At 41.3% G+C, this 72,089-nt stretch overlaps 1 protein-coding gene across 4 annotated transcripts; it reads left to right on the top strand.

Moving 5' to 3' along the window:
* The first annotated feature begins 29,479 nt into the window (after positions 1 to 29,479).
* Positions 29,480 to 41,972, top strand: LOC123769369 (eukaryotic translation initiation factor 4E1). 4 transcript variants are annotated; one of them, XM_069317189.1, is made up of 6 exons: positions 29,505 to 29,547; positions 31,817 to 31,995; positions 32,429 to 32,616; positions 36,082 to 36,259; positions 39,013 to 39,152; positions 41,099 to 41,972. In XM_069317189.1, exons 2-6 carry the CDS (start codon positions 31,951 to 31,953, stop codon positions 41,109 to 41,111), a joined length of 564 nt encoding a protein of 187 aa, XP_069173290.1. In that variant the 5' UTR covers positions 29,505 to 29,547; positions 31,817 to 31,950; the 3' UTR covers positions 41,112 to 41,972. The 4 variants fall into 4 exon arrangements, with proteins under 4 accessions (XP_069173289.1, XP_069173290.1, XP_069173288.1 ...); XM_069317187.1 differs by having other exon boundaries at positions 29,510 to 29,547; positions 41,095 to 41,967; XM_069317190.1 differs by having other exon boundaries at positions 29,514 to 29,547; positions 31,817 to 31,947; positions 41,095 to 41,967.
* The last annotated feature ends 30,117 nt before the right edge of the window (positions 41,973 to 72,089 follow it).

The following is a 72,089-nucleotide window of genomic DNA, read 5'->3' as shown; positions in this document are numbered from 1 at the left end:
CACGTGCACAGGACCTTCACAAACACCTCTACATGACCTTCACAAACACGTGCACAGGACCTTCACAAACACCTCTACAGGACCATCACAAACACGTGCACAGGACCTTCACAAACACCTCTACAGGACCTTCACAAACACGTGCACAGGACCTTCACAAACACGTGCACAGGACCTTCACAAACACGTGCACAGGACCTTCATAAACACCTGCATAGGACCTTCACAAACACCTCTACAGGACCTTCACAAACACCTCTACAGGACCTTCACAGGACTTTCACAAACACCTCTACAGGACCATCACAAACACGTCCACAGAGAACTCCAAAGTTTTCTATAAGGCCGGATCCGTTCTCAATACATCAAACAATATATATACAATTAGGGAGAAAACGTGAATTCGAAAATGAACGTGGTACTTTGTACACAATCGTACATATACTGATTCAACGCCACTGGATTTTTTTTATGAGCGCAAAATTAATTGTCGTGCGTCTCAAAATTCGACAAAAATGATATTATACCACTGAGTATACTTTCCCAAGTCACAGTTTTTTAATCTAACAAAACCTAAATCAATCTCATTTAATTTCCTAATACACACTCATTATGGAAGCTTCTTAAAAACACCACACATCAAGCTTTATTTATTATAGGTCAAATACATTTAACCACGTTTAAAATTATGCAGAATTTAGGTACGATATTGGTCGTTCAGCATGTCTAGCAGGATAAAAGGCAATTGAGAAGCGGGTTGGTAGAGAGAGAGAAAGAGAGACATGGGCTGAACGTTGCAAACACGCTCATTTGTTTGCAACTGTGAAGTTATGCGCTTCACAGACGCAGTACGATACCTTAACACCAGCCTACAACGCACTACCTTCAGTCACACTCGTCGTCCCCCCCCCCCCCCCAACTATTCTTTTCCTATAAATTAATCCACACTAGATCTGGTATGGTTTAGTGTTGGGCTTAAGGCCTATTAACCATAGGTGTGATATTAAGGCCACCACAATTTCTTATACTGACTAAACAGCAAGATTACCTAAAGTTCTATATATTATCCAGAACTAAAATATACTCTCAGCGTATATAGACTTATTTGGAAGAACGTCTGACGATGCAATAATACCAGATGAGGATGATGTTGTTGTTAAAGATTTGCTACCTAGAACAATGTCCCAAGTAGCACGGGCTATGGTGAGCCCGTAATTGATGAGGATGAGCCAATTTACAGTACATATGGAATGTGACTGCGCACCCGACGGTGTTCCGTCTCCTGCCTCTCTCCCACTAGACGAGACAAGAAAGCAATAAAGATTTATCTCTTCGTCTCAATCATTATCTTAGTAGCATTCCTCATGCAAGCCTGGGCTCCCCGTCTCTTTACGACGCTGCCGCACCTGCAGACAATATATTCTCTGGATAATATCTCATCGCGACATACATCAATGGTCATCACACTCCACCGCGTCACAAGGCAGTTTGCTTAGGACCGGAATTCTTGTTTACAAACAAGGCGATTGCTCTGGGAACGACCTCGCCCCAGCTCCACCCTGTGATTGGCGATTTTCTGCTTTCTGGTGCCAAGCATTTTATGCCTCAATATATTTGCAGTGATCGAGATAATCGCGGGCGATAGTTTGTCAGTTACGAAGTTAATATGTGACAGTAAGTCAGATGAAGTGTGGCCGGAGGCAATAACAGTGCAAGAGGGAGTGGGTTTGGCCCGGTACAGTAGGCACAATAATATTTATATAATTTCCCGTTCTACTGGAGGCAAATTTTTTTTCCTTTATCTGTCATCTTCCTGTTCGTCTTTTCTCTGTCTTGACTGTCTCTTCGGGTGCAGCACACAGCGTACGTGATGGTTTGACTTCGGATTTACAAACCTAACTTTGATTACGTCATCTAACCTAAGATAACCATACCCAGCTAACCTAACCTATCGATGTATATCATCTATATATGCAGTCTCCGTGGTGTAGTGGTAAGACACTCGCCTGGCGTTCCGCGAGCGCTATGTCATGGGTTCGTATCCTGGCCGGGGAGGATTTACTGGGCGCAATTCCTTAACTGTAGCCTCTGTTTAACGCAACAGTAAAATGTGTACTTGGATGAAAAAACGATTCTTCGCGGCAGGGGATCGTATTCCAGGGACCATAGGATTAAGGACTTGCCCGAAACGCTACGCGTACTAGTGGCTGTACAAGAATGTAACAACTCTTGTATATATCTCAAAAAAAAAAAAAAAAAAAAAAAAAATTTTAATTAGGAACTGAGCAATGTTCGGAACGGTTGTGTACTACTCGGCATTACCCCCGTCTGTCTCCATCTATTTCTGTCTCACTTTCTCACCCACTCTTGCTATTGGCTAAGATAAATAACGACCTTAATAACCGGGTGGACAGTTGCATGAACGTCAGACAAGGGGGCCTAATTCACCTTCTAAAACCAACCATCAAATAACGGTTAGAAAATAGTTTTGGGGTTATCTCTTAACTGTTAACTCTAATGACTCTTCATAATAAGAGTCAGATAAATCTATGTCCAGCCTTTATCTTCAAAGTATAAGTCTAGTGGGTGCAAAAATCTCCTCTCTCTTTAGATACGCCTTTGTTAAGTAATTTATTGTAACCTCTGGATTCGTCTCAGGAGTTAATTCTGCACAAGGCATATTAACATTGTCGCGTTGATACTGTTAAAACAGTTGATGCTGACGTGCTCTGCTGCCTGGCTTACTCGTCCTAGAAGCCTGTGTGAGGCAAGATTGTCTCCTGCGCCATCTTTATCATAAAATATTGCATGTTGGGCGTGTTCCGTTAAGAACACACACACTCGCGCGCGCGCGCCTTACGACACTAGAAAAAAGAAGGGAGAGGGGGGGGGGGATATGATAGGAACGTATAAAATACTTAGGAGGATTGACAGAGTGGAAATTGATGAAATGTTCACACGTAATATTAATAGAACGAGGGGACATGGGTGGAAACTGGAAACTCAAATGAGTCATAGAGAGGTTAGGAAGTTTTCTTTTAGCGTGAGAGTAGTGGAAAAATGGAATGCACTTAATTTGTGGAAGCAAATTCTATTCAGCATTTAAAAACTAGGTATGATAGGGAAATGGGACCGGAGTCATTACTGTAAACAACCGATGGCTCGATAGGCATGATCCAAGAGTCAATGCTCGATCCTGCAGACACAAATAGGTGAGTACACACACAAGGCAAGGTAAGGCAACTATCAGGAGAAAGCGACAATCCATTACGACTATATAGCATGTGGAAGAGGACAGGATAAGGATTTGGGATGGGCCAGGGGGGGGGGGAAGGAATAGTGCCCAAATACTTGGACGGTCGGGGGATTGAACGCCGACCTGCAGGAAGCGAGACCGTAGCTCTAGCGTCCAGCACACACACGAGCGCGCAATTTAAGCAGTAATACTTATTCATCATACTGTATAAAATTTTATACAATTTATGCAGTATTACTTATTCATCATTGAATTCATCTTTTGAAATAAATTTCGACGCTTGTTTTCTATGCGATAACCTTTCTTATCTTTGCATTACTTACGACGGTTCTTATCTTAAATTGGGAGTTGGGCTCCAGGCCAGTAACTGGAACCGGTTAGGGTATTAGCGCTTTGAGTATCTTCTAAGATCTGTACTTTGAAAATGCAGTTCGGAAGTGAAAGAACAAGATTCCTTCATTAAATCCCGTATATAATACTAATAATAATTTTATTAATAATTAATGAAATATATATATATATATATATATATATATATATATATATATATATATACAGAATAACCACATATGAAAAATAGAAAATGCTTAACGCGTTTTCGGCTAATTCGCCTTCATCGCCTCGATTTCTACTTTGCTCTGATGAAGGCGAATTAGCCGAAAACGCGTTAAGCATTTTCTATTTTTCATATGTGGTTATTCTGCATACTTGGATCAGTGTTTTTGTGATCATTGTTGATATATATATATATATATATATATATATATATATATATATATATATATATATATATATATGTATATATATATATATATATATATATACCAAAAGAATAGGGGTGGTAGGAGAAGAAAATATCAAAGTGTTCGGTGAGGATCCACAAGGTCTCTGAGTACTCTTAATTTTCTTCTCCGAGGCTATGGGTCCCTACACTTGCACCAGAGGTGGTACCCCTTATATATATATATATGTCGTACCTAGTAGCCAGAACGCACTTCTCAGCCTACTATGCAAGGCCCGATTTGCCTATTAAGCCAAGTTTTCCTGAATTAATATATTTTCTCTAATTTTTTTGCTATGAAATGATAAAGCTACCCATTTCATTATGAGGTCAATTTTTTTTTATAGGAGTTAAAATTAACGTAGATATATGACCGAACCTAACCAACCCTACCTAACCTAACCTAACCTACCTTTATAGGTTAGGTTAGGTAGTCGAAACACAATTATTTCATGAAAACTTGGCTTATTAGGCAAATCGGGCCTTGCATAGTAGGCTGAGAAGTGCGTTCTGGCTACTAGGTACGACATTATATATATATATATATATATATATATATATATATATATATATATATATATATATATATATATATATATAATTAAAGCTACTACTACTAATAAGAAAGTATTTCGGATATAATTTATAAGAAATTTACTAAACTATTTATATGTTTAATGAGGTAACTTTTGATACTTAACAAAAAGTAAGCCAACATTATGAAATCGATCCCGGAGTGTGAGTCGAATACGAACCAACGAATTTTGTGTTGAAAATATTTTGATATCTTTAGGTCTGTGTTATCGTATTTTGGTGTTGAAAATGGTTTGATATCTTGAGGTCTGTGTTATCGTATGTGTAAGAATTCAGGCCATTGACAGTGATTTCGCCATCTAACTAAACTCTAATATATAATATATATACATACTCTATATATATCTAATATAAATTTCTTGTAGCCGTGCGCTAGTTTTTTTCAAGAATGTAACTTGCATATCAAACATTGTCATACGAGACATTGCTGCGGGGGTAGAAATAGCCTAAGCTACTCTATCCCTTTGAATTGTATTTTTTTCTTGTCTCAATAAACATACTTCAACTTGAGACATTGCTATCATCTTGTTTGTATTTTAAATAAGTTTATAAATGTCTCCCAGGAAATTCCCAGAACAAAATAAAATATAATTGAACGTTTTCTTTATTTGAAGCATTAGAGAAAACGAAATTATAAGGAGTAACTTAAAATAAAAAATGTAATTTAGTGTCGAAAGAAATTTAAGTTAAATATTCGTAAAATAATGTGCATTAATTACAATGTAAATAACAGTGTTTCCGAGGAAGCCAGTAATTTGCTCAACGTTTCAGGTAAATACGTTCAACGTAATTGCCTGTCCGGAACGAGGTGAAAAACTGTCACAATTTTTAGCATCCTACTTCGTGACATTAGCAGCGGCGCATCCATGAAATTTAACATTTCATAAACAGTCGAAAAAGGCACAATCTGAAGTTCATTTTAAGCCCACACGTGTTAAATATGCGGCTGTGGAAGGGGAATATATAGACGTATTATGTAGGTCCGTCTTAACATACATGCCCGAAACGCTGCGCGTACTAGTGGTTTACAAGATTGTAAATACTATGCTATGTATTCTCTCAAACCCAATGTACCTTCTTGTATATAAATAAATAAATAAATAATGAATAAATAAATAAATAACAGCATTGAAGGTCCTGGGAAAATTTAAGGCGCTAGGGCCCCCTGCCCAGAGGATGGGTCCCACCCAGTCTCTGAAGTACTGTATACACTACTTTAATTAGCAGACGAGCCTCTGAAGTAATCCACTACACGGCAGTACTGTACCCTGTCTGGTAAGTTGTCAGCCCTGGCGTGCCCTGGCTGATAAGTTGTCAGCCCTGGCGTGCACTGACTGGTAAGTTGTCAGCCCTGGCGTGCACTGACTGGTAAGTTGTCAGCCCTGGCGTGCCCTGGCTGGTAAGTTGTCAGCCCTGGCGTGCCCTGGCTGGTAAGTTGTCAGCCCTGGCGTGCCCTGGCTGGTAAGTTGTCAGCCCTGGCGTGCCCTGGCTGGTAAGTTGTCATCCCTGGCGTGCCCTGGCTGGGAAGTTGTCAGCCCTGGCGTGCCCTGGCTGGTAAGTTGTCAGCCCAGGGGTGCCCCTGGCGTGCCCTGGCTGGTAAGTTGTCAGCCCTGGCGTGCCCTGGCTGGTAAGTTGTCAGCCCAGGGGTGCCCTGGCAGGTAAGTTGTCAGCCCAGGGGTGCCCCTGGTGTGCCCTGGCCGGTAAGTTGTCAGCCCTGGTGTGCCCTGGCTGGTAAGTTGTCAGCCCAGGGTACCCTGGTGTGCCCTGGCTGTTAAGTTGTCAACCGTGGCATGCCCTGCCTGAACAGTTCCTAATTCTGATGCCCTCAACCTATCTAAATCAGCGACATAATGTGTTTTGTAGATGAGGCTTCCATTCACGCATTCAGTAGTAAAGGCGGAGAGGCTACAAAGGATTTCTAAAGCTGAATGAATCTTTTCTCGGCATTGTACTCGAAGGTCCGTTTGATTACTGCGGTATTCCTATATATTTTTCCAATGGCTGCTCGTACATGCTGAATTGCTGTCAACAATTGGTGGGCAGTTAGGCCTAGGTCTATAATTTCTCTCGATAGAAAGACATTCATTTTAGTATGGTAATTATTCTGTGCATTGTTGCGTCTCAAATGTATGATAAAAAATATAATTATGCTGAATATTATTTGTCAGTCTTTTGAATCGTTGAGACGATCGAAAAGACAATTTCTCATCCTCTTGGATGAGATATTGTCTTTTTTCAATTCCCGAGTAATCGTAAATCTTTCATTGGTCGCGGATTTTACGACGTTGAACAGAAAACACTTCTTTTCGCCCGTGGGTGATAAACGCGTGGAATCGCGTTTATTCCACGCGTTTTATCGTCAGAGAAAAGTCAATCAGCCTTGTCTCTTAAGGCTTCTCGTCAGAGCCTTAAATGACACAAGTACTCCAGTCCAGAATTCAAGAGGATACAAATCTCAGGATTAATGTGAGGGACTTTTGACAAGCCGCTAGCTTCCCGTTCCCGTCGAGGTCACTAGACATGGTGGCTCTCAGGTAAATTCATGTAAATATCGACCATGACAGACATTGCATCGACTCTAGTTCATGGATTCTTGGTGCATTTCACTCAAAGCGTTATTCTGGTATGAGTGAATGTTTCCTATAAATTAAGGTGAGATCTGAATTTACATAAAGAAATGCTATTATTTTTTGGAATTCCAACTGGAGTTCTTTGACAGTCTAAGTCACAAATCTAACGTGCAGAGGTTGGCGCTTTAATTTATGAGGCTACTTTTATTCTGGACTTTGTTCAGGACAAAACAATACTGATCAGTCACAATGGCTTAAAACCCCTCTGCAAACTTTTAGCTCAACATGAGAGAAGTATACACAGTACATGTGTTTTATAAACAGAGTCCTGACCTGAGTCTTTTGTCCTGAATTATATCCAGGACTAAAACAAACTTACTAGTTGATCAGTAAGCTTCTGCAATGGTCTTGAGTCAAACTCAAAAACAATATATTGGTGTCAATAAAACGTTTTTTTTTCCAATATATTTATAATATATTGGAAAATATGTTTTAGACTTAGTTAAGGTCGTATATACCAGACATTAACCAAATCTAAAACGTATTTTCTATTATTTCTAAAACGTATTACATTAGGCTTACATTGTAAGCTGAGGTGGCATAAGTGAAACTAACTACCCCGAGTACACAATAGCGACTGACAGACATACAACACACAACTTCCTGTTTTTACCTAAAAACTTATCATGAAGTACAAATATACTTCGCGATAATTTGCTTCTCACAACAACAAATTATTATTAAGAAATATACCTCTACTTTCTTGAATTTTAATTCCTAGTCCCACAAACAACAAATCAAAGCCGAGACAACTGCTACAGTCCCGTTATCCCCCTCAACACTTCAGGCATCACGACCTAAAATGTCACAAACGACATTAAAACACGTTCACCCTACTTAATCCCGAGATAAAATCGGTCGTCGATCTGAGATACAAAAAATGACGGGGTGGGGCGAATTATCAAAGAGGGATTAGTTCCAGGCATTATCCAAGGCCAACACGGCCACCATCTGCACACCAAACACTGTCATCACAAAGGCATTTCAAGTGTTGAGAGTCAGGCCGACATTTCAATCCAGCACCCCGGAATGATTTAATTACATTGCGACATATTTTCCAGCGCTATTGAACGCCGACAGACCTTTTATAAAGCGGTGATTGATGGTGGATTCCAGCGTGTCCATATGGCGGCGCCCGATGGCCGAGGGAGGGAACGTAGGGAGGAGAAATGAAGGGAGTAGCGAGGAGAGACGAATTCGTAGAGGTAGAATCGATCATAAGGTTATTAGGAAGACATGTAGCGTTGAAAACGATTCGCAAATCCATTAGGCTACCAGAGAAGACTGAACCAGTTGGCTTTGCTATTCTCCAAAGGAGGTTATACATTGAAAAATAATCTAACCCTGATAAGAAAGTTACCCCTCTCCCTCCCTAAGGTCTATTTAAATGCTAGCCAGGCGACTTGATAGATGGACACAGTAGGACGTGGAGAATTGGGAGAAACACAGGAGAGACTGGAAGGGTAGAGGAGGGAATAAAAGAATGAGGTAATGATAAGAGGGGAAGGGAGAGCAGGTCAGACACTTAAGGTGCAGGTGGAGTAGGGGAAGTGTAAACAGGAAGCATTACAGGTCGAATGGAGTAGGAAGCTAAGGAGACTTGAGACTTGAGAATGGTCCAGGACGGACCGAAACGTCGTCGTCCCTTCACCTTCTAGTGTGTGGTCTGGTCAAGCCAAAGAGACATTGTGCTCGAAGCTCGCAGGTGAGCTTAAGCAGCGTCGAGTTGGTGACGGTAATGTTGCATACACAATATTGAACACGACGGTAATGTTACATACATAATATTGAACACGACGATAATGTTGCATATTGAACACTACGGTAATGTTGAGAACATCGAGATTGTGAAGCTGAAATAGAATAACAAACATAACCAAAGGGTTTATAATCAATTAACGAAAAGGAATTATTCAACAATGTGAATTATCGGTATTTATGTCGTAATCAATGATTTTAATCAGTTTTAAATATGAAAATTACATCTGCTTCTTACTATTTAAATTTCATCGGTATGTCTTTCCCCCTATTATATAGAAATGATTTTTAATTCTTGCCCTTATTATACGTGTTTAACTTTCAGATTCGGAGGTTTTAAACAGTTTTTCTTAACATAGCAAAGTTGTATAATCATATATTTCCTTTAGTTATACCCTCAAAAGTAGTGGAAAGCTCGACATTTATGTCGCATTTTCAATGTTCATGTTTCATATATTTTGGTGGTCATTAACTGTAGCTAATTTCTGTGGGAGGACGAGGGTGTGGGAGGACAAGTATGGGAGGACGAGGGTGTGGGAGGACAAGTGTGGGAGGACGAGGGTGTGGGAGATAAGCATCATTCAAGAGACCACCTCTACGACATTGCCTACAGTGCAACATTTTCAAAACACTGTCCCTGAAACAATATAAATAAAACAAAGGGTCAATAAAAGCTCTACCAAATCAGCCCTCAAATCAGCTCAAAATTTTCTTCCAGTAAAGTGCAATGAAACAAATGTCCAATGAAATCTTTAATGAGAGAGAGAGAGAGAGAGAGAGAGAGAGAGAGAGAGAGAGAGAGAGAGAGAGAGAGAGAGAGAGAGAGAGAGAGAGAGAGAGAGAGAGAGAGAGTGACGCAGAAACTCCAGAATGTATGTATAGCGCCATCGGCGTGAAATTAATTTTGATTCAATGGGTTTTTAGGCCTGTTATTGGATTAAGACACACGGTGCTTCACGCACAGGGGGAGGAAGACACACAAGGGGACCCCAGACAACACCCCTTCCACTCGAACCCCGTTAAATTTATGCACTTTGAGTACTAAAGATTGTTACGCAGTTCCGTTCTTCTTCTTCTAATAATAATAATAATAATAATAATTTATGTATTAATAATTTAATTTAAATTTATTTATAATAATTAATAATTTATTTAAATAAACTTATTTAATAATTTAAATAATTTAATAATCTATGTATGTACTATGTACATACATAGTTGCAGCGTTACAGTACAAACATTCTGTTAGATATAAAGATAGAGGTAGTACATACAATACCTAAAGCCACTAGTACGCATAGCGTTTCGGGCAATAACGAACGTTATTATGTTTCTAATGTTTCCCAACGTCAAGAAACTGTCGTACTAGGGCCAGATTCACGAAAGCACTTACGAACCTGTACATCTTTTCTCAATCTTTGGCGACTTTGTTTACAATTACTAAACAGTTAATGAGCTCCGAAGCACCAGGAGGCTGTTTATAACAATAACAACAGTTGAATAGAAAGTTTTCATGCTTGTAAACTGTTTAATAAATGTAACCAAAGTCATCAAAGATTGAGGAAAGATGTACATGTTCGTAAGTGCTTGCGTAAGTGCATTCGTGATTCTGGCCCCTAGAGTCCATTATTCTAACTAAACCAGAGGACCCAAAACAGAAAACGGGACATTATGTCAATTTCGCGAGCCATTACCAACATCTTATTCGATGATTTTTAGCCTTAGAGTATACGTCAAAATGCGATGGTGTTATTACGGGGACGGGTTGAACATCCTTACTATTACACCGAAATGCAACTAAAAATCAGGCTGATATTTTGTGGATAATGGGTGTTTGATGTGGATAATGAGTGTTTGTGGATACCAACCACTTGGACTGGACCGTAGAGCGACGGTCTCGCTTCCTGCGGGTCGGCGTTCACTCCCCGACCGTCCAAGTAGTTGAGCTGACCATTCCTACCCCCCCCCCCTCACCCCGTCCCATCCCAAATGCTTATTCTGATCGCTTCCCAGTGCTATATAGTCGCAATGACATAGCTATTTCTCCTGATAGTTCCCTTCCCTTGTTGTGGATAATGAGTGTGTTGTGGATGTTTGAGATCATTATCTCAAACATTATTATTGAGGTTGTTATTGAGATTATTATTACTGAGGTTGGTTGTGGGTAAAGGGAGTAGGAACCAGGAACGTGTTCGCACCATCACAACACACGCCGACCGCTCTTTCCTTCCAACGAAATGTTGAACGAAAACCTCGGAAACTTTCCGGAAATTTTACCGTATTTAATTTATGGTTGAGAGAGTAGTATCAACAGTGCGAGATGAGGGAGTAGGGAAGAGGGGGAAGGCTGAGGAGACAGGGGGAGGCTGCTTGGGGGGGAGGGAAGAGGGGGAGGAGGAGGGAGGAGGGAAGAGGAGGAGGGGAAGAAGGGAAGACTGAGGGAAGAGTATAGAGAAGAAATAAAACGTTGAGGAGGAAAGAACCCGAGAAGACAAGAGACTCACAAGTGACTTAATAGGGAACAAATTTCAAGTATAGGAAATGGGAATAATATTATATATATATATATATATATATATATATATATATATATATCCACATCCGAAAATTAACAGCATTTTTTATGTTAAATATAACGTGACATTTGATTACTGGGGAGAAAATATGAGGATGTTTGGGGGGTGAAGATGTCTTGAAGCGCGGCGGGAGGGAGGGATGGCGGGCGGGGGAAGAAGAGTGCTAAGTGGAAAAAGTCGCAAAGTATGAAAATGAATGAGGCGGCAGTGTAGTGGACTCTAGCAGCCACACACTGAAGAGTGGAGAGTACAATAGAGTGTGTATGAGGTGTTGATACAAACAACGGGAGGCGGGATGAGGTGTGAGGCGATGGAAAATTGCATTAGGCTGTGTGTTTGATGAGAGGGTTGAGAGACGGGACGCAAATACTTCCGTCTCCTACCATTGTGGCTCTGTTTAGTCTCCCACACTTCATTCCTTTTTCCTCCTTTGGTATATATTCGGGTTTGGGTTCTTCCACAATTCTGTAGCATGATAAATATATATCTATATATCTATATATATCACTAGGAATTCATTGACCCGACCAGGATTCGAACGTGTTACCAGGGATCACCCCCACTCAAGTCCATGGTCATATATATATATATATATATATATATATATATATATATATATATATATATATATATATATATATATATATATATATATATATATATAAACCCTCCTTGTTTCATGTTAATGTTCTATTTTTGTAATCAATCAGATGTGTAACTGTATAAACTTGTATAATAAAGTGTACAACATAAAAAAAGGTGGTAGGAGAAGTGAACACTCATACGTATTCATAGTTAAATGGCAAGTTTTCCACTGAATGCTGTGTTCCCCTTCATCAAGACTATGGGTCCCTACAATTGCACCGATATGGTACCCCAATAGTACCACAAAAAATACGTGATTCGGTTTTGCGTAAGTTTCCTCGTAGGAACGTTTCCACGTAGGAAACATTCGAAAATGTCGAATGTTTCCGTATTTCAACACAATATTGACGGAATCTGATCAATGTATTTTCTTTCATCTACAATTCTTCATTAACCGTAACTTTAAATATTTTTTTTCCTTCACCGGTTTGAGTTTAATTTCAAATGTATAAATTAGAACTGTAAATTTTCTGTACCGATGCGGGAGGTGATAATTTTATCAAATACAGCTGTATTTTCTGCCATTCAGTTACAAGATTTTTTTTTTAATGTCGAAATGTCTATGTCTTGGTTATTATTTATCATGTAATAGTGTTAAAATTATTACAATTATTATATAATTATAATTATTTCCTTCTAGCCTAAACACACACCCTTGCACGCTTCGATTAAACAAAACAAAATCGTAATATAATTAATTACAAAAATTATCTGCGACCTTTTATATAATTTTATAATCGTTCTCTTAAATAACAAATTAATAACAATTAAAGATCGAATATTTACATATAATTCCAGTTTCCTCTTGAATTTGCTGATGAATAATGCAAAAACCTTGAACGTACAGTTACATAAAAAAATAAATAATATATAATTGAGCTAAAGATTCCCAGTACACTATAGTACTGACTCACCTTGAGTCTGTAATCATCTGAGGTAGAAGCTAACTTACCATGAGTCTGTAGTCATCTGAGGTAGCAGCTGACTCACCATGAGTCTGTAGTCATCTGAGGTAGAAGCTGACTCACCTTGAGTCTGCAGTCTTCTGAGGTAGAAGTTGACTCACCTTAAGTCTGTAGTCATCTGAGGTAGCAGCTGACTCACCATGAGTCTGTAGTCATCTGAGGTAGAAGCTGACTCACCTTGAGTCTGCAGTCTTCTGAGGAAGAAGTTGACTCACCTTGAGTCTGCAGTCTTCTGAGGTAGAAGTTGACTCACCTTGAGTCTGCAGTCTTCTGAGGTAGAAGCTGACTCACCTTAAGTCTGTAGTCATCTGAGGAGGAGGTAGAATTATTATTTATCTTTATTTAATAATATACAACATAAATATATACAATATACAATATAAATCATATATACATCAATTTTACAAGGAAATACAACATTACATATACAGTAGTATAATTCTCACTAAACAATTGTTTCATATTATCACAGAGCATGAACTTTAAACCCTTAAATGTTATACTTATTTTTCTTTAAATGATTTACATTTTTAGAGATTATATTTACATTAATTTACAGGAAAAATCATTACATTTACTTATATTTTATATAATTCTCAGTAAACAAATTTTCCATATCACCAAGCATGAGCCGTATTCAAAAGAATAATTTGAATACGATGAATTTGAATAATAATTCAAAATGTTATACCTGATCCTGCCTCGCAAGAACTTCAATATTTTGTCTACTGAGTAGCCCTCCTGCCTGCCTATCCACACACAGTAACCCTCCTGCCTGCCTATCCACACACAGTAACCCTCCTGCCTGCATATCCACACACAGTAACCCTCCTGCCTGCCTATCCACACACAGTAACCCTCCTGCCTGCCTATCCACACACAGTAACCCTCCTGCCTGCCTATCCACACACAGTAACCCTCCTGCCTGCCTATCCACACACAGTAACCCTCCTGCCTGCCTATCCACACACAGTAACCCTCCTGCCTGCCTATCCACACACAGTAACCCTCCTGCCTTCCTATCCACACACAATAGCCCTCCTGCCTGCCTATCCACACACAGTAACCCTCCTGCCTGCCTATCCACACACAGTAACCCTCCTGCCTGCCTATCCACACACAGTAACCCTCCTGCCTGCCTATCCACACACAGTAACCCTCCTGCCTGCCTATCCACACACAGTAACCCTCCTGCCTTCCTATCCACACACAATAGCCCTCCTGCCTGCCTATCCACACACAGTAACACTCCTGCCTGCCTATCCACAAACAGTAACCCATCTGCCTTCCTATCCACACACAATAGCCCTCCTGCCTGCCTATCCACACACAGTAACCCTCCTGCCTGCCTATCCCCACACAGTAACCCTCCTGCCTGTCTATCCACACACAGTAACCCTCCTGCCTGCAGCCTGCCTATCCACACACAGTAACCCTCCTGCCTGTCTAACCACACACAGTAACCCTCCTGCCTGTCTATCCACACACAGTAACCCTCCTGCCTGTCTATCCACACACAGTAACCCTCCTACCTGCAGCCTGCCTATCCACACAGTAACCCTCCTGTCTGCTTATCCACACACAGTAACCCTCCTGCCTGCTTATCCACACACAGTAACCCTCCTGCCTGCCTATCCACACACAGTAACCCTCTTGCCTGCCTATCCACACACAAAAAATGTAATCAGAAAGTAGCATAATTATTGTATTCTTAATTTTCTTGCATTTTATGTCAATATGAAACATTAAAAACCTCATTAACTCCACTCCAATACTTGGTCCACCTAAAGCTTTAAGAGTGTCTCTAATCCAGTTTACAAGAACAACTTTTTGCTTACATAAATAAATAAATATTCATATTATTCTCAATTTCAGTACATTGGTCACACCTATTGTTGTCCTTAATGGCCAACATCAACAACCTATCATTAGTAAGGAGGGTCTTATGAATACAGCGGATACAATAGTTCACGTTGTTTTAGAGGTAATAAATTTAACATGGATGTCTGGCCATATTAATTGTCAGCTAAAAAAGAGTGGATATGCCTCCTCTACTCTAGGAATTATATTTGGGAGCAGAATATCATACACTTGTTTACTGTTCATCATTAAAAAAAACTTCAGTGGAGGTAGAAGCTGACTCACCTTGAGTCTGTAGTCTTCTAAGGTGGATGTAGAAACTGCCCCAGGCCTCTGTACGTAGCTGAGGAATGAGAAGAGATAGGCCAATCCTCCAATTACCGCCGACAGGCACAATATTACCCGAAGTAGAAGGGATGAACGACAAAGGCGCCTGTCCGCCAGAAGGTGGGTACTCGCTCTGCCGGGGGCGGGCGGCCCCGGGGTTGGAGCAACCAATCAGCTTCTCCTATGCATTGAGTTGCTTCTCACATTCATGGGATAAATTCTCCCATTCATGGGGTCACTTCTCCCATTCATGGAGTCCCTTCTCCCATTCAAGGGGTCGCTTCTCCCATTCAAGGGGTCGCTTCTCCCATTCAAGGGGTCGCTTCTCCCATTCAAGGGGTCGCTTCTCCCATTCAAGGTGTCGCTTCTCCCATTCAAGGGGTCGCTTCTCCCATTCACGGGGTCGCTTCTCCCATTCATGGGGTAGCTTCTTACATAAATAAATTTTCATTGTCCATAATAATTCAAAACTTGTTATTGCGTACAGGACTATGAAATTAATTACCAAATCAATAACAAATTGCTTCACGCTGCATAGCTTTGTACATGTTGTCTTCATAACCTCTGATCTCAGGGTGTTATCTTCATCTGTTCATAGTCTAGTTCATAGTTCCTATGTTATCTTCATCGGTATGCATTCTCGGCGCCTAGAGTAGTATATGTTGGCTTCCTCGATGCATATCCTAGTACCAACAGACTTCCTCGGTGCAGAGGTAGGTGTAATCTTTCTCTAGTCATAGCCTAGTATAGGTAGGCTTCCTTGGTGCAGAACCTAGCTCATTCACTCATAGAAACCAAGTATTGCGCATGTCATATAATCCATATAATTAATTTATACTAAATTTTTTATCGTCCCATAATACAGAATTCCCAGAAATTTCTGTAATATTCAAAATAAATACGAATATTGAAGTCAGGAAATAATTCAAAAGTTAATTTTCTTATTTTGCGGATCTGGTGCATCCCCTGAATGGTCTACCCTACCGATATGGGGTGGAAATGGACGTTAGGAGTCTTTGATACCAGATTAAAGCGTCTTAATGGAAGATCAGACCTTTCCCACCAACCGCAGAGAGGATTAGAACGGTCATATTGGGATGGAAACCTTTTTGTATTATTATATTGAGCTTACCGCAAGGGGTGGATGAGGTCGGGAAATTTGTTCGTTCTTTCTTCAGTGTAGTTTAATCCTGAGGGAGTAGGGGGTGGAGGAAAATGTTCTTTTGATAGGCTACTGATATTTGAAGTACAAACCTTCACTCAATGTGTGCAAGATGATGAGCCGAGATCATCATGTGGTGTAAATGTGTTAAATATTACGATATTATTGTTAATTAATATTATTACGAGTTTTGTATTTCCATTTTGTTTTTGTCACGAGACTTTTGAATCCATTTCATTCAATACTACCGTAATTATTTCCTTTAAGACAACTAAGCTTCAGTCAAAACTACTAAAGTAGTTTCATTCAAGATTACAAAAGCCCTATCACTCTTAAATTTCCTGAAATCCTTTCACTCGAGGTCCCAAAGTTTATCACATTCAAGTGTTCTGCAAGCAAATGACCCAAGGAATTTATCTCACTCATAAGCCTAGTATGTTTACCGAGATAAGAAAGAAATACATCTCAAAGGGATAGAGTACCTTAGGCTTTTTCTACACCCCCCCACCCCGCACTCTCTGAACCTTACAATTAAATAATAAGAGACATAACTCTCATCATATTCCTGAAGCCGTCTTGCTATAGACTTAATGACCCACTTTATGTCAGACGATAAGAGGCACAGGAACTTTTCAGTCAAGATCACTAAATCATCAACCATCAGAAATTAATTCCTCTCACTCGTGCTTCCCGCAGCCTGCTCACTCAAGATCTTCAGGCTGTCTGACCCTAGAAACCCAATGTTATGGTAGCCATGAGGTTCACTGATGACTCTCAAGAAACCTGGAAACTCCAGAGGAAGCTCAGACGGAATTTCACGAGGTTTATCACTCAGAATTCCTTGGCATTTCACTCCAGACACTCTCAATAGACTTTGATCATCCTCAACACTCTCCAACCCTCTCCCTCTGGACCGGCTACGCACTCGCTCGTCGACACCCCCTGCGGAAGACCCCATGACTTCGCGGCAGTCCATTACCATTTAGATTGGCGACGCCGGCGTGTTGCGAGATGCCAGGGGTAGAGAACACTCCCACAGGGGAGAGCCCTACGATTGTTGCCTCAGATTAAGATCTCTTTCCCCCTGAATAAAGAATGTTTATTACGATCATTGGAGCGCTCTGATGAATACATTATCATGCATAATTCGTGGGCTCTTAATTATATTTTATTTTATAAATGTTTTGGCTAGGCTAAGAGTGTGGGTCTGCATAATAAAATGGAACGCCAGGAGCATAGTTATAAACTCTTGCATTAACCGGCAGTAGCTGGAAAGGCGGGACTTGAGGTAAAACTCTGCAAATTATCAAAGATTTCTATGCATGGGCTCGATAGGTTGGATGAGTTGCTTGGGTTCCTATGTTTCTGGTTAGGCTACACACTCGCTGGTCAAAAGGATGAATTTTGAACGGAGTGACATGGGCCAGATTCACGAAGCAGTTACGCAAGCACTTACGAACGTGTACATCTTTCCTCAATCTTTGACGGCTTTGGTTTCATTTATTAAACAGTTTACAAACATGAAAACTTGCCAATCAACTGTTGTTATTGTTATAAACAGCCTCCTGGTGTTTCGGAGCTCATTAACTGTTTAATAATTGTAAACAAAGCCGCAAAAGATTTATAAAAGACGTACAGGTTCGTAAGTGCTTGCGTAACTGCTTCGTGAATGTGGCCGTTAAATTTGTTTATAAAGCATATTATTTTATTTATGTAATTTTTAAGTTTAATTATACTTACAGCTACCTTGTAGTCCACCGTTTTCTGTGGCGTCCTGAAACTTCTTTAAATCCCGCTGTTGGTAAATTGATTATTCTACTCGCGTCTTTCTTCCCCTTTCCATTGCCCTCTCTCGAGTGGTTATTACTCTCCAGCCCCATTCACACCTTCTCATGTTCCGTCTTCTCGCCTTCCTCATCTTCTTCCCCTCTACTTTCCCATCTTGCCAACATCTCTACATTATTGCCTTACTCTCACCTCGTTAACTCTTCCCCTCGTTTATCTCAAGTCGTATTTTCTCCCCTCTCTCTTCCTTACCTTACTAATATCATTATTGCACCTCCGACTCTTACTATATTTCTCAGTTCTGCTTCCAATCTCCTCTATTCTCTCCTAGCCACTCCTGCCGTATCCTCACCTCTCCTCCCCATTCACCTATCTTCCATCCATTCTACCCTCACACGTCCGCTCATACACCTGGCCCCACCAGGAGAGAGAGAACTTGCTGGCGTCACCTGCGGGATCGAAACCCGAAGGGCATCGCGTTCCAAGGTCGACCATCATTGGACCTCGAGCTCCGACGCCTCACATTACCCTCAGGTACAAATAAACGGAACTTAGCAACAAGGCATTATAGTGGCTCAATAGTCCCAGTGGTTCTATAGTCCCAGTGGTTCTATAGTTCCAGTAGTTCAATAATTCCAGTAGGTCAATACTGTATTCCCAATAGGTCAATATTCCCAGTAATTCGATAGCCCCACGAGTTCAAGACCATCACCAGAAAAATCTTGATCAGTAATACGGAAATAGCGATAATTAGATACTTCATATCAAACAAATCTAATTATATCAGCTCCTATCTTGGTCTGTTCTTGCTTCAGCCGACTATATCTCAAATCAACATACCCGAATGGGGACGATGAGTTTCAATTACGAGGCACCTTATTTTAACGAGGGTAGAACTAGCCTAAGCTACTCTATCCTTTTGAGATTCATTTTATCATCTAAGTAAACTTACTTAAACCTCACATTGAGAGCGGGGTGTGTGAGGGGCAGGGAGGTGTGAGTGTGATAAGAAGCAAATACTCATTAACTCATGCATTATGGGCGAATATAATTGTAACAAATATTATTGAAGGTTCTTATATGTGGTACTTCATATACAATTAAATATTAATAGAAACAAAAATATTATCATGAAAACAATGAAATAAACTTAATAATAAGTTGAATAATGTGTATTATAAACTAATTCTCCCAGATCACAAATTTATGTGACATTGAAGAAAGGTGTTGACATCGCGCGAAGCCTAGTGCAGCGTTGGGGGCCCCCGTGTCCACCTTTGATCGCTGGAGGGTCCCTAACACGACTGTAATTGTAGTCTGGACCTCCCAGGGTCCTTGGTCCACCAACCTCCACACTGTCACACCTGGTCCACTTCACACCTGGTCCACCAGCCTCCACACTCACACCCTGGTCCACCAGCCTCCACACTGTCACGTTCAAAATTTTACATTTTCTATGCATCGGTAGATTAAGTTTGGTGGGTGGCTTGGGTTGGTACGTTGCTGGTTAGATTAGCAGACTGTATTTTGTCCGTTGTGGCAAATATCAACAATTTGCCGACTGAAAATAGAGCAGTCCCCGTGGCGTAGTGGTAAGACATTCGCCTGGCGTTTCTCGAGCGCTTTGGCCTGGGTTTGTATCCTGGCCGAGGAGGATTGACTGGGCGCCAATCCCTAACTGTAGCCTCTGTTTACCCAACAGTAAAATAGATACCTGAGCAGACGACGCCGCTTCTGCTCCCAAGATGACGTGATGGGCACTGGAGGCTGTGTTAAGATGGAGGAGGATGCTCTCTCTCGTGTCCACTCATCCCAGTAACAGGTGATGTCATTTCAGCCGCGATCGCTGCAGCTTCTTGTGATCTGAGGGATGCTCTTTGAGGGACGAAGATGAAAGTTGAGAAGTGAGGTAAGAGGGAAGATGAGTGTGGCGGTGAAGAAGGGAGAGAGGGAGGGAGTAAAGAAGGGAGGGGGTGAAGAAGAGAGTGAGGGAAGGGGGATGGAGGATGTGAGGGAAGGGGGATGGAGGATGTGAGGGATGGATGCTTTAGCAGTGAGGGAGATGAGGCGAAATGCCAGAGAGTGGAGGCTGCATCTCACTCAAGTCCCTGAAGATATTTAACTAATAGATACTTTGTTGCATAAACGTATCATGTACTTTATTAATGGTGGGCAATACAAGATTACCACTCAGTAAAACGCGGCATGGACAAACATTTGCAACACTGGCTAGCCGTATAGGGAGGGCATGCAGCGTCGCAAAGGTTGGACCTGGAACAATACTATAGACAAGGCTTAATGAGGCAATTGAAGCAGTTGGGTGTTGGGAGCATTGTTTAGCAGGATAATGGTCTGGGAGGGGTGGAGGCTGCTCTTCTTAAGTGGACTTGTTACTTTATTTCCAGGAATTCCCTAAAGACTTGAGAGATAGCCTAAGCTACTCTATCCCTTTGAGATGTATTTTTTTCCTGTCTCAATAAACATTCTTGAACTTGAATGTATGTGTCCATGTTCACAGTAAGGACACAGCATACAAAAGTCTTAATATACCATTACAACTGCAGGCAACACACACTGGTACCTTTGTTCTGCAGGCAACACATACTGGTACCTTTGTTCTGCAGGCAACACATACTGGTACCTTTGACCTATATGCAACACATACTGGTACCTTTGCCAAGTTGCATCACTTTTCCTCTGCCTCCGAAGATGTTGATTCGCTTCATCGTAACGAATCATTTAAAAACGTGTCATGGTTAATAAATAACTGATAATTCATGTGCCAGCTTCCTCCCGAAGTGAATCACAACATACGAAATATAGAAAAATCCTTTATGAAATCCTTTCGATCTTACTCACGCAGCCTTGCCTCATAATTTAACTCATAAATTAACTCACAACACACGTGCGTATATATGACCACGATAATCACAAGACCAGTCACCCTATGAAGCCTAGTTTATGACATAATCGAATTTTCTGTGCATTACTGTATTAAATTCCTCGGATCTTCTAAGTCCCCCCAATGTCTGTCGTGCGAATAATAGCAATAAAATGTCTGGCTGTGACTCAGGATATTTCACCATTAGGCTGGATCGTACAGTCGTAAAAATAATATTTGCGTATGTCGATAATCAGGATGAGTGGATGAAGCCGCCTGTTGTGTGTGTGTATACTCAGCTAGTTGTGCTTGCGGGGGTTGAGCTCTGACTCTTTGGTCCCGCCTCTCAACTGTCAATCAACTGGTGTACAGATTCTTCAGCCTACTGGGCTCTGTCATATCTACATTTGAAACTGTGTATGGAGTCTGCCTCCACCACATCACTGTCTAATGCATTCCATCTGTTAACTACTCTGACACTGAAAAAGTTCCTTCTAACGTCCCTGTGGCTCGTGTGTGTGTGTGTGTGTGTAATTACCTAAGTGTAGTTACAGGATGAGAGCTACGCTCGTGGTGTCCCGTCTTCCCAGCACTCTTTGTCATATAACGCTTTGAAACTTAAACATTTTGCCCATTTGTCTCCGCCTCCACCGGGGATCGAACCCGGAACCTCAGGACTACGAATCCGAAGCGCTGTCCACCCAGCTGTCAGGCGCCACATTGTGTGTGTGTGTGTGTGTGTGTGTGTGTGTGTGTGTGTGTGTGTGTGTGTGTGTGTGTGTGTGTGTGTGTGTGTGTGTGTGTATTGAGTGGAATACAAGTTCCCAAAATCGTGCAAAGTAATTCGCCTCCACCACTTTAACTTCTTAGCTCTTTCAGATTCTTGACTATTCTGAAACTTAATCAATTCTCTATATTACACACAGAAATCACAAGAACGAGATATATATCAAACGAACAAATCCACAAGGGCCGTGATGAGGATTCGAACCTACGCACGGGTGGGTGGTGGTGGTGGCCATGGTGGGTGTTGGTGGAGATCTTAGTGGATGATGGTAGTGATGGCCACAGTGGCCGTTTTGCTACTCTGGTAATATTCACGCGTCATTACCGTCAAGGGGGAAGGGACAGGAGAGGAGCCAGCCGGTGACGGAACGGGGTGGAGGGTGGTGGAAGTCTGGCTCCTCTGGGGCCACACTAGCCCACTCTGCTACCATCCTGACTCTTCTGGGGCCACACTAAACCACCCTGCCACCAGCCTGACTCCTCTGGGGCCACACTAGACCACTCTGCCACCAGCCTGACTCTTCTGGGGCCACACTAGACCACTCTGCCACCAGCCTGACTCCTCTGGGGCCACACTAAACCACCCTGCCACCAGCCTGACTCTTCTGGGGCCACACTAGACCACTCTGCCACCAGCCTGACTCCTCTGGGGCCACACTAAACCACCCTGCCACCAGCCTGACTCTTCTGGGGCCACACTAGACCACTCTGCCACCAGCCTGACTCCTCTGGGGCCACACTAAACCACCCTGCCACCAGCCTGACTCTTCTGGGGCCACACTAGACCACTCTGCCACCAGCCTGACTCCTCTGGGGCCACACTAGACCACTCTGCCACCTGCCTGACTCCTCTGGGGCCACACTAGACCACCCTGCCACCAGCCTGACTCCTCTGGGGCCACACTAGACCACTCTACCACCAGCCTGACTCCTCTGGGGCCACACTAGACCACTCTACCAACAGCCTGACTCCTCTAGGGCCACATTAGACCACTCTACCACTAGCCTGACTCCTCTGGGGTCACACTAGACCACTCTACCAACAGCCTGACTCCTCTGCTAGACGACCCTGCCAACACTAATCACCCGTTGAAAATAACACCGATATTTTCACTCGCTTTCTTTGTCTTCACGCCTCATTATAATTAGATTTCGCGGAGCCCCTCATCTCCCCCTCCCCGCGCCATATCCACCCTGATCTTCCCTTCTACGTCTCTATCTCTTTCTCATTGGCAGTCTCTGTCATCTTACGCTGCTACAGTCTTAGCCACAACTCCCTACACTGCGTTATCCGAGCTCGCTACTGTACACAGTCTTCACGAGGTGAAGGTCGACTTATGAGACAATGTTTGCTATATTTTCCAACACATGTGATTAATGCATAAAAAAACGGGTAAGTTGAAGTGAAGAGGAGTTAGGCATAAAAGGAAAGAGAGGGATAGGAGATGAAGGCAAGGGAGAGGGGGAGTGAAGAGGGAGGTAAGGGAGAGGAGAGGGATAGAAGAGGGAGGAGAGGGAGAGGAGAGGGATAGAAGAGGGAGAAGAGGGAGAGGAGAAGGAGAGAAAACGATTGAGAGAATGATGACTGGAAGATTTTCTTCCATTTCAGAAATACGGCAACGTACATGTTGGTCACAGATCTTCATTTATTTCATTTTTAAGTCAGCTGACAGCCTAACAAAAGAGGTGAGTAATGGCCACTAATAGAACAATGAATCTTAGTCTTAGAAAAGTTAAACGAGGCGATGTGTGTCGAGGTTTTCCTCTCAGTGTGTCGAGGATTCCTCAAAGGGATAGAGTAGCTTAGGCTATTTCTACCCCCTCTCAATGTGTCAAGATTTTCATGCTGCAAGTTATATAGTTTTCTACTCTAATTATGGGGGGTATATCTTAAGATAATCGTGGTGTGACATACAGTTCAAACTGAATCCGTCATGTTTAATAACATTAGAATGGATATCATACCTTATGATTTTAGTATATTCACATCATACACACATTCGTCGGTAAATGAATAATTATATTTTCGGATTTAAACGAGGTTTAATTTTTTCTGAAGTTGCATTCCTCTTTATCAGGCATATATGGATTAGTTATTTAATATGAGTGTTGGATTTATCCATTTATCCAAGGCCTATAGTTATAGGTCTTGAATAGTTACAAATATACTTGTACTTCATTATTATAGTGACATTCTTCTCATTATTTTTATAATGAGGCTTTGTAAAATACATACTGTTTTTTGTTTGGCAAAAACTGAGGTAAAATATTTAGCCTGTTGTGTTTTTAATGACAAAGGTGTTTGTGTCTACGCTTGAAGGAGTCCGAAGCATTATGGCTGTACAGTATTTGTTTCCACGAGTCCCAACAACAACATTAATTTATTATGCTTGAAAATATCCTTATTAGGATACAGCAGCGTAATTATATCTGTGCGGCTGAGAGTCCTCTTTTGACTAAACCGTAATTAAAAGGGCATTTTAGGCTTGGCTGTGTTCCAGGAAGTGTATATGTTAACCACACCAACGTCAACCACATAAAAGCCTCAGTCTCGGAAAAAGATTTAGTGTTTTCAGTAGTCTCTTTGTTTTCTCTATTTTCTTCTACGATAAACACCTTCAGGCTTACAGTATACCTACTCGAAAATACAATAATTTCTTAAAAGTTACTGTTAATATATATAAACAAAGTTTATACGACAGTGTCGTAATTACATGGAGGTATTTTTCTGTTTATGTGCTATAAAACACACATTATGATAACAGAAGTCATTTGAATATCCAACACAACATCCTGTTGTTTACTCTCCTTCTGCCGGCCAGCCGCCCCAGTCTCCTGCCTCTATGATGTTTAATAGGTCACTGGACAGCCCGTCCTAAGGTTTCCCAGCGTCAAGAAAGCGGTCAGTTAAAAGTGGTCTCTCCTAACCTACCAGAGGACCCAAAACAGAAAACTGAACAGTACGTCATTTTCGCAAGCCGTCATTTTCTAGTACGAAAATTTTTGACCTTAAGGAACGCATACGATCGAAATGCGACGTTTTTTGTAAGATATGTTGCACTGACAGCTGCATACCACGCGGTGATGGAAAAGACTGAGAAAAAATCTAGAAGCACACCACCAACGCGAGTTCAGAGATGGTAAATCTTGCCTCATAGATTTAATAGAATTCTACGACTAGGATACAAAATTAGACAAGAGAAGGGTGGGCAGACTGCATATTTTTAGACTGTCGGAAAGCCTTTGACACAGTACCCATAAGAGGCTCGCGTATAACTTGAAAGAGCAGGCAGGAATAATGGGTAATGTGCTCAACTGGATAAGGGTTTACCTAAGTAAAAGAAAAGTTACCTTGAGGAGGGAGATCTCAGGATGGAGAGATGTTACCAGCGGAGTTCCACAGGGTACTGAACTTGTATCTAACCTGTTTCTGGCTACAAGATTTATCAACAGGTATAGACTCATGCCTCTTAACGTTTGCTAGTGCTACAGAAATTATTAGAAGGATTAAGAGAAAGATTCCTAGTCCTCCCCGTTCCTTCTTTTCTATTCTCCTCTTTCCTTCCCTTTCTATCCCTACTCACTACCTCCCCTTTCAATCCCAAATTTACTTTTTACCCATCTGATCCAAATCCTACCAACTTCTCCCAATCTACCCACCCATTCCCTAATTTACCCACCCGCTCTTCATCTACCCACCCATCCAACTCCCACCCACACCGGGTGTGGCGGGAGATCATCTGGAACTCAGACCTTTTGCTGCCTAATTTGCCTGCCAGACGAATGGCGATGTTAATTGTCGTAATGAGAGCAGTAGTCCCTACGGAGCAGTGAAGCAGTCGAGTACACACACACACGGGGTCTGGTAGCTGAGTGGATACCACGCGGGACTCGTAATCCTGTGGCCCGGGTTCGATTCCCGGACTAGGCAGAAACAAATGGGCAGGGTTTCTTTCACCCTGATGTTCCTGTTACCTAGCAGTAAATAGGTATCTGACAGCTGATGCGGGCTGCTTCCTGGGTGGGTGGGTGGGTGGGTGTGTGTGTGTGCGTGGAAAAAAATCAGTTGATTAATTGACAGTTGAGGCGGGCCGAAAGAGCCAGAGCTCAACCTTCGCAAACACAACTAGGTAGATATAACTAGGTGAATACACGCACACACAAGTTTGTGGGAACCGAGTCGTTATTAACAACTTTACAAATAGAATGAAGAATATTTTTATTTATATTATTTTTAAGCTGCATTTCTTATGAACCCATCCCTGCTCTTGTTTGGCAGTGCACAATAGAAAGCTGTTTTTACATATTCATACATTAAAACATTGATTGTAACCATGATATATATGTGCTTCAGCCTACAGTTTAGACCTATGTATGACCCTGTCCTGTGTGACAGTGAATACCAGCAGTATCCTCACTTTAATAAGTCTTAATTGAAATCCTCAGATTAGGCAAAAATTTAATTAAATTTTGTCGATAAAGATGTTAATAATAATAAAGGAATGTTGGTGAATATGAGCAGTTACTGCGGTGTAGCATAATTGTTTTGAAAAGTTACGAACTCACCATAGCCCGTGCTACTTGGAACTTTTTGTTCCCAGTAGCTGAATCTATAACAACAACAGATGCAAAGCTAAGTACTGTTCCTCTGTACCACCACCTGGGAGAGCTTTTAAAACAATAGGTTTTAAAAAATATATCTGGGTGATTATCGTATTGTATGTACTACCTCTATCTTTAAATCTAACAGAATGTTTGTACTGTAACGCTGCAACTATGTATGTACTATTCCTAAATAAATTATTATTATTATTATTATTAAGTAGTACATTCTTGAAAAATTGCATACATGCATAGCGTTTCGGACAAAAACACAAATGTTATCACTCATTTTCATTGGGTTAGGATAGATTAGGCTGGTTAGGCTAGGTTTGTTTAGAGCAGTGATGAAGTAGAGGTACATACTCTTAGACCCTAGTTTCACTGTATTGACTGCCTTTGCCTCACCCACCCATTTCATACCCTTTATAACATTTTTGAAGCTAAACTTCCTTTGCCTCACCCAACCATTTCATACCCTTTATAACATTTTTGAAGCTAAACTTCCTGCCATTTGTCTCTCCTCGTCAAAACCCGTAAAGTTCCGGCCAAGAACAGCGTATTATCTTCACGGCTCGGTATTCATCTCTTGAAAGGTTCTCGTGATTTGCGCCATAATAAAGTTGAGTGTGAGAGTTGGCTCCCGCCCACGACCCTGGCGGCGGGACGGGGAACTCCTTCATCTGGAACACAGCAACGAGGAACGATGACAGAAGAACGACAACAATGAGACAGGAGAGAGAGGGAAAGTTAGGAAATAACTTTTTTTATTATATAGTAAAAATACCTTTACGAGTGCTTCTTTAAGATCGGCTGTTGTTGCACATGCATAGACTGAGGATGTGTTTGTCAAAGAAATAATGAAATGAAATGAGTTAGGAATTTACTAGGCGCCATATATATATATACAGTATATATATATATATATATATATATATATATATATATATATATATATATATATATATAATATATATATAATATATATATATATATATATATATATATATATATATAATATATATAATATATATATATATATATATATATATATATATATATATATATATATATATATAATATATATATATATATATATATATTATATATACATATAATATATAAGAGAGAGAGAGAGAGAGAGAGAGAGAGAGAGAGAGAGAGAGAGAGAGAGAGAGAGAGAGAGAGAGAGAGAGAGAGAGAGAGAGAGAGAGCTTTAAATGCAAATATGACAGATTCCAGAGTTTGGAAATTTATACACTACTCTATTTAAAGTTAAGCTACGGGATCGAAAAAAAATCAAACCCAACCATGCAAGCACAAACGAGTATGTAAATGATCTGCAAAACCGTTCATATATCGTTCTTGCGAACTAAGTAATTATCTACAAAAAATGTTAGGCTAGAGCTGTATAGCACCGCCTGTTTTACAGAAAATTGTGAATGCCCCAGGCAAATCTGGGGAAAAAAGACGTTGATATAATATTAAATCAACTTTGATAACATCGATCCGATGTGGATTTAACGTCACTCGAACATATTTTTCTAGCTGGCATTCAAGATACCAATACGAGACTGAAGAGCAGAAAGAATTATGATAAAGTGATGTCATATGATTCGGATTCACCGAAATTTTTATCGAGGCACAAAGGGAAAGTCAAATTTCCCTTTGTATGGTGACTGTTCAGCCCGTCCTCCTAAGGTTTCCCAACGCCAAGAAAACAATCAAGTTAAAGTGGTCTCTCCTAACCTACCAGAGGACCCAAAACAGAGAACGGAACAGTACGTCACTCTCGCCAGCCGCTTCCATTTTCAGATACGTCAATTTTTGGCCTTAAGTAACGCATGCCAGTGAAAAGCGACGTTCTTTGTAAGAGGACAGGTTGAACTGTTAATGAAACAATGCAATGATGACATTAATGTATGTGGATGTCTATGTTCCATTAAGAGTCAACGAGTTTATATATATATTATATATATATATATATATATATATATATATATATATATATATATATATATATATATATATATATATATATATAACTGAAAACCCACACCCCAGAAGTGACTCGAACCCATACTCCCAGGAGCCACGCAACTGGTATGTACAAGACGCCTTAATCCACTTGACCATCAAGACCGGACAAAATGAGGTGATAGCCGAGGCTATTTGAACCACCCCACCGCCGGCACTCGGATAGTAATCTTGGGCATATCTTTAGTTATATATATATATATATATATATATATATATATATATATATATATATATATATATATATATATATATATATATATATATATATATCCCTACAGTACATACTCCCCCGCTAACTTTTCATAGTCTTTATGTTAGTGCTGTTGGACTAAACTAGGCCTATACCATATATCCCTACAATCTCATTAGACCTATATGATAAGAAACATCAATGTCCTAAACAAATTATAATTCCCATAGCTACTGAGAACGGAGGCGCCCAAGATGAAGTGTTGCTCATAATAGAGTACAAATTTTTTGTAACAGAGCCGTGAAAAAAGCAAAGAACCAACCCTAACTTTTCCTAGGCCTATCTTTAAATAGGCCTAAGAAATAAGCCATGAGCCTTGTGTGTAATAATTATAGAATAAAATTGTGTACAGTATTTTAAAGATACTAGGTTACTTTACGTGTGATAGGACAAAATATATTGTAAAACTTACTAATTTAAAAAGCCCATATTTCCCACTTAATACCCCACATGTATCCCTCAACATCATGAATAATGTCAAAATGATGCAAGATATGGCATACAAGCCTTTAGTTATCTTCAGGTAACCTGTTAAATCATTAAATACAAACTATTTAATGATAACGGAATGTTTAGTCATTGTTTATCAAGGAGCGCGATGCGCATCTCGACCCTCGCGTCAGCTGGTCTCCATTCAGAGACTTGAAGGATGGTAAGTTGACACTCTCTGTCTCCCTCTCTGTCTTCCCTGTCTGTCTTCCGACGCAGCGTGCCGGGGATGACACTTGGAGAGGCACAGAGGGAGGCGCGGGTGGGGGCAAATATGACAGAGGAGGAAAATATATGTTTAGGGTTGGTGGTCGCCCGCTGGAAAGTTGGTCTCTTGCGTGCCTCTTGCTTGTGGCACTCCTGGCATAGCTGCCACCTGCTGGGGCACACCTGGCACTCCTGGCATAGCTGCCTCTTGCTTGTGGCACGCCTGGCATAGCTGCCTCTTGCTTGTGGCACTCCTGGCATAGCTGCCTCTTGCTTGTGGCACTCCTGGCATAGCTGCCTCTTGCTTGTGGCACTCCTGGCATAGCTGCCTCTTGCTTGTGGCACTCCTGGCATAGCTGCCTCTTGCTTGTGGCACTCCTGGCATAGCTGCTTCTTGCTTGTGGCACTCCTGGTATAGCTGCCACCTGCTGGGACACACCTGGCACGTCTGGCATAGCTGCTTCTTGCTTGTGGCACTCCTGCCATAGCTGCCACCTGCTGGGGCACACCTGGCACGCTTGGCATAGCTGCTTCTTGCTTGTGGCACTCCTGCCATAGCTGCCACCTGCTGGGGCACACCTGGCATAGCTGCCTCTTTCTTATGGCACACCTGGCATGGCTGCCTCTTGCTCTGTCACGAATGCCATAGCATGTGGCTGCTGTTTCAGGAATGCCAAAGCAGGTGTCACTTGTGTCACGTGGGCCAAAACAGGTGAAAGCTATGTGAGACTTGTCACAGAACGCCAGGGGGACGCCTGTGTCACAGTGTACTTGAGACACGTGTTGTGAGTCTTAAGCATATAACACTTGTTACACAGTTGTCAACTGATGTGGCATTGTTACACAGTTGTCAACTGCTGTGCCACTGTTACATAGCTGTCACTTGCTGTGGCACTGTTACACAGCTGTTACCCACTGTGGCACTGTTACACAGCTGTCACCTGCTCTGGCACTGTTACACAACTGTCACCTGCTATGGCTCTGTTACACAGCTGTCACCTGCTATGGCACTGTTACACAGCTGTCACCTGCTGTGGCACTGTTACACAGCTGTCACCTGCTGTGGCACTGTTACACAGCTGTCACCTGCTGTGGCACTGTTACACAGCTGTCACCTGCTGTGGCACTGTTACACAGCTGTCACCTGCTGTGGCACTGTTACACAGCTGTCACCTGCTGTGGCACTGTTACACAGCTGTCACCTGCTGTGGCACTGTTACACAGCTGTCACCTGCTGTGGCACTGTTACACAGCTGTCACCTGCTATGGCACTGTTACACAGCTGTTAGCTGCTGTGGCACTGTTACACAGATGTCACCTGCTGTGGCACTGTTACACAGCTGTCACCTGCTATGGCACTGTTACACAGCTGTCAACTGCTGTGGCACTGTTACACAGCTGTCACCTGCTATGGCACTGTTACACAGCTGTTAGCTGCTGTGGCACTGTTACACAGCTGTCACCTGCTGGGGCAAATTTCTCAGCATTAAGTCATGGTAGCTCATGCCCAGCAATCTTCAAATGTTTTTTTTGTTTGAACATTTTGGATTACATTTATTAATCATTCTACATTCCAGGCATTTTGGATTACATTGAATTTTGAATTTGTGCCAAGGAACTGGAGAGAGTAGTAAAAAATAAATATTTTGATATTAACTTGAGGAGAAAGTTAGTTTTATGAGTCTCAGGTTCCTAGTCCTATTTTCACCATTTCTGTGCCTTTTAAGTTTGATTTGTACATTTTCTGCATGAGTGTGGACACTCTCACTACAAATTGAGGGCTGCCTTTATTTATCAAATTTCCAAGACATTGCTGCAGTTCAAAATCCAGTTTGGTAAAATTAGGAAAAATGTGGGAACCTTTGACAAACTGCTGACTTTTTGTCCCCAACCAGGCCACTAGAGAAATGGTGGCCCTCAGGTAAATTTGGATAAGATTGTAATAGGATTGTATCAATAGTTCTTCCACATCAAAGCAAGAAGAGTGAAACTGACTACTAAAAGTTGAAATTCATCATACAGTACTGTACAGTACACATTATACCAAATATGTACTGTACAGTACAGTACATATTATACAGCCGTATTATACCAAATATGGTTTCCCATTGTCAGGGACAAGAAGCCTGTTTAAACCTTGAAAGCTTCCCCCCTGAGTGAGTGACACACCTTCCCCAGAATGCAACCCATAACAGTTGCCTAACTTCCTGGGTATCTATTTACAGTTTGGTGAACAGCAGCAACATATGGCAAGAAATGTGTCCATCGTGCATATGAATCGAACCCAAGATGTCTTGGTTGTGAACTATGCCACAGGACCCCACTGTAGTATAGATTTTACTATCACATCCATACAGTTATGTTGAAATTACAAAAAAATTGCTTTGGTTTTTTATTACATAAGGTATCAGTAAAAATTTAGATACAGTACCCAACATGTACATCTGAATATACAGAAAGTGATGTCACTCCAATTCATCCTGGACCATTATCAAGTTGTGTAAAGAGAGTGGTATAGAAAGTCTGCCACTCTTTCCTTATGTGACTTTATAATGATTCAGAATGGGCTTATAAGTATTCACTTCCTATACAGTATTTACAGATGTGTAGGTTGGGTGTCTAATTTTCACCCATGTTATTGTGATTTACTCCATATAAAAATAGCTTAAATAATAGCTTGCCTGAAATGCTGTGTGTACTAGTGGCTTTAGGTATTGTATGTACTACCTCTATCTTTAAATATACAGTAACAGAATGTTTGTACTGTAAAACTGCAACTATTTATGTACTGTTCCTAAATAAATTATTATTATTATTATTAAAAAACTTTGTTTCAGACTGAGCAGCAGCGACAGTGTGAAGAGGAAGAACATAAATGTCATTATGTTGCCCTGGAGTCATTACTGGTGAAGCATCCATTAAAAAACACCTGGACGATGTGGTATTATAAGGTTAAAAGTAGCAATGTTTGGATGGAATGTCATACAGAAATAGCCAGCTTTAACACTGTTGAGGACTTTTGGGCGTAAGTTTAAATTATACCAAATTTTATAATAGCTTCAATGGATATTAGTATACAATATTAGGAGTCCTGCTAATATGTATGAACATTTTGGGTTACATTTATTAATCATTCTACATTCCAAGTATGTAGAAGTTTATGATGGTTTAACCATCTGTGCCATTATAAAAATTTAATACCGTTTACAAAATTTCATATTGGAAAAAAAATTCTGCGTTTATTTTTTATTAGAAAATTTGATCCAAGTACAGTAACTTAGTCTCTGTCTTGAATACTTATGACCTAGTAATAACATCATAAATACAACCATTAAGCATAATATGGCCCAAGATTATTATTTGTTAAACTTACGAAATGTCTCGGTGGAAGACAACATAAAAAAAAGGGAACATGTGGATAAGGAAAACTATAAAAGATGTATAGACCAATGTGAGGTAGCTCCAATTTCTATCCACAATTGTGGATCCCGGATTCAATCCCTGGGAAGGATAGAAATGGTTGGGCAATTTTCCTTCCACTTAATGCCTCTGTTCATCTAGCAGTAAATAGGTTCCGGGGAGTTGTGGGATTGCATCCTGAGGAGGGTTTGCAATCTGATCTTGGGGTTATCTCAATACAAGCCTAAAATATATATACACAGGTTTCCTGTCCCTGACAAAACAAATTATGTACAGTATTGCGAGGGGCGGTGCATGGAATGGACCCATGTAAGGGAAACCCGGGTAAGTCGCGCCAAACAGTGTGGGCACCTCCATCCCAAATATGGAAATATCTAATGCTGATGTGCTGTACCGAATCGTTCATAGACGACTTGCCCGAAACACTGCGTGTACTAGTGGCTTTACAAGATTGTAAATTACCATGCTATGTATTCTCACAAACCCAATGTACCTTCTTGTATATAAATAAATAAATAAATAAGTATTAATTTTTTATTTGGTAACTATAGAGGTAACTATAAGAACAGTACAGATACTGTTCAGTATAATGTTCAATAATGGCAGACAAATTATCTTTATATATAATATATATTATATATATATAATATATATTTATATATATTTATACACAGTATATACAAGAGTTCTCACATTCTTGTAAAGTCACTAACATGCATAACATTTCAGGTCCTTAATCCTAATTTTCCCTGGAATACAACCCTCCAAATTGTTTAACAATTAGGTACTCATTCACTGCTGGGTGAACAGAGGCTACAGTTTAAGAACTGGCACCCAATCAACCCTCCCCCAGCCAGGATACAAATTTAAGATGAAGGAATGTGAGAATTATGCTATATATGAAGTTAGTTTGGTATTTCTCAGTTTAAATTCAGTTGAAAAAATCCTCTGAAATAAGGCAAGGACCTTAGACAAGAAGTTGGATTTTGAACTGCATCAATGTGAAAAAGTATCTCTTATTTTCTGCCTTACATTGTAGCATGTTGAGCTTGAAGCTGTTGCTCCTTTTATGTACAGTATGTATTTTATGCTCTTTTAACATTTGACCTTTTATAAAGTGGTTTGGATCAATATCCTCCAAATTGTTCAGTATTTTAAGTTTTGACGAGATCAGTCCTGTCATGTCTGGTTTGCAGTGTTGGTAGCTCTGTGCATGGCCCCTCAACCATTCCTGGTACATATGTGAGCTGACTTAATTCTGGGATAATTTTTGTCACCCAGTGTTGAACTTTCTCCAAAGTGGATAAGTCTTTTTGAAGATAAGGTATCCATGATTGGATGCAACAGTCCAAATAGGAGCACACCAGAGAATAATAAAGTTGAATAGCTACATTTTTTTTCTTTTGACATCATAGGTTCATTTGACTATTCCTATTTTTTTTTTTACTGTAGCTCCATTATCTTGTGCAACGTTCAAAGACTGGTGAAAGATTGATGCCTTCCTTTTCTTCCCTCACTCCTGCCCTCTTTTCAACATCCCCGCCCTCTCCTTCCATAACCCCTCTCCCCTCCTTCATATCCCCCCCCATCTCATTCCTCCTCCACACTCTCTCTGAAAATTTAACATTATGAAGCACTGAAAACTGCTAAAAAAACACAGCTCCATTTTCAGACTTGATTTCATCATGTCTGATCACTAAATCTCTTAATTTCATCAAAGGATCACTAAAGATGCTGATATTTCTTAGTGGGGCACTGGCCGACCCCCAACTGGCCTATGACACTCCCCAGGCCAGTTGGGGAGTGTCATAGTTGATGAGAGTGCCCATCCCCTCCCATGTGTCATCTTGGAAAGCTGGGTGAGGTTTGCCGGAAGCATCTGGCCTCCAACCTTGAAGAGACAAAGAAAGGCAGACAGATATTCTTTTGTACAGATATAGATTTGCTACTTGGTAGAGTTTATATATTTGCTTATTTATATACATACAAGGTACAGTGAGTTTGTGAGAGTACATAACATTGATGTTCTTACATTCTTGCCAAGCCTCTTAACACGTAGTGTTTCGGTCAATAGACAGTAGAAATATGAACGTACTACATGTCAGTTAGGTACTTCTTTGTATCATCTTTGAATTGGATAAAGGAAATATAGAATTTTATTTCATTTGGGAGTACAGTACTGAATTTTATTACTCTGAAATGATAGCCAAATGCACTCATTAATTTTAAATTTACCTTAAGTGCCGCACATAATTTTTGGATATACTGTACTGTATATAATAAATAGAAATATTAGTTACTTCAAACCTTCTGCATTTTTTTTTTATAAAATATTTATATTTTCCTCTTTAACAACCTTAACAAAAATTGCTATTCAATTCTTAAAGGCAAGATATCTGGGATGGCATTCTTGTGCAGAAATGAGAATACAGTTCTGTGCCAGTTAAGTATACTATACAAGTGAATTTAAAGGGGAGAGTAATTTATTTGGGAATGATTGAAATTTTACAGATGGATATTCAGGCAAACACTGGCACTATAAAACATTTACTGTATTCCATTTTGTGACATTACTATTCATGTGTCTTTGTAGTTTATTGTAAATAAAGCTAATGAGACAAATTTTGTCATCACATGATTATAAGCATTTTTAAATGACTTTTGATGCCTAATGTCATTATTGTTAATTCAATGTCCGAATTCCTGCACGAATTCCTGCCTGAAACGCTTTTCGTAATAGTGGCTTTAGGCTTTGTATGTACTAACTCTATCTATAAATCCATCAATGTTTGTATCTCACCTTGTATGTATGTACTTTACAGTAATAAACATTTGATTTTGATTTAATTTGAATGTTGAATCAACAGTTGATAACATTAATTTAGCATTGAGCCAATGCCACTCTTGGATATTGTGCCTACTGGGTATTTATCTTTGCTCTTGGATAGTTATTAAATTTCTATTACTATATTGACTGGGGTAGTAAATAATGATTTTGGTCACATTTAGCTACTAGCAGATTGTTGTATCAGAATACATCATAAATAATGAAATTATCTTCTTTTTGCAGAGTGTATCATCACTTAAATCTACCTTCAGAGATTGAAAGAGGTTCTGGTTACTCAATGTTTAGAAAGGGAATCAAACCCATGTGGGAAGATAGCCACAATTGGAATGGAGGTCGCTGGCTTTTCACCATACAAGAATCAAATGACTGTCAAAAACTAGATGATATATGGATGGAAATGGCAAGTACAGAATAGATAGCAAGTCTGGCTAGGAACTATTTCTTGAGAATTATTTCTTATATTTTAAGTTATATGAATAGATTAATTGTAAGTGCTAATTAGAAATGCTAATTAACGTTTCAAAATGTTTCGCTTACCCGAAACGGTGTGTGTATTAGTAGCTTTAGCCATAGTATGTACCAGCTCTCTCTAGAAATCCAACATTCTGTTTGTAACTCATCTTGTATGTATGTACTTTTACCTGAATAAACATTTATTAATTATAGAAACTTATTATAGAAAGCTTTAAAATAATACCATGTTAATAATTCAACTGTTAAGTTACTGTACTATATTAAACACCTAGCAATAAATGTTTGACTTTGAATATTACAATTATAGAATATTTATTTATTTATTTTTATATACAGTACACACATAGCATTGATGGTTATACATTCTTGTAAAGCCACTAGTATACATAGTGTTTCGGGCAGGTCCTTAATCTAACAGATAATTTTTTGTAGGTAATTTTTAGCAAAATTTGAAAAATTTTAGCAGGAAAAAACTCACATAATGGTCCAGAATAATGATTCACTAGACTGCCCTCAATGAGACAATCACCTTATAGGCCTCTGTAACCCTTTCCACTACTGCCCACAAGATGGGTATAGCGGTGCATGATAAATGAACTAAGCTAAACTAACTGAGACTATCAAAGAGAGAGTAATTGCAAAACACCACCTGGTGATTGTGGGTAGTGCAAAGTTTCATCTTGAGGATAATCTTTTTTGTCGAACATCTATTACATAAATAAGAATATTTCCTGAGTTGACCTGAGGTACACCATCTCTTTAGTGGCCTCAAAGAGGAGAGGAAGGCAGCAGCTTGTGAAAGGTTCCCCCCATTTGTCCTGATGATTTTATCCAGCTAGGTTCTGAACTCCAGTACTGTTTTGGCATTTATGGCTTCAGTAGGTAGGCAGTTCCATAGGTTTATAATGCTATGGAAGAAATCCACATCAGATTTGCAGATGACACTAAGATCTATAGTGAAGATCTTAGATCTGCACTTAGCACGAAGTGAAAAATGATATCGAGACCATTCAAAGATAACTATGTGAACTCTACAAATGGTTGAAAGACTGGTAAAGGCTTTTTAATATTGAAAAACACAAGGCCTTGCATGTGGGGCATAACAGTGCACATTGCAACTATGAAATCAAAAACATTACCTTGCAGCAGATTGATGAAGAAAGGGACTTTGTAGTCAGAATCCTTCAACCACTGAAAGTTGCACAACAAGAGGGAGCTGCAGTAAAAAAGAAACCAACCAAACACTAAGAATAGTCAAGTGAACCTTTGGCTTCAAGAAAATGAAGGTAGTTATTCAACTGTACAAATCTCTGGTGCATCCCCATTTTTATTACAGTACTGTATTCAAGTGTGTAAACCTCATCTTCTGAAGGACTTTCTCACTGGAGAAAGTTCAACACTGGGTGACAAAAATCATCCCAGAACTAAGTCAACTCTCATACCAGAAGATGTTGAGGGACATAGTTAACACTGCATACCTGACATGACAGGGCTGATATCAAAACTTAAAATATTGAACAATTTGGAGGATATTGATCCAGACTATTTCTTTAAAAGGTCAGCTGTTACACATTCAAGGAGTAATGGCTTCAAACTCAACAAATCTTACATTGTGAAACCGTTCCTTGTTTGTTACCTTTTGAAGAAATTGTCTGAATCAACATCCTCCAAATTGTTCAGTATTTTAAAGGTTCAATGAGATCTGCCCTGTCATGCCTGGTTTGCAGTGTTCAGATACTATGTACCCCGCCCTGCCCTGGTGACTATTACTCCCTCATCTATCCATATCTCAACTATGGTATTTGTGCTTGGGGTTCTACTACCCAAAATCATTTACATCCTCTAAATACTCAACACAAAGCTGCTATTAGGACAATATCCAACTCTGGCCCCAGACATCACTCGGTACCCTTACTCAAATCTCTGAATATGCTAGATATTAAGTCACTGCACATTCTCTCATGTGTATTATACATATATAAAATGCTGAACTGTAATGCCAATCCTGACCTCAAAAGCTTCATTGAAGGTTGTAACAGAACCCATGAGCACCACACCAGAAATAAATACAGTTTTGATATTCCAAGAGTACGACTTAATCAAACTTGAAATCCTCTACAAATCAAGGGACCCAGAATGTGGAATGACCTTCCCAACCATGTTAAAGACTGTACCTCTCTCAACCAGTTTAAGATAAAAACGAAGCACTACCGAATAAATTCCCTGTAACCTACCTTACCCCTCTATTGTCAACCCATATCTACTTTTTTAAACAACGCTGTTTGTCGACCTAATTGTATTTGTGCTGCTTTTTCAGCTATGTGACCCCCTTTCTTATTTTTATTTTTATTTGTTCTCAACACATTTTATACTTTAAACTCAATTAGTATTAAGTTTTAGTCTTTAATGTTTTTCCTGCCCGAAACGCTTTGCATAATAGTGGCTTCAGGCATTGTATGTACTAGTTCTATCTATAAATCCATCAACTTTGTATCTTACCTTGTATGTATGTACCCTACCTGAATAAAAAATTTAATTTAATTTAATTTAATATAAATGATTAACAACAAATTAGCAAATGATAGTTTTCTAATGCGATACTTACCGGGGAAATATAAAAGGAATAGACTATTTTTTTTCGTTCTGAAGCTTTAGTGTTTGTTACTTGGTATATTTCAGCTGATTTTATTAATTGGAGAAGCTTTTGGAGATAACAATGAACAAGTCTGTGGCTGCGTTGTTAGTGTATGGAGGAAATTTGACAAAATAGGTATATGGACTGCAGATGCATCAAAAAAGGAGAACATCCTTGAAATTGGGTAGGTTAATGTTCCCCTATTTTTTTATTGATATTTTTTAAATTACAATGATTTAATTCTTTAATTCAAACATAACTTTTTATAAAATGAATCCAATTTATATGATAATTATTAGTCTTAAGTAGTAGGCCTTAACTGTAATTTTCTTGTTTGGGTTGTTTAAATACTGAATGCTTTGTTTTAAGCCTTTGTTTTAATTAACAAATAAAAGTTTATCAGCCAGAATTTTGTGCCTTTCCTCTAGTGTGTGAAAGATAAGATGTTATGGCTGAAGAAATTATTTTGTATAAAATGACTTCAGATTAATTCAAGTAAATTTAGGAAATAAGAATTCAGCAGCAATTAATCTGAAGTGAGTACAAAGAAGCAGATTACTTTATCAATGGGGACAAGCTTTAAGACATTGGGCTGTACTCACCTAGTTGTACTTGCGGGGGTTGGGCTTTGGCTCTTTGGTCCTGCCTCTCAACCGTCAATCAACTGGGAAGATTGACACATGGTTGTACGTACAGCTGTCACCGTAATGAAAGAATTTGGCAATGGGGCACATACTTTTTTTGATATAATGTATTGAGAGAGAACTGTAATTAAGTTTATGGCTACTTGAAAGACTATAGGAGCAACATCAAGAAGACATTGAAGTGTGTGTGAATATGCAGTGTCAGGGTAATAAACCTAAGGAATCTCCTACCTGTCAAAGCTGTAAATACGAAGACAGTGTATTAGTTTAAAATACAATGGAAAGAAAAGTCTCGGGAATAATGTAGTGCAGTTATGGCACGCTTGTTCCACACTTCTGTTGACAAGCTTGACAAACTTCATGAGCGATTTAGGCCAAGTTCAAGTCCTATCTAAGGAGGATCTGTGCAATGATCCTTAACTACAAAGCAGTCCCGTGGAGCACTGGTAACACACTTGCCCTGCACTTCGTGAGCGATTTGGCCTGGGTTCGTATGCTGGCCGGGAAGGATTGACTAGGCACGAATTCTCAACTGTATGCCTCTGTTCACCCAGCAGTGAGTGGGTACCTGGTTGTTAAACAATTTGGTGGGTCATATTCCAGGGAACAAATTAAAATTAGGAACCTGCCTGAAATGTTGTGTGTGTTAGTGGCTTTACAAGAATGTAAGAACTGTTGTTCAGTATATATAAATAAATAATACATGTAAATAAATGTTTATTCAGGTAAAGGTACAGTCCATACTGTACATACAAGATGAGTTACAAACAGAATGTTGGATTTCTAGATTGAGCTATTACATACTATGCCTAAAGCCACTAATATGCACAGCATTTTGGGAAAGATGTGGGAAAATCTTTGACTAAAGCTATATTATTGACTATACTATTTCTTTATACTGTACCTCATTCATTTGTTGAACTAGCAGTAAATAAATACCAGAATAAATAAATGTGTTGAATTAGCAACAAATAAATATCTGATGACCTAGACAAACTGAAGGAATGGTCCAACAAATAACCACTAAAGTTCAACTCAAGCAAATGTAAAGTAATGCTGCTAGGTGGAGGGAGCAGGAGGCCATATACAGGGTGGTACCAAATGGGAGACGAAGTCTTCCACAAAATTGAGAGAGAGAAAGAGCTCGGAGTTGATATCACATTGAACAGATCTCCTGAAGCTCACATCAAAAGGAGAATGTTATCTATTCTGATTTTGAGTACGAAATGGAGATGGAGAAAGAACCAGGAGTTGATATCACATTGAATAGGTCCCCTGAAGCCCAAATCAAAAAGAGAATGTTATCTATTCTGACTGAAAACAGTATACAAAATCCTTTATTAATTAATCAGTTTGGTAGTTTAGCTTATGATGATGATGACCTAGTCTATATTATTATTATTATTATTATTATTACTATATTTATTAAAAACTTCATTGTATGAAATTTCTATTTCTTTGATTAAACAATTTTTGTTTCAGTAAGATATGTAAAATAGCATTGAAGGAATCATACAACGAATCAGTAAATTGGATGTATCGATCACATTCTGCCCAGCGAAAATATGGTGTACAGTTTAGCACTCTGTATACACTTTAAAAAAAAAGGATGTGCCATACCTGAAGGATACCAATTCATATTGTTATCAAGTGATTTCAAGTTTTACTAGCATGGATATATACAGTTTTCTTATAAATTATTTTATATTACTGTATATTACAAATTATCTTGTTTAACTAAAGAAAAGTTTGATATACTATATACTGTACAGTACTGTGTAAGAAGTAAAATATAATGTATTTGTTACCAAATTTATTCAAGAAAGGAATGCAGAGCTGCGGTGTGTGTGTTATGTATGGTTCTTCAATAACAACTTTAATTATATATATACAGTATATATATATATGCATTATAAATTTTACTTATTGTCATTTACCATGGATTAAATGGGCTTCTTAAAGAGTACTAAAATCTATTTATGTTCTTGTTTCACACTTTCGAATGTATAGTTTGATTCCCCCAATTTAACAATGGAACTTTGAAATGATTATATTATCCTATATACTAGGAGAAGGTGCTTGGTTTCTGTTCTGAATTTATTCCAGTATTTGTTTTGGTAATGTATACAGGTAATGCCTAATATTATATTGAAAAAACAAATTGTGTCCTTACATGGCACTTCCCATTGTATGTTCGAGCTAGTAGGACACTACTTAACATCAGACTTTTCTTATTGTAGTATAGTTACCAAAGAAGCAATGATTATATTCTCTGTATTAACACCTGGGAAATTTAACAATTTGTATTCAAAATGTGAACCATTCCAGCTGAAACATTTGTAGATTTTTTTGTATTATATACTGTATATATATATATATATATATATATATATATATATATATATATATATATATATATATATATATATATATATATATATATATATATATATATATTTTTTTTTTTACTCTGGTGCTATGTACAGATGCCTGATAGCAATTACTGTAAAAGAAAAATACAGCATAACCTAATGTGACAATTAGTAATTTATAATTACTGTACTATAATATTTTTGAATGATACTTGATTTTTTTAGGATAAAATTGGACAACTGACCTTTCTGAACCCCATTGAATGTTGATAACACATTGATACCTAGGTTACAAGGTGTTGAACGAGAGAGGTTGCCTTAGGAACTCTGGGAGTGCTCTAGAATAGTTAGCTAACTGGGGACGGGATAACGGACTAAACGGACTAGAGAGAGCTGTTTCCCCCGGCCTCGTTAGTTAACTGGGGGGTGGAATAATGGACAAGAGAGAGCTATTTCCCCTACCCCCCGTTACATGTATATTATATATATATATATATATATATATATATATATATATATATATATATATATATATATATATATATATATATATATATATATATATAAACACACACACACACACTAGCTAAACACAGATGCCGAAGAAATATAAGAAAATTCACCTTCGCATATAGAGTGGTAGACGGTTGGAACAAGTTAAGTGAGAAGGTGGTGGAGGCCAAGACTGTCAGTAGTTTCAAAGCGTTATATGACAAAGAGTGCTGGGAAGACGGGACACCACGAGCGTAGCTCTCATCCTGTAACTACACTTAGGCAATTACACACACAACACAAGGGGCACACGCACAAGGGGACACAGGTGGAAACTGAGCGCCCAAATGAGCCACAGAGATATTAGAAAGAACTTTTTTAGTGTCAGAGTGGTTGACAAATGGAATGCATTAGGAAGTGATGTGGTGGAGGCTGACTCCATACACAGTTTCAAGTGTAGATATGATAGAGCCCAATAGGCTCAGGAATCTGTACACCTGTTGATTGACGGTTGAGAGGCAGGACCAAAGAGCCAGAGCTCAACCCCCGCAAGCACAACTAGGTGAGTACACAAGAAGGTACATTGGGTTTATGAGAGTACAAAGCATTGATGTTTTTACATTCTTGTAAAGCCACTAACACGCATAGCGTTTCGGGCAGGTCCTTAATCTAACAGATAATTTTAATGAAGTAGGTAATTTCTAACAAAATTAAAAAAATATTAACAGGTATATTGTAAGAAAATTTGACAAATTTTGTAGGTACATTAAAGTAAAATTTGAGGGCTATAAACAGGTTCATTGTAGCATAATTTGAGGATTATTTCAAGGTATAATTTACCTTGCTCAAATGCTCTAATCTTTCTAACAAACGTGACTTAACATAAGCTTCCCCCTTCCATTTCTTTCTTTCTCTTTCCCTTTCTTTCTCTCTTCTCCCTTTTTCTGTTCATTGTCTTCTACGCTCCCTTGCTATCCTCTTCTTATTCCTATTACTATCGCCTTCGGTGGTTATAATAGGAGCTGCCTCGTATGGGCCAATAGACCTGCTGCAGTTCTCATTACTACTATCCCCTACACCTGACTTTCCTCCTCAGCTCTCTCTTGCCTATTTAATGCCTGTCCCTACCTGTCCTCATCACAATCGACTTGAGAATGGTCCAGGACGGACCGAAACGTCGTCGTCCCTTCAATTTCTAGTGTGTGGTCTGGTCAACATAATTCAGCCACGTTATTGTGACTCATCGCCTGCATAAGGTATAATTTAGTTGAATATGCGTTCAATATAGCAACCATGATATAAGATGATAGCAATGGTGAGGTTTTATGGCTTAGGTATATATATTGAGGGATTTGGTAGTACAAGATACAGTGCGAGTTTAAGGCACTAGGTAGGAAACTATGAAGATGAAATTAGGTAGATTTTGTTTTTATTTTTTAATAAGGCAAAAGTTGGACAGCTTTTCAATTCTTTAAGGAGTGAGTTCCACAGACTAGGACCTTTTATTTGCATAGTGTTTACACAGATTAAGTTTGACTCTGGGGATATCAAAGATATTTATTTCTGGTGAGGTGATTATGGGTCCTATTATATCTGTCCAGGGAGAGTTTCAGAACAGGGTTTTGTAAATGTAAATGGAACAAGAGAATGTGTGGAGTGAGTTTATGTTTAGCATATTTAGGGATGGGTTACAATCACTTGGTTACTACCTACTGTTAGCAAACTGAGGATATTTGGCTAAGATTTCTAGTATCAGATAATTTTGAATGAAATATTTACACATCTCTTGAACATTTGTTATAGAATTGTCTCTAAATTCACATTTTTTCGGTGGGTGTGCGAATAATTTCATTGACACAGTTTACATTTGGTTCGGTCTACCTCAGCGATAATAAAAATTCCAAGAGATACTTACAACCGAGTCTAAGCCGAACAGTAGTAACATCTAAAGTCTGCTGATTTTATTGGATTATCCATAGATGGGTGGCTTGTATTGTGTATTGTTAAAATTGGCCAAATGTGAAAGTTTGAAAACGCCACATACATATAGAAAGTAACCTAACCTAGCACTCCTAGGCTTAATGCACGCTATTTTAATCCTAATATAGTACATATGTGCTATATTAGACCTAGGAATATTTAAGATTGGTTTTCAGCTTATTTTTTTCTAGACTGCAATTAAAGTACAAAAAGTGAATTATTGGTGGTTCATCACTTCATATCGGTACTTTCGGTCAAATAGTTACTGCAAGTACTATAATTTCTGGAGGCTGGGCAGTATTTAGAATACCACCTTTTGTCATCATAAATTAATTGACCCGTCTTATTTTACAAGGGCCCAGTCTTATTAAGAAATTGGTTAAACTCCCTTCACATAGGAGTTTTTTAACTCCTTAGAGTAAACAATTGACAAACCAATGCTATATGGAATTCCACCACGACCGTAGGATGTGTTGCCATAACAAGAACATTACTATAGCTCAAGGAAAGAATATATATAAAAACCCTTCTGGGTCAATGGTATTTTTTTGTGGGTGGGATTGTGGGGGTGTGGTGCATTTGGTCATGCACCAAATGTCAACAATTTCCGCTAACGGTACAAAACAAACTTCCATGCTTGCAAGCTAACTCAAGAGTCGACTAGAATGTGAACGAAACCTTAATCAAGATCCACCACGAAGGTTCTTGACCCAAAGAACGATGGAGAGCAAATATATCGCGATTTTCTGGCACTCGGCAGATCACTAACGTGAATACTGTAGTTTCTTTTGTGACTTATCAACCTGGAACAGGGACTGACCACTCAAGAACATGAGGTCGTTGAATAGTATTTATATTTACTATTTGGGACTGTTTGTTAATAATCACTGCTAACATGGCATCACTGCAATTAATGTAGTTAGATCTAAAGAAACTACAAAACAAAATGTATTACTTACGTTAATCAGCTGGCTGTGCACCGATGTAATTCCTGTAAAACTGGCAAGATTGTTGCTCGTGTTGAAGTTTAGACACAGGATGATGTAATCTATATATGTGTTTAGAATTTATAAAAATACAACAATGCCGCGGACTCCACTCCAGGCGAAACTTATAATAGTACTTACCGAGTCTGCGCTCAAGCGTTCGTCCTCCCGGCACTGAACTAGCACTTACATATGAGTAAATCATTCCACTCAATCACTGGGACAAAGGAAATGTTCTCACCAACATTAACTAGAGGTGTTTATATGTTCAAATCTTGAGTAAAACAGTTCAGCACAAGCTTCAAGCCTAAAGTTGATAGCACAATTAAGCACACACGCAGTCTATAAAGCACTTTTCTCGACTATAACCACACACACATCACAGAGCGGACACCTGGAGCTGCCAAGTGGTGGGCAACGACTTGTAAACACAGACACGTGGACACGTTCAGATCCTATACTGTTTTTGACATCAAAATCCCCCAACGACAAAGCAAAAATATACTAACTTCACAGGCTTCAGCAAAAATTGACGGGTTGTCACGTTCTCTATTCATGGGTCCTCAGTTAGGATATATTCGGGCAATTTAGTACATCATCTTAGTGACATTGTGAACGTTCATCAGGGCTAATGAGGTAACTGTCCACAGCGACGTCCCAAGTGATCATCATGGCATTTTCGTGTGAAATATACTGATGTAATTCCTCAGGAGTTTTTGTGATCGTAATGATATATTTCCTGAGAGACCTATATGGTTGCTTCAGTGTTTCTTAATATATTTTCTGCGAGAAGAGGACTAGGGACAAAAAGGATGGGGACGAGGGGGAGAAACAGACTATCCCAGGCACTGCCTGGTAGCCCTACTACAAGTGTTTGTGTATTTATATAATACGTTATTGGGATCATCTTTTCCACCCCCAACCACAACACCACCGTGACGCGCCACACCCCACACCACCACCGTGACACACCACACCCCACACCACCACCGTGACGCACCACACCCCACAACACCACCGTGACGCACTACACCCCACAACACCACCGTGACGCACCACACCCCACAACACCACCGTGACACCCCACAACACCACCGTGACGCACCACACCCCACACCACCACCGTGACACACCACACCCCACAACACCACCGTGACACACCACACCCCACAACACCACCGTGACGCACCACACCCCACCACCGTGACACACCACACCCCACAACACCACCGTGACGCACCACACCCCACAACACCACCTGGTTACCTGGTTGATGGGGTTCTGGGAGTTCTTCTACTCCCCAAGCCCGGCCCGAGGCCAGGCTCGACTTGTGAGAGTTTGGTCCACCAGGCTGTTGCTTGGAGCGGCCCGCAGGCCCACATACCCACCACAGCCCGGTTGGTCCGGCACTCCTTGGAGGAATAAATCTAGTTTCCTCTTGAAAATGTCCACGGTTGTTCCGGCAATATTTCTTATGCTTGCTGGGAGGACGTTGAACAACCGCGGACCTCTGATGTTTATGCAGTGTTCTCTGATTATGCCTATGGCACCTCTGTTCTTCATTGGTTCTATTCTACATTTTCTTCCATGTCGTTCACTCCAGTACGTTGTTATTTTACTGTGTAGATTTGGTACTTGGCCCTCCAATATCTTCCAGGTGTATATTATTTGATATCTTTTTTTTTTTTTTTTTTTTTTTTTTTGAGATATATACAAGAGTTGTTACATTCTTGTACAGCCACTAGTACGCGTAGCGTTTCGGGCAAGTCCTTAATCCTATGGTCCCTGGAATACGATCCCTGCCGCGAAGAATCGTTTTTTCATCCAAGTACACATTTTGCTGTTGCGTTAAACAGAGGCTACAGTTAAGGAAATTCAAATTGCAAACTGCAAATAGCCATTTCCTACTGTATAACATATATGGACGATGTAATGTACTTAAAGCAGACCTGCTACCGAAACCTACAGGTAACACAGCTATGTTATGTATGGGTGACTTTAATGCTCGTCACACTGCTCTTGGTGACGTTCAGTGTAACAATAATGGAAGGGTCTTCTTGAAATACCTTAATGATCATAATATTACTGTGTATGATACTGATAAACAGACCCATTTATTGGGGGGTAGACTGGATTATGTGATTGGATACAGCCTAGTAGATAGCAACGTCAACGTTAAGCTCATCCCAGAACTAGTAAGTGATCATTTTGCAATATATTGTGAATACAATGTGGCGGATATTAGGTCCAATCCTCATCCTAGAGTTAAAATTAACATTCCAGACAATCTTAAACAGCACTTTAAGGCTTATGTACATAAGTGGTACACTGGGTATACACCTGTATCAGTGGACCACTTTTACAATGATCTTGTCAGTATCATTACCAGTTATTATGATACCTGGGTTAAATCAAGGAAAAAAAAGAACACTCGTTCTTCCTCATGGACAGAGGATCCTATTATTATTGCAGAGCGAGCTAAAGTGCTTCAGCTTGCTGACTCTTATAAACGAGACAAAACAGCTGACAATTTACTTGCATTCCTTAATGCCAACAGAGATTTTCGCGAGCTTAAGGGTCAAGTTAAGAACACATATTGGGAACAATTCCTACAAGGTATCAATAGAACTACAACATTATCAGAAATGTGGAACAAAATTAAAAACATTACCAAACCTTCAGCCCCAGTTCAGCTTCATCATACTCCTGCAGAATATGCTGACATGCTCCTAGCTCAATGGTCTAGTGTCTCACAAATTTCTTCCTTACCCCCAGATATACAGCAGCATTTAAGACATACCAACATTAACAGAAACTTTAATATTGAAATAGCACGCTCCTCACCAGATTTAACGGATCAGTTTCCTATAACCCCCTTTGAATTAACATCAGCATTAGGAAAACCTAGGCAAACTGCCCCTGGTGAGGATGGTATAACTTATAACATCTTGAGCTTACTGAATGATGTCCCTAGCCACCCTCTGCTTGACCTCTATCAAATGAGTCTCTCACAAGGTATCTTGCCAAAGAAATGGACACAAAGTCTCATAATACCAATTCCTAAACCTAACTCTCAAAAATTCAGACCCATTTCCCTTACATCTTGCATGTGTAAAGTCTTGGAGAGAATTGTTCTCAATCGTGTCATGTTTCAGGTCAAAGAAAAACTGGCCCCAAACCTATATGGGTTCATGCCCAAGTGTAGCACACAAACATGCTTTGCTGAATACTTTGTAAACTCCCAGGATGGGACACAGGCAGCCTTTATTGACCTAAAGTCAGCTTTCAATGTAGCGAATGGCGAAATAATATTAGAGCAACTTGCTGAATTTGGAATCAAAGGTAATCTTCTGAGTTGGATAAAGAGCTACCTATCCAACAGGCGTGCTAGTGTCCTATTTAAAGGAGTTAAAAGTACAAGAACAGATGCATTCGAACTAGGCACACCTCAAGGCGGTGTCCTAAGCCCTATGCTCTTCAATATACTTATGCACAAACTTATCCATGACATACCTGTACAACCTACGGAAACAGTTATATGTTATGCTGATGACATTTGTATTATGGCACACAGTAAACCAAGGCTACAAATGTTACTTGATGCATTCTCCAAGAAAGTAGTAGAATGTGGCCTCATAATCTCTGTTGATAAAACAAGGGTTCTTATTCCCCATTCTCTTCATGCTAACTATACTATTAATGGAGTGCCCGTGGAGACTTGTGAGTCTTATAAATATCTTGGAGTCGAGGTTAATGATACAAATCTCATCAGCAACCTGCGTAAAAAACTTGTTGAGCGTCTTAAACCTCTCAGAACTCTTGTTGGCAAAGGATTTGGCATTAACATAAAATATGCTCGTAGTTTTTATATTGCCTTTATACGATCTGTTGTTGATTATTATGCCTTGCATCTTCTTAATTTTTCTCCTAAACAATTACAAGGCCTAGATGTAGTACAGAATGATGCCATGCGCATCATCCTGGGTTGTCCTAGAACTGTCAGAATTGTTAACATGAGAAAGGAACTAAACTTACCTTCCATTTACGAAAGAATAGTTCTACTTAGTACTATGTTTTGCGCCAAAACTTTGAAAAATAATGGTCCCCCCAGCTCTATTCAAATTAAATTGAGATCCATTCTAAACAATTCTGACTGTTCCCTCAATCCGCCGCAAAAAGCTCCCTACAGTGTGTGGCTCAGTTGTTGTGTCTATAATCTTCAGAAACTGAATGTATCTCTTAACCCTGATAAAACTGTTCACTATATTCCCCCTTGGAAAGATGTGGAGGTCTCTCTGCATTATACTCCCATCAGTGTAAAACAAATGTATAACACTGACATTTTGAGATGTATAACATTAGAAGCTATTGACAGTCATCTTCAAATTCTCAAACCGACTGAATCCTATGCCTTTACTGATGGCTCTGTGCAGTTAGGCACTGGTAGAACAGGTTGTGCATGTGCAGTGTATAAAGGGAATGAAATGATCATGACTAGTACACAGAGATTGAACAACTGGGCAAGCACGACACAGACCGAGCTATTGGGTATTTATCTAGCCACTGAATACCTTAAGCTCAATGGTGGTGGAGTTATTTTCTGTGACTCTAAAAGTGCTCTGCAGTCCTTAAATAACCCATCACAATGTATGTCGGAAGTAGCTTGTAATATTAAATGGAATGGAATTTTTGCCAATGATAATAATTCTTGTATAAAATTTGTGTGGATCCCATCCCATGTTGGAGTTGAAAAACATGACTTTGTAGATCAATTGGCCAATGAGGCTTGCAGGAAAGAAAACATTGATTATGATTTTGGACTATCTAATGCAGTTATTAGAAACATACAAATTAAAGAAATTAATTCAGATTTAGAAGAACTAAGAAATGCACAGAGACCTGAAAGCTGCAGTATTAAAAGTTATGACAAGTTCTGTAATAATAGGTATTTGTATGGTCAGCACAGTAACCGGACCAGGCAATGCGATGTAGTAATCGCGCGAATTCGCCTTGGCTATAGACACATCTGGCAGGTTAGTGAGGCTGAGCCACTACCAGAATATTCAGATTGTAAACTCTGTGATAAACCTTTAATGCATTCACTAGAACACTATATTGATGAATGTGAAACCGTAAAGGACTTTAGACCTCCTGGCCTATTGTACCACCAACTGTGTAACTATTTTATTGACTCAGGTGTTCTGGACGACATCCTAACAATTTACCCAAAATTTGCTTGTCCATTTTAAAGAATGAAGAACAATTTCTACTTATATTCTAAGCTGTATCACTTATGAACCCATCCCTGCACTTGTGTGGCAGTGCACAATAGAAAGTTGTTTTCACATATCCACACATTAAAACATTGATTGTAACCGTGATATATATGTGCTTCAGCCTACAGTTTAGGCCTATTGTCTTATGTATGACCCTCTGTCCTGCGTGACAGTGAATACTAGCATTAACCTCAATTTAATAAGACTATCAAAATCCTCAGATTAGGCAAAATTGTAATTAATTTTGTCAATAAAGATGTTAATAATAATAAATACAGTTAAGGAATTGCGCCCAGTAAATCCTCCCCGGCCAGGATACGAACCCATGACATAGCGCTCGCGGAACGCCAGGCGAGTGTCTTACCACTACACCACGGAGACTGTGATCTCTCTCGTCTTCTTTCTAGTGAGTACATTTGGAGGGCTTTGAGACGATCCCAATAATTTAGGTGCTTTATTGCGTCTATGCGTGCCGTACACCGTGACGCACTACACCCCACAACACCACCGTGACGCACCACACCCCACAACACCACCGTGACGCACTACACCCCACAACACCACCGTGACACACCACACCCCACAACACCACCGTGACGCACTACACCCCACACCACCACCGTGACACACCACACCCCACAACACCACCGTGACACACCACACCTCACAACACCACCGTGACGCACCACACCTCACAACACCACCGTGACGCACCACACCCCACAACACCACCGTGACGCGCTACACCCTACAACACCTACCCTAAGCCCCGGGGAGCAGTTAACCAGATTTTTACCACCCACAAAAGAAATGTACTCATCCTGTGAGCGGTAGCGCAAAAAGGATTTCAGTTGGCACAAAAGGTCTTTATCGGACCTCAACTGAGATTATTACCTTAAATAATTTCATCTATCCTTCACAACTTTTACTCCTCTTGTCCAGGCACTGGCCAACTCTTGTCGAGCAGTGGCGAACTGCTCTCTGGACCTTAGGCCGTTCTTAGGAAGCATAAACGGGCTTCAAAGGGGTAACCTGTCCAAACATTTAATGTACCGCGGCTTTGACGGTAATACTTATGCTTCCTAGGACTAATAAGCATTGGTCCCGCACCATGTTCTCTCTTCCATATATTTCCTATAATTCTCCTCTCTCTCCTCTTACATTGAAATGGTCTCGGGGCTTAGCGTCCCCGCGGCCCGGTTCCTCGACCAGGCCTCTCTCACATCCATCTGAATTTCTTATATTATTTTACTCTTTCTCTCATTCTCTATCCTCTGCCTCACTTTCCCCCACCATCTCACTCTCTTCACATTACCCCCATCTTCTAAAGTCCACGAAATATATGTTCGTTTCATCACCTTCAGCCCATCATCAGCCACGTACCCCTTCTCCACCCTCGTCCCCTCTGCGTCACTCCCTCTCCATCCCTAAGGACACATTATGGAGTTGTCACAATGACGTACTCGCAGTATTTTCGGAAGGGACGCCAACCTTTGTTCCCCAGAAGTGAATTTCACCAGACTTGTCTTCCCATCTATTAGGAGCTCGCTTGTCTTGTTTTTTTTAGGTCTTCAACCACAAAGCTAGAGGCATTGTTTTTCCTGTGCGACTTTCCTCTCTCTATTATATATATATATATATATATATATATATATATATATATATATATATATATATATATATATATATATATATTAAAATATACAGTCACAAGCGCCTAGATAGTTACAATGCAACCATAAAGGGATGGTGAAGGGGGGGGGGGGGGTAGAAATAGCATAAGCTACTCTATCCCTTTGAGATGTACTTCTTTCTTGTCTCAATAAACATACTTGAACTTGAAAGGGATGGTAAAGAGGTTGTGTGAGACTATACGTGTGCATCTACCTAGCACATTAGATCTAAGGTATCAGTGAACACACACACACTTAACCCGTTTCCTTGTGTTTCTAAGTCTTTTTAACGCTGCCTTCCCCTACCTCACCTTCTCCGCCAAGCCGAGGCATACCATATGAGCACCCGGATCAATAGCTGCTAGCGTGAACAGCTGACATTATCACAATACTTCGTGCAAATTGTTGGACCATGTTGCTTCGTTGGCTAACATTGGCGCCAGGATTGTCGAGTAGCCTAGCGGCCAGGGCGGGCGATGCCACCTTTGTATCGTTTTAAGGCAGACTTATATATCTATGTATTGTCTTAACATAACCTTTAGCGTAGCGACGCCAAGTTCTCAGTACTACTGGAAATATATCAACCTAGCCGAACTTATTCTAACTTAGCATAACAACATACATTAAAAGGAAAAACAATACGAACTTAATCAAGTTGGTTGATACGATAACCAAATTCTGGGACGACCCTTCATTGTAAGCCTATGTACCGTTTTAAGCTTCCTCAATGTGCTGTCTGAGGTGAGGGTGCCACGATGGGTCTGCATACTCTAAGACTGAGCTCCTGTAGGTGGTGTACAGTGATCCAAATGCTTCTTTATTTAGGTTCGTAAATTCTGTTCTGATGTTCACCAGTTTAGAGAATGCTACCGACATTCTATTTATGTGTCTGAAGTTTACACGTGGTGGTGCGCAGGTCACGTGGTGGTGCGCAGGTGGTCACGTGGTGGTGCGCAAGTGGTCACGTGGTGAAGTGCTAATGATTTTGTTGTGCACCATTTTGTAACTGCTCAGTCAGACGTCAAAATTAGTATGTCACATATGCACTTATTCATAAGCAAGATATTGACTATAAGCAAGTGCGAGAACGGGTTGCAGCCGTCTATAGAGAACGGTCGAAGACTTAACAACATAATCAAAATAACTAGCAGTCCGCAGTACCCATCATTGAAAAAGAAAAACTATAGCACTGAAAACATGTTTATGCACTGTGAGGAGACTACGAGCTCTGGGTACATTCATTACATAGAGTCTATACTTACATTAGGGAGCATAATTACCATCAACGGACATGGCAACATATAACCCACTGCCTCGAATATAATTACCTTGTTACCGATATGATACATTACCTTACACCCTTCTCTCTGCCTCTGGTACGTCCACCTTGCCTGTGATGTAGTGTCAACCTTTCCCTGGTTGTTTTGCTACCTTCCATTCTCCCAGCTACCCCAACCTCTTGCCCCACCCTAACTCTTTACCCACCTCGTCCTACGTTTTGCTATACCCCACTTCAACCCCCCTCCCTTTCCCACAGAGCAACGCCGCTCCCACAGAGCAACCCCCCTCCCACAGAGCAACGCCCCTCCCACAGAGCAACCCCCCTCCCACAGAGCAACGCCCCTCCCACAGAGCAACCCCCCCTCCCACAGAGCAACGCCCCTCCCACAGAGCAACCCCCCTTAGAGCTCTCCTCCCCCCCCACATCCGCGTCTCTCTCTCGTCCTCCCCAATTCACCTGACTAGTTAAGTTCACCTGACCTGTGTCACCTCATTTTCCTTCGAGTTCTCTGCCAATTCAGTTTTGATTAAACTGTCGGAAAGATAAATACGTTTTACAAAATATCCAGAGCTATTTTGAATATTTTCAAATATTTCTTTTGAATCCGCAGTTTTAAAAAATAATCGGCATATTTAAGTTAGATCTAGTTTTTAAGTTTGAGTCTAATGAAAATCTCTATAATGTATATTGTATATAAGAACTATCATTCAGTAAGCTAAATTTGTTAAAAAATTATACTTTAAGAAAGTTCAGTTTGTTAGGCTACATTGACTTCCACGCACAACACAAGCGCATGCACATACGCCAGTGAATTTTGCGCACTGTTTTATGTCCTAATTTTCCCTGCAACAATTACTAATTAAGTCATAGAACAAGAAGCCATAATCAACAACGATTAGAGACACAATCAACGTTTCGTTTTTCCCTTCATCCACCACTGAAATACTGCCTAAAATCAGGATATCCCTGCGTAATTATTTAGAGTTAATACAGACATACAACAAATGACATATTATCCCCGCCTCCCTCCTGCTTGCAATGGAATTAACCCATAAATTGGGACCCAAACAACAGTAATTAGCCACCACCTGTAGCCTGGTTAAAATAGGCCGGCTGGGCGAAATGTCAGCTGAAGACAACATTACGCTAACGGCTGTCTTCCACGGAAGGTTAGTCCGTGACTACCAGCCCTCAGGAACGGGTAACCCTACTCTCCGCTCCTGGTAATTTCCACCGGACGGCTTCGCAACACGGAATGTTTAATTGCTCATAATTATGACCACCTGGTAAGTTGATGAAGCTTCGAGTAATATCAGTGTTGGTTAATGTAATGTTGATTTTTATTTATGAGTGATTGCTGAACCAAATAATAGATATCCGGATTGTATTGTATAAATCGCTGTTGTTTTTGTAACTTCCATATATGTAAACTGTTCTTTTAATGGTTTTCATTTGATTTTATCAGTACTGAACTAACGATAGATGTTTGGGAGAATCCTTATCGATTATTTTCATGTATTTCTATACGGACGGACCATTAAGTTCCTATTGATAACGTGCTAAGCCTCAGACAACCTTAAGGAATTAATTTTTTTCCGAAAGATCGAGAGAGCGTTGAGGCTTAAGTGTGACTGAAGATGAGTACCATTGACAGAGTAGCCTACACGTCGATATTGGATTTGATTGGAGTTTTGTGTCGATGAGTGCCAGCCATTGTATGCAGGTGAATAAGTTTGCGCTGAGGACCTAACAACTCAATTTCGAACTGAATCACTCGAGCGATTCTCCCCTCGGCCTAACAACCCCTCGGAGACTATTTCCTGTGACTCACGAACTCGTTATTACAGACAGACAGACACGGGCGCCTGACGGGGAAGGTTGACGGCGCGGACGGGTCCCTGGGGGCGCTGGGGATGATGACGGGGTGAGGAGAGTAAAGGGAGGAGGAGGAGGAAGAGAGGCGTGCGCAGGGAAACGATGAAGGGTGAAAGGACAAAATTTAAGAGATAACGAAGGAAAGGTTTGATAGAAAACGGTAAGCGGGAAAAACAGTAAGAGGGGAGAATGGGTAGAAGAGTGCATGATGTGGGAGCTGGAGTGAGGAGAATGAAAGGAGAAGATAGAACAATTATAAGGGGAAGATAGGAATCCAGAGAAAATGACTGTGATTAAGGAAAGTGATTGTTTGAGGAAAGTGACTGATTAAGGAAAGTGACTGGGATTGAGGGGAAACCACTAGGATTGAAACACATACCAGTATCACGAAGGATAATAGTATCAAAGTGGAATACAATGAAGGAGACCGAGGAATGGAAGACAAATGAGAAGGAGAATAAGGGGAATGTTGACTAAAGAGATGATAGGAAGAGAGGTTGAAAGATTAGAGGAAATTGGCGAGGGGGAAGCGGTAGGGGTGAGGGGAGAGGTTAGGGTGAGGGGAGAGGTAGGGGGAAGGCAGGGGAAGCGAGGGGTGAGGGGAGAGGCAGGGAGTGAGGGGAGAGGCAGGGGGTGAGGGAAGAGGCGGGGGGGGGGTGAGGGGAGAGGCAGGGGGTGACGGGAGAGGCAGGGGGTGAAGGGAAGAGGCAAGGGGTGAGGGGAGAGGCAAGGGGTGAGGGGAGAGGCCAGGGGGTGAGGGGAGAGCCAGGGGGTGAGGGGAGAGGCAGGGGGTGAGGGGAGAGCCAGGGGGTGAGGGGAGAGGCAGGGAGTGAGGGGAGAGGCAATAGGTGAGAGGAGAACATTAAACAAAGAAGAATAGTAATAGGATGAGAGGGAGGAAATGAATGTCGAGGATTTGGAAGATGAGTGAGAGAGTGAAGGGAGAGTTGAGCTCTGAAGATAATCGGAAAGACATATGAAGTGTGCGGAAGAAAGCAGAAATTTTCCTAAACAAAGGAGAAACCTTCGAAAGTAGGAAATATGTAGAAAGAAAAACATCCCTGAGAGAAAAAAAAGAACTGGAGAAGCATAACCAAAGAAAACGGAAAGTTTTAAAATACAAGGTATACATAAATGTCACAACAATGTCTCGCTAAACACGCGCAGCGATATTTTGTCTCAGATTTAAGATGGCAGTATCGTTAGTGGCAAGGCTGCCGCCCTGCCAGGGAACTGTCAGTACAAGTGAACCAGCCGCCAAGAGCTGTTATCAAGACCCTTGTCAAACAAGGCTTGCCGCCGTGGCTGGAGCCTTACGCGTTCCAGTCTTGAAAGTTTAAGAAGCATCCATGAGCCCAGTTTAGGCGTGGATGTTGAATCTTCGTAGATGACTCAACCCGAGGCCTTTGTGTGAGGCCTCCGAGGTGACCCAAGGCGTGCTAGCTTCGTAACAGATAAAATCCATTTTTATGTCTACTGTGTTATGGGTATGTGGTAGAGGGCTGCCAGGTACTCACAGCCCTCTCTAACACATCCCCATCAGATGCCAGGTACTCACAGCCCTCTCTAACACATCCCATCAGATGCCAGAGACATGTAAGCTCCAGAGTACAGACCACTCACCCACCCAAACTAACAGCAGCAGGGATGAAGACCAGATAACACAGACTGCGTCTGGCCATCCCGTATGTTTGTGGGGATTAGGACCAACACCGCGTGAGAGGAAAGCGCAAATATTGCAAGCGACCAAATGGACGCTCCTTCAACAGCTCCAGCAAGCAGAGAAACTGTCGCTGCCAGACGCCACCAAAGCTTTCCTTCTGAACCAAAATTTCAACTCTGTGTTAATTTCCACCAGACAAAATAAATAAATAAATAATGATCTTTGAAAGATTTGGATGACTGAACCTTTGAAGGATGGAATCATAAGTGACTATCACGAGCCACTTTTCAGACTCCTACCCCCCTTCTATATTTCACCTACCTTACCTACCTTGAGGTGCTTCCGGGGCTTAGTGTCCCCGCGGCCCGGTCGTCGACCAGGCCTCCTGGTTTCTGGACTGATCAACCAGGCTGTTAGACGCGGCTGCTCGCAGCCTGACGTATGAGTCACAGCCTGGTTGATCAGGTATCCTTTGGAGGTGCTTATCCAGTTCTCTCTTGAACACTGTGAGGGGTTTGCCAGTTATGCCCCTTATGTGTAGTTATGCCAGTTATGCACCCCCTTCTATGTTTTCACCATTCTCACCCCCTTCTATATCTAAACCTGTCCTCTCACATCTATATATTCACCACTCCTCGCCTTCTATACGGGCTCACTATAGCCCGTTCTACATGGACATTTGGTTCTGAGTAGCTAAATATAAAACAAAGCTTTCTATATCACCACTCCTATATTTGAACCACTTACCTTCATATATCTCCACCATTACTAATGCAGTCCCTCCCACCACCTTACAAACCCGCCTCCCATGTTCATTCCTCCCACCCCACACATATCCCACCCCACACATCTCCCACCCCATTCATCTCCCACCCACACATCTCCCACCCCTGGGGAACTGAGTGCTCTATGGCCTGACACTTTTATTGACTAGGGATTATCAGGCCGCCACTAGGGGGGATTGCTAAGGAAGGGGAGGGGGGCCCAGGGAATAGAGGAGTGGGGGGGGGGGAGGGAGGTTTTTTGTGTGTGGACAGCCAATTGGAGTGGCTGAGAGGAGTGAGGCTGTTACGGTTCATTTTTGTATGTAGCCATAGACCCATAGATGTAAGGGGTCGGGGTTGCCATAGACACAAGGGATCGTGGTTGCCATAGTCATACTCCTATGTAGTCATATTAAGTGTAATTCGAGGGGTATACCGACAAGTCTCCGTGGCGCAGTAGTAAGACACTTGTCCCGTGCTTTGTGAACAATTTAGGCCTGGGTTCGTATCCTGTCCAGGGAAGGGTTGACTAGGCGTCAAGCCTTAACTGTATACCTCTGTTCACCCAGCAGTGTAATGGGTACCTGGTTGTTAAATGATTTCCAGTCATATTCCAGGGAAGATTAAGGACCTGCCCGAAACACTATGAGTGCTAGTGGATTTGCAAGAATGTATGAACTATTCTATATAATGTATAAATAAACAAAAACTAAAAACACGAATGCGTGTATAGATGAAAATATATAACTAACACAAATACACATACACCTGATAAAATAAATATTTGATGTAGATATGATTTAGGAAAGTCAATATATTCGAGTCAATACATTAAATAACCGATGGTTAGAAAGGTGGGATCCAAGAGCTAACAGATCGATCCTGCATGCACAAATAGTAAACACACACAAGATCGCGTGGACAGCGCTCTGGGGTACTAATCCGAAGGACCCGGGTTCAATTCCCGGTCAGGGCAAAACACGAGAGAGAGAGAGAGAGAGAGAGAGAGAGAGAGAGAGAGAGAGAGAGAGAGAGAGAGAGAGAGAGAGAGAGAGAGAGAGAGAGAGAGAGGAGGGGGGGAGGGAAGGAGAGAGGGAGGACGAGATGGAGCAGGTGGAATAGGATGGCAGTAATAAGCCTAGCCTAGTGAGTCTTCAGGGACATTTGCCAACGAGAGGGAGTGTGTACTCATCAGATGAATTAGTATATAACTTGTGTTGAGACTGTTTGGCTCCCCCAACACCTCTCCTACACACAGCTCCCTCTCTCTCTCTCCTTCAACAATTAACGAAGCATCAAGAACTATGCTGAGAACAGAAACGGTTGACCGGAATCGATGACAATCAAGGTATTACAACACAGGAATATATTATCGCTACCAAAGCCAAGGAATTACTAGTAATTACTATACGAAAATTGGTGTAATATATTTTCCTGTGTAGAGAGAGGGGAAAGGCAGTGGAATTTATTAACTACCAAGTAACTTTACATAAATTGGCCTTACGGGATTCGCTGGCCTCATCAGCTAATTAAATTCTGCGCTCGAACTCAAAATTACACTATTTTTTTCTGTCGATAATAAGAAAAATGTGGTACATGGAAACAGCGAGTCTCTGAGGCATCGTTGGCTTAAAGTAATCTCCTCTCTCACAATCTTCTTCCCATCTCAATCAGCCAATCCCATAATCATGATTAGGAGACGATTAGAGTGGGAGATTGAGCAGGTCTGGGCCACTGAGATGATTGCCGGTCAGACGATGGAGAGTTGCTTTGAGGCTGTGTACCGGGCGGACTCCGGTGGAGCAGAGATCATCTCCTGTACCGGGCGGACTCCGGTGGAGCAGAGATCATCTCCTGTACCGGGCGGACTCCGGTGGAGCAGAGATCATCTCCTGTACCGGGCGGACTCCGGTGGAGCAGAGATCATCTCCTGTATCGGGCAGACTCCGGTGGAGCAGAGATCATCTCCTGTACCGGGCGGACTCCTGGTGGAGCAGAGATCATCTCCTGTACCGGGCGGACTCTGGTGGAACAGATATCATCTCCTGTACCGGGCGGACTCCGGTGGAAGCAGATATCATCTCCTGTACCGGGCGGACTCCGGTGGAGCAGAGATCATCTCCTGTACCGGGCGGACTCCGGTGGAGCAGAGATCATCTCCTGTACCGGGCAGACTCCGCTGTGTAGTGGATCGTGAAAATGTCGATCACTCAAGTTAATATCAGCCCTTGGTCTGGTGACCGCTTTGATACAAAATCTTACCTCGGCCAGAGGCAATTTTGCTGGACAATATTCTGTCTAATTGATCAAATACCCTTATTGGAGCTACCTAAATGTGCTTGAGGGTCAAGATTTAGCTCCTTGATTCCGCCTTTTCAGTTGCCTGCCTCCTGATGTGTACTCTTGTTCATCCTTCAGTTCATTCAGCTTGTTCGACACCCTCTAGTTCATTCCACAAGTTCACCATCCAGAGAGAGCCTGGGGCCTGACGGCTGAATGGATGGCGCTCGGGATTCCTAGTCATAAGGTTCCGGGTTCGATCCCCGGCGGAGGCGGAAACAAATTGGGCAGAGTTTTTTTTCACCCCTTCTGCCTCAGTTCACCTAGCAGTAAATAGGTACCTGGGAGTTAGACAGCTGTCACGGGCTGCTTCCTGAAGATATGTAACAAAAAAGGAGGCCTGGTCGAGGTCCGGGTCGTGGGGGACGCTAAGCCTCGAAATCATCTTAAGATAACCTCCAGTTCATTCCACAAGTTCACAATAGAGTTTATTCCACAAGTTCACAATAGAGTTTATTCCACAAGTTCACAATAGAGTTTATTCCACAAGTTCACAACCTAACACAAGGTTCCTGAGTATCTCTATCCTGAGGTCCCAAAGTGGCTCTCTCCCTTAAGTTGCAGTCATCCACAGGAACCAGACTCATCACAATTAGAACTGAACTCCATATACTCAACTCTGGAAACTATCTGTTGATAACACTTGCTTCTGTTCTCTGAGTTCCTCTTTATACACGTTCTATTCACTGAGGTGTGATGCTTGAGGTTATCTTGAGGTTATCTATACTGCTTAGATTCACTGCTGAAGATGACAGTAAGGCTGATTCTCATATTCACTGCCACATAGGACTGTGAAGATGTTACTTATATTCACTGATATATATATTAGACAGCTAGGATAATTTTCATATTCATTGTCACACAAGACAGTGAAAGTGCTGCTCATATTCACTGACTTAAAAGGACAGAGGATCAAAACATAGGCTTAAATTACTTATTCATGCATTCATTTGTTTTTCGCGATTGTTTAACTATCTGTGAAGTGGTGGTATTGGCAACCACTTCTGATTTTCTCGATGTGAAGTCTTTTCCTTCCTATACTTAGTCTTAATCCTCCGGCTTCTTTCGTGGGAAATGTCTTCATTCATTCAGGCTAATTCGGCTTTTCTTATTTTTTTTTACCTTTACGAGTTTGTGTAATGTTAAGGTGTGCTTCCCTTTCCTCCTGGTGGGAGAGGTTCTTGGGCCACCTTCCCTCCTGGTGGGAGAGGTTCTTGGGCCACCTTCCCTCCTGGTGGAAGAGGTCCTTGGGCCACCTTCCCTCCTGGTGGGAGAGGTCCTTGGGCCACCTTCCCTCCTGGTGGAAGAGGTTCTTGGGCCACCTTCTCTCTTGGTGGGAGAGGTTCTTGGGCCACCTTCCCTCCTGGTGGGAGAGGTTCTTGGGCCACCTTCTCTCCTGGTGGGAGAGGTTCTTGGGCCACCTTCCCTCCTGGTGGGAGAGGTTCTTGGGCCACCTTCTCTCCTGGTGGGAGAGGTTCTTGGGCCACCTTCTCTCCTGGTGGGAGAGGTTCTAGGGCCACCTTCCCTCCTGGTGGGAGAGGTTCTTGGGCCACCTTCTCTCCTGGTGGGAGAGGTTCTTGGGCCACCTTCCCTCCTGGTGGGAGAGGTTCTTGGGCCACCTTCTCTCCTGGTGGGAGAGGTTCTTGGGTCACCTTCCCTTCTGGTGGGAGAGGTTCTTGGGCCACCTCCCCTCCTGGTGGGAGAGGTTCTTGGACCACCTTCCCTCCTGGTGGGAGAGGTTCTTGGGCCACCTTCCCTTCTGGTGGGAGAGGTTCTTGGCCACCTTCTCTCCTGGTGGTAGAGGTTCTGGGTCACCTTCCCTCCTGGTGGAAGAGGTTCTTGGGCCACCTTCTCTCCTAGTGGAAGAGGTTCTTGGGCCACCTTCTCTCCTAGTGGAAGAGGTTCTTGGGCCACCTTCTCTCCTAGTGGAAGAGGTTCATGGGCCACCTTCTCTCCTAGTGGAAGAGGTTCCAGGCCACATTCCTTTGTGGTGGCAAAAGTCCTGGGCCATGTATTTACAGTTGCATCCGTGTCCTCTTATATTCAACTCTACTCTAGACATGTGCACTCCGTCATGTACCATCATCGATACAAAGGAGCCTTTCGGGTCATATATTACCTACATGAGACCTGCTCTTGAATGTGCAGCTCTGGCATGGAATCTTCATCTTAAACCCCACAATGAAACTAGAAAATGTTCAGAGATATGTAACAAGACGACTCGTCCTTCATCTGAGGGGTCTGAGCTACGAATAATGACTGTGGGAACTTGAATCACACCACACTGGCAGAGAGGAAGAATAGGGGAACATGACAACAACATACAAGATTCTATTGGCTATTGATGAGGTATACAAAAAAAATGTTAAAAGCTAGCAAGAGAGGAGGGACTTAGATATTCGAGAAAACATAGTCACGTAAATGTCTGAAAGAATTCATTATTATTATTGATACTGTTGCAATTTATGTTACTCTTAGCGCCATCAACATTATTATTATATTTACTGTGGATATTAATTTTGCTTTATTACTGAGCTGTCGTCTCTATAATTAATACATTTATCTTGATAACTCCCGCAACTGGTTATCACACAGGTATAACATTAACCATTTTCTCTCCTCAGCCTTGGAAGATAACACCGAGTGATGGTCGACCAGCTTCTGTGTAACTGGTCGTTGTAGAGTCAGCGACCAAATGAAGTTGTCAGGGGTTGAGCAATGTGCGGTGAGCGGAGAGGTGACACAAACACCGCTAATGACCGCGCACTAAGCCCCGTGCTGCTTTGGGACCTCACGTTCTCTCTAACCCGGTCCCTGCGGTTAACTAGTGCCGGATTTCCTTCCTATTTACGTATGGTAACGGGGCGGTTCAGTAATTAAGATACTGTATTCAGGAAAGTAACACAGGTACGGGGCTTGAAGATTGGATAATCAATGCAAAGCTGTTGCTATAAAAGGAAGGAGCTGAGAAATGTGTGTAAATAGCGAAAAGGCAACTGACCTCTTCTATAGTTTGTTTTCACATTTCGCGCCAGAACTCTCGGCCGTCGGATAACGGCACGTAAGGTGGCGCGAAAAATGGCTCGCGCCACAATGGAGTTGTACCAGAAGATTATGTCCTTTTCAAGTCCCTAGGCTTCGGTTAAGCCTCGCTAACTCAACCATCCTCTCGCCGCACATTTCGATGGACATTATTGAAAACAGAGTTCATTGCAGGAATTCGAACATGGTGTTAGAAAATGAGAGACAAGGGAGGTGTTGATCGTGGTATGGGAACTTCAGGAAGGCGGTGTCGGCAGGGAGGTGGACGCCCGGGCTCGCTGGGTTATAAACAGATGGAGTGCGAGCTATTGTTCGCCGGAAGGCTCGTCGAAGTGTGAATAATTCTGTAACTAACACCAATTTTCTGGGTCCTCGCCCTAGTCATTGTAGCCAAGTGTTACGCCAGGTTTTTTGGGTAGATGAACCTATATAAAAAAAATGTCGTGGCATTGATATATTGTTAAAAAATCTGTGGTCATCGAATCATATATCAAATATATACAAAATAATAAACAAATATTCAGAAAAAGTATGAATAAGCATTTGATTTAAGTCAAATAAGGACCTCAAACTCGTGTGTGTGTGAATGAGATGCCCGGAGGTAAATTATGAATGCAAAGCTGCGCCGGAATCCTGGTTGTATTCTAATTACGCTGTGACGTTCCGCTAATGATTAATGTGCGAGATGCATACAGAAGGGAAGAGAGGAGGGTGTGTGAAAGGGAGCTGCTTGGTGTGTGTGTGTGTGGGGCTCCGAGCGTGTGGAGAGCAGCCTCGGGACACCAAGATAAAGGCTAACTCAACCAAGCGGAAATTTTCAGCCGAAGCCGAGAAGCAAAAAAAGGTAGGGAAATTTCAGAGGACCATGGAGAGTCGATAACAAAATCCTTTTCATATCATAATAACGAGAATAAGAATGGTGTATAATGATGGAACACTTGATGTTAAAAGCAACATTTTGGCTAGATATATTTCATTCTAGTTTTTGTAACAGGAATAGTTTCTTCAAGTTCATGCACAAGTGGCGTTAAACTGTAAAATATATTATATTTAATATGTGTATTTCGTGTATACATGAGATAAATGATACGAGAAACTTATTTGATACAAACTCTTAGTCATCTGCTCAATCCCTTACTCTTGCCTTCTATTTCATTTTCTCTTTGATCATGACTGAACAAAATATAGACAGTTATCTAAGGAAAATCACACGTTCATTTTACAGTTGTGTTTGTACTTCTTACAGACACAGCAATAAAATGATATTTACTGCTTCTTCCACAGTTATAAATTCTTATCCTTCCGTTTGTCTCTTTCCCATATCTTCCTCAGCTTCTCATGTGCCTTTTATAAGCCTATAGAATGGTAGCGAGAACACTGAACACCGTTATTTCGGGACTCATATGTCTAAAAAGAGAGGACGAAGAGGAGAATGGTATACCACGTGGCAAAGAGGTAGAGGAGTGATTGTAGCATATACAGAAGATCTGGTGAAGAGGAGGAAGGAAAACGTGGAAGGGAAACCGAGCTAGGCAAGAACTAAGGCCCAGGGGGAATTTAGTACCTGTCGGATTAGACAATTGTTACCCTCTTCCTCTGACCCAGAAGTTTGAAATACCGAGGCCTCACCTCACCCATATAATTCTGTATATACTCTATAGTGCACTTGATAACGTCTTAATACACAAAAGAATTCGTATTTTTTCGCTTTTGTAGACATGTGTAACTGAATATGGTTGTCTTAGGAAGAAAATTTTTAAAATTATCTCCCTGAAAGTTTATTTTACATTTGTAATGATCCTGACGTGTATAACTATAAGACGCCTTTCGATAAAGTACTCCTTAGCATCCTCAGAGGCAGAGGGAAAGTGAATACAAGTAAGCAGATGGCAATATATATTTTCCTTGCAGACATGAGAGGTGAGGTAGTACTCTGTTAAAGAGACTTGGTATATATCTTTACCCTCATGTCTGTTTCGTTTGTCGGGTAACGCGTGGGATCACTTGATTGTTTCAAGCGTAGGCTTGAAACTATAGGAATGAGTTTGAGTGGATATAACTAACAGCTCCTTCGTACAGGCCTTCTGCAGTGTAATTCTTACCTTCCTTTGTTGTCGTGGCTTTCATTAACATTTGGCCTTTCAACATTAATGTTATCATTGTGTTCCTTGATACTGTGAACCTTCCACACTATCTCCGTGGATGGTCTCCAAGCTACTGGCTCCTGCAGTGTGTGTTGTTGTTTAAGATTCGCTACTTGGAACAAAAAGTTTCCAGTAGCACGGGCTATGGTGAGCCCGTAGACTGTCTTGCAGTGTGTGTGTTCACCTATTTGTGCCTGCTGGATGGAGTTTATTTAGTTCTTGAACTCCGCCTTCTAAACCACCGGTTATCTAATGATTTCTAAACTATTTTTTCTATCAACTAGGCCAACTACTGACCATCCTCAGGATGCAACCCACAACAGCAGTTAAACTCCCAGGAACCTATTTTCTGCTGGGTGAAATACATACTTGGGATTTAGACAGCCTTGCGTGTGTGAGTCCAAAGCAAATGTGAAGTGATAAAGGGGGCAAATCTAATTATATAATTATAAACAATGAGAGTCTTTGACATTATCACTGACAAAGGGATTACACGGGCATGGCGCCTCGTGGTAATTAAATAACACATTACAAAGTTGTTAGTTTACGCAGAAAGATATACAATTGAAATAATTTATGCATGACATAACGTGAAGTCATCTGCGACACTTTGTATTCACCTAGTTGTGCTTGCGGGGGTTGAGCTCTGCTCTTTCGGCCCGCCTCTCAACTGTTACTACTATTTTTTTCCTCACACACACACCCCAGGAAGCAACCAGTGACAGCTGACTAACTCCCAGGTATCGATTTACTGCTAGGTAACAGGGGCATAGGGTGAAAGAAACTCTGCCCATCGTTTCTCGACGGCGCCGGGAATCGAACCCGGGCCACAGGATCATGTGCCCAGCGTGCTATCCACACAGCCACCGGCGCCAGGGATTACTTGATTGTTTCAAGCGTAAGCTAGATATCTATAGGAATGAGTTTGGGTGGATATAACTAGCAGCTCCTTCGTACAGGTCTTCTGCAGTTTCTTTAATTCTTACCTTCCTGTGTGTGTTCTTAGTATTTTGTATTCGTTTTCTGTGACAAATCGGAAGATTTATGTGATAATTGAAGCACAGACTGTGGTAGTAGCATGTTTCAGGGCAATGTGTCTATTAGGGTTTTGTTAAGTGTTAGACCTAGTGCTGTGGCGAGGCAAGTGCGTATGTGTATGGAAGAGGACGAATAGAATTTAGCAAATATTGTATTCATGTTTACAGTAAAAGAAGTAGGTAATTTTGGATTTTGTTCGGGTAGATGATCTGGTGTTGGGTTATATTAATGACACTGACCAACCATACAGTGTACTTAATGTAGTTGAGGACTAAAGAATATATATATATATATATATATATATATATATATATATATATATATATATATATATATATATATATATATATATATATATATATATATATATATATATATATATTACACAAAACACACAGGTACTTTTATATATATATATCTGTTATTATAATATACAAAAATCCAACCTATGTACTACTAATTACTGCAAACTTAGCGGTGTTCGACGGGGGACACATCTCCCGTCACGTAGGGTGCAGTCGCACCTCCACAGATCTCCAGTATCAGCTCTTGATACTGGTAATGGCTCAAAAGGAGCCACCACTTACGGGCTATTCATGCCCGTGCCACCTTTTGGGTGGCTTAATCTTCATCAATCAATCAATCTTAGCGGTGGTCGTTTGAACTGGCACAAAAGTTTCCAGGTTAGTTCCCCCTTACCTCGAAGAGCATTACCCGCCGGTGAATGTACTTCACTTACTGAGTGTCGCTATCGCTTGGACACCTTATCTCAGGTGTGAGAGTACAGCCGTTGTACAATCTACTATAAATATAACATTGCACTCAATTTACCACTTAACCTTGACACATGCATTAATATTTTTCTTGTTTTTTTTTTCTGCCTCAGTGCTTGAGTTGACAGCTTATCGTAACGCTCTGTATAATGGCCTACTTGCATGCTTCTATTTTTAATATTTAGAGTTTTCCAAGTAAATTTATAGAGTGGCGAAATTATGTATAATAAGCTCACCTAGTTGTACTTGCAGGATCGAGCATCAGCTCACTAGCCCCCGCCTTTTCAGCCTCTGGTTAGTGTATGCAGAGATTTTCCTTCCTCATAAGCCTTGTCTTTTCTTTAGAAGCTGTTTTTTTTTTTTATTAAGCGTGCCTCGATAATCTTTTCTTATCGGTCATATCGCTTATAAGTCTTACTCTAGAGAAGTGTTTCTTGACGTCCTCCCGGCTCATCTGTGTCTCCAGCTCCGTGTTCTCTGGTACTACAGTTTCTCATTTTGAACATTATGTCTCTGTCTATTGTCAGTTGTCCTCAATATCTCGTACTTTGTAGTTATATATATTGAGACGTAAAGGTCTCAACTATCGATTATTTTATTTGTTGCAACTGCAACGCTTTATTGTGCACCCAGAGCCCATCTGCGCTATTGATGCAACAATCAACTTGTTGCTACGATGTCAGGATTTTCAGTGGCCTTTAAAGCTTACTGGTCCTTCTGCCTCTCTTACAATGAAGCTTACTAGTTGACCATTATGATGAGGCCGAGAGAGAGTCATTGTTGGTTAATAAGTTTGGTAGGAGCTTTGGGCTTTGGGGTACTGTATATGTGGTATTTGTGCCGCTGAATCGAGCTATTAGCTCTTGGACCCCGCCTTTCTAAACAACCTATTTTCCTCTATTATGTCTATTACATATATTTCTCTCTAATACACGTAACCACATACACACACACATCCCCAGGAAACAGCTCGAAGCAGGTGTCTAACTCCCAGGTATCTATTTAGTGCTAAGTAAACAGGCACATCAGGGTGAAATTGTGCCTATTTGTTTCTCCCTCGGCCAGGAATCGAGCCCGGGCCCTGTATGTGTGTACTCACCTAGTTGTGCTTGCGGGGGTTGAGCTCTGGCTTTTTGGTCCCGCCTCCCAAACGTCAATCAACTGGTGTACAGATTTTTTAGCCTATTTGACTCTATCTAATCTACATTTGAAACTGTGTATGGAGTCTGCCTCCACTACATCACTGCTTAATGCATTCCATTTGTTAACTACTCTGACACTGACAAAATTCTTTCTAATGTCTCTGTGGCTCATCTGGGTACTAAGTTTCCACCTGTGTCCCCTTGTTCGAGTTTCCCCCGTGCTGAAGAGTTTGTCTTTGTCCACCCTGTCAATTCCCCAAAGTATTTTGTAGGTGGTTATCATGTCTCCCCTTACTCTTCTGTTTTCCAGGGACATGAGGTTCAGCTCCTTTAGCCTTTCCTCGTAGCTCATACCTCTTAGTTCCGGGACCAGTCTGGTGGCGTACCTCTGAAACTTTTCTAACTTTGTCTTGTGTTTAACTAGGTATGGACTCCAGGCTGGAGCTGCATACTCCAGGATTGGTATGACATAGGGGGTATACATGGTCCTTAAAGATTACGTACACAAGTTTCTTAAGACAGTTCTATGTTGGCCAATCTAGCATATGCCGCTGGTGATATCCTTTTGATGTGGACCTCTGGGGACAGGTTCGGTGTGATATCAACCACCAGATCTTTCTCTCTATTTGACTCTTGCAGGATTTCACCTCCCAGATGGTACCTTGTGTTCAGGTTTCTGTTCCCTTCGCCTAATTTCATTACTTTACACTTTCCTGAGTTGAATTTTAGTAGCCATTTTCTAGACCATTCCTCCAGTTTGTCCAGGTCGTCCTGTAGTTTCTGTCTTGATTCTTCTCATAATTTATGTGTGTATTCAGCTAGTTGTATTTACCTAGTTGTGCTTGCAGGGGTTGAGCTCTGCTCTTTCGGCCCGCCTCTCAACTGTCAATCAGTCAACTGTTACTAACCACTAAAAAAATTTCCACACACACCCAGGAAGCAATCCGTAACAACTCCCAGGTACCTATTTGCTGCTGGGTAACAGGGGGCATCAGGGTGAAAGAAACTCTGCCCAATGTTCCTCGCCGGCGCCGGGAATCGAACCCGGGCCACAGGATTACGAGTCCCGCGCGCTGTCCACTCAGCTACCAGCGCCCATATCCGTTTGATATGGGCTGGGTGTGCCCTGGGCTATAGTAGATATTATCCTGGGTGTGTGTACTCACCTATTCACCTATTTGTACTCACCTATTTGTGCTTGCAGGATCGAGCATTGGCTCTTGGATCACGCCTTTACAGCCATCGGTTGTTTACAGCAATGACTCCTGTCCCATTTTCCTATCATACCTAATTATAAAATTATAAATAGAGTTTGCTTCCACAACCTGTTCCCCAAGTGCATTCCATTTTTCCATGTGTGTGTGTGTGAGTGTGTGTGTGTGTGTGTGTGTGTGTACTCACCTATATGTACTCACCTATATGTGCTTGCAGGATCGAGCATTGACTCTTGGATCCCGCCTTTCTAGCTATCGGTTGTTTACAGCAATGACTCCTGTCCCATTTCCCTATCATACCTAGTTTTAAAAGTATGAATAGTATTTGCTTCCACAACCTGTTCCCCAAGTGCATTCCATTTTTCTACTACTCTCACGCTAAAAGAAAACTTCCTAACATCTCTGTGACTCATCTGAGTTTCCAGTTTCCACCCATGTCCCCTCGTTCTGTTATTATTACGTGTGAACATTTCATCTATTTCCACTTTGTCAATTCCCCTGAGTATTTTATATGTCCCTATCATATCTCCTCTCTCCCTTCTTTTCTCTAGTGTCGTAAGGTTCAGTTCCTTCAGCCGCTCTTCATATCCCATCCCTCGTAGCTCTGGGACAAGCCTCGTCGCAAACCTCTGAACCTTCTCCAGTTTCTTTATGTGTTTCTTCAGGTGGGGGCTCCATGATGGCGCGGCATACTCTAAGACGGGTCTCACGTAGGCAGTGTAAAGCGCCCTAAAAGCTTCCTCATTTAGGTTTCTGAATGAAGTTCTAATTTTCGCCAGTGTAGAGTACGCTGCTGTCGTTATCCTATTTATAACTATGTGTGTGTGTGTGTGTGTGTGTGTGTGTGTGTGTGTGTGTGTGTGTGTGTGTCTGTCTGTCCTGTGTGGCAGTGAATATGAGCAGCATCCTCACTGCAATAAGACCTAACTGAATAACTCCAATTAGACAAAACGTTATAACGCTTATATCAATAAAGCAATCCCTCGTCGAAATTTAGAGAACGGTTGCAATAAAGATTTGGTTGTAAACATCAGCTCCTCTGCCTCAGTTGTTTTGTTTATAACGAGTTTCTCAAGCCAAATAAAGTCATGACTCGAAATATATTGTGAAGAAGCGCAATGATGAACAGATGATAAAGTGGAGGAGATGGCGATACAGACAGATAGTAAAGAGACAGAGGAAAGGGGGAGACAGATGCGGAACGCAGATAGGACAGGAGGTTTGAGACAGGAAAATGCTGGACAACAGAAGTGTAGTTTCAGCAAGAGTCAGTCCAGTTCTCCTCCTCTCCCTTTCCCACTTCACCAGCCGCTCCTCTCCCTCGCCCTACCAGCGCCCCTCCCACTCCTTCCTGCACGAGGAATGAGAAGGAAGAGGAAGCGCGATAAAGAAGAGGAAGAGGAAAATGCCTAATGTGTTTGGCTGTAGAACTCTACAAAAGGAGTATGGCGATGTGTGTGGTGCGGGGGGGGGGGGGGTGTGGTGAGGGGGGGTATGGTGAGGTGTGTGGTGAGGGGGGTGTGGTGAGGTGTGTGGTGAGGTGTGTGGTGAGGGGGTGTGTGGTGAGGGGGGGGGGTGTGGTGAGGGGGGGTATGGTGAGGTGTGTGGTGAGGGGGGGTGTGGTGAGGGGGTGTGTGGTGAGGTGTGTGGTGAGGGGGTGTGTGGTGAGGGGGGGGTGTGGTGAGGGGGGGTATGGTGAGGTGTGTGGTGAGGGGGGGTGTGGTGAGGGGGTGTGTGGTGAGGTGTGTGGTGAGGGTGTGTGGTGAGGGGGTGTGTGGTGAGGGGGGGTGTGTGGTGAGGGGGGGTGGTGTGGTGAGGGTGTGTGTGGTGAGGTGTGTGGTGAGGGGGGTGTGGTGTGGTGTGGTGAGGGTGTGTGTGGTGAGGGGGGGGTGTGGTGTGGTGAGGGTGTGTGTGGTGAGGTGTGTGGTGAGGGTGTGTGTGGTGAGGGGGGGGTGTGGTGTGGTGAGGGGGTGTGTGCTGAGGTGTGTGGTGAGGAAGTGTGTCGTGAGTGGATGTGTATTGTGTGTGATCAGTGTGTGTGTGTGTGTGTTTACTAGTTGTGTTTTTGCGGGGGTTGAGCTTTGCTCTTTCGGCCCGCCTCTCAACTGTTTACTAACTACTACTTTTTTTTTTTTTTTTTTTTTCCCACACCACACACACACACACACCAGGAAGCAGCCCGTGACAGCCGACTAACTCCCAGGTACCTATTTACTGCTAGGTAACATGGGCACTTAGGGTGAAAGAAACTTTGCCCATTTGTTTCTGCCTCGTGCGGGAATCGAACCCGCGCCACAGAATTACGAATCCTGCGCGCTATCCACCAGGCTACGAGGCCCCCATGTGTGTGTGTGTGTGTGTGTGTGTGTGTGTGTGTGTGTGTGTGTGTGTGTGTGTGTGTGTGTGTGTGTGTGTGTGGTG

This window comes from Procambarus clarkii, chromosome 86, assembly GCF_040958095.1.
Source record: "Procambarus clarkii isolate CNS0578487 chromosome 86, FALCON_Pclarkii_2.0, whole genome shotgun sequence".
In the NCBI taxonomy this organism is placed as follows: Eukaryota; Metazoa; Arthropoda; class Malacostraca; order Decapoda; family Cambaridae; genus Procambarus; species Procambarus clarkii.
This window is presented reverse-complemented; position numbering and strand designations above follow the sequence as displayed.

Coding starts and splice junctions, on each gene's coding strand:
- LOC123769369 (XM_069317187.1), top strand. CDS start 31,951: ATGTTGAAATTACAAAAAAATTGCTTTGGTTTTTTATTACATAAG. Junction 31,996..32,428: donor TTGGTTTTTTATTACATAAG/GTATCAGTAAAA, acceptor ACTTTGTTTCAG/ACTGAGCAGCAGCGACAGTG. Junction 36,260..39,012: donor ATGATATATGGATGGAAATG/GCAAGTACAGAA, acceptor GGTATATTTCAG/CTGATTTTATTAATTGGAGA.